Below are 72089 nucleotides of genomic sequence, written 5' to 3'. Positions count from 1 at the left end.
ATATATAAGACATGAGAATGTACATTGAGATTTTTCATTTTCCCTTGCACAGCACAATAAAATCTTTAACCCTGCAACAAAAATTACTAGTGTCGCTCCCACTGCGGCAACCTAACAAATCACCCTTTAATTCTAGCAAAATGAGACAAGATCACCTCAGAACTGAAGACTCCCAACAGTATTTCATCTAATAATGGCTACCAAAAACCCAATACATTTCCACTCTGGAAAAACATCACTTCAGCTATGGAAAAAATCTCACCAAGAAATATATTTTTGTTTCCTTTTAGCAACAGTTTAAGATGAATTGATCACACTATTTCCAGACCAGCTACATTCAAAAAAATTTCACCTTACTAGCTCCAATGACTTTTTTGGTAAATTATCAGGACTTTCTCCCATTCTCGGACAGAGCTGTTCTGAGCAGACACCATCCTGGTGCAAGGCTGATGCCCATTACTGTTAGGAGAATATTTCACTTGAGTCGTAACTGGATTGCACTTTATATGCTTGAGCAGCACTTTGCAACACGTGCTCTGTCATTTTGGTTTACTCAGAATATTACTTTTCATTTCTACAGCAGTGTCTCTCTGAGCCAATGCAAGCGACAGAAGTTAAAATACTTTACATCTTGCCTCTGCTTCGAATTCTAGGACTTTATAACCCATTAGAAAGCTGTGCTGGCTACTGTAATGGCATAGTTCCCACGGACTCTCGATAATGTTGGGCAAACATGCCCATTTAAACATGGGGTTCTGCTTTCACTTTTGGATTCTCTTTCCTGAAAACCCCAAGACAAACTGACTTTTGCATAAGCTTTCCCTTATTTAAACATGACAGTTGCATTTTTTTTTTCTCTTAAAAACAATATTCATATGAACAATGTTCATATTAATATAAAATACTTAGAAATATTACAGGACTTTAATGTTTTAAGTGGCATTTAATTTGGCCATTATTGTCCAGAGAGCTGCATTTGTTAGACCCCCAGCCTAGGAAGAACTGAGGACAGGTAAATGTCATTCGTAAGAGCTCCAATTCCATTTGGTGGGACTGCATGTATAAAAATTTTATGTGCACAGATTGTATATGAAGAATGAGGCTTTATAGAGTATACCTATGCAAAAGAAAATTAATGCTGTGGGCATAATATTATGCTTGAAGCATTAAGTCCAACACTGCCTACAGCCTCTAGATCTGTTCTGCTGTTGCATGCTTTAAATTTTAATTCAGAAACAGATGAAATTTTCTATCTTGGTGCAGTCATATCGATATAAAAGTTCTGCTTGTGCATTATAGTGACTATTAGGAGTCCATGAATTGTACTGTAGACTTGCAATACCATAGAACCCTTCTAAGTTTAAGATAAGAAGTGCAAGTTATTTTTCAGTACAAGTTTTCCTGAAAGCACATAGAAAAACACTATTAATCCAGCAGCCCTAGTGATTCAGTCTGAAGCACCTGGCAGTCTGAATTCAACATGAAGCACCTATTCAACTATGTTATTGTATGCCCTCCCCCTGCCTAAAAAATGCATAAAAACAATTATGTGACAAATCAGAGGATGCCCGAATGACAATGGATCCTGGCTAGAAAGTTTTCTTTCTTCTTCTTTTTTTTTATCCTTCCCTCAAGTTCAATGTATTTGGGGGAAGACAAAGAACTGCTCACGGAATGAGGAAAAGTAGATAGACAACTGTCTTAAGGTAACACTGTTCATTTCATGCTTTATTAGCACAATCCTATTATGTTTGTTCCCCACTCATTTTAATTAACAAAACTGCAATATAATGGAGCCATGCTGAAGGCCCCATAGTTAAAGCTGCAATTTCTATTATAAACTCTATTTTTAGCTGTGCACGATTTTGACTAGGGAACAACAGCTTAGACTGAAAATTGCCAGGTTTATCTTGAAAACAAAACAGAAAAGAGTTTGGGGGCTACAATCTGAAGACAACTGTCATGCCGGTTTTGAGTTGCAGGTCACTAACATTGCCTTAATTTTAAAGTTAACCCTCTCACACAGAACTCTCATATCTGAACATTGTAGTACTTCATTTCTTTGTAGGCATGGTATACAAAGCTTGTGTACAGTGCTGCAGAGAAAGTTAAAACTTTTGCACCCAGGTGTACATATAGCCAGCATTTGTGTGTATATGTCCACATTGATAAAAGTTGCTCTGCAAGGGGCAGTAGGAGGTGAAGGAATATGAGAGCTCGGGGTAATCTCACTATCTGCTAGCCCAAAGGGAGGTCTTTTTCATGCTCGACTCCCACAAAAAAGCAAAAGGAAGAGGTTACCCAGCCCGCTGTGCAAAGACAAGAAACTGCGCTCCCTTGGGAGCTAACAGCCCGCAGCATGGATCTAGGGTACCCGGCATCCAGAAGATCTCAGCTCCTTCAAGATGGCCCCTCTGCAGGACCATACTGCACCCACTGCCACCTCTCAGCTGTGTCCCATTTCACCTCCATCCGCTGGGAATCACGCCATGGGGCTGATTCTTTGCATTTGCGTCTTTTGGCACGCACCAGGATCCCTTTTTTTTCCTCCCAGTGTCCTTGGGGACTCAAATGCATGTATAAATTACATTTCCCAGCTAACGAAGAACTCAGACGAGTTCAAATCATAGAAAGAGCGCTTGGTTTGGAAGGACCAGGGATCTTACTTGAAGACACGACTGCTTACACGCACATGCACACCTATGGCACATACAGCACATAGGCTGGGTTAGAAGGGACTGGTGTGTTAAACAGGCCCAACCAATGAGCACTGTACCATCAAAAAAACCCTGCACCTGGGTAAAATACAACCTGTGTTTCTAGCCCTGATTCTGGAAATAAAACTCTCAGGATCACAATCCTGTTTAGTGTTCAAGACAAGACTATATTCTACTCTTCCTAGATACCACGCACTCTTTAAGAAGTCTGTAACATCTCCTAGTCACTGCAGCAATCTAACTTGGAGCTCTGCCTATTTTAAAGCATTATGGTTTCTATCCAAACTCTTTGGGACTGATGAGAAACAAGAAACACTTATTTAACAGTGAATGCCTTCACACCACTCATATTACTCTTCAAAAAATAACACATACAATATTTCCAAAAAGTTTGAGCCTCATAGATAGACTTTCTCTGAAAGAAAATAAGAGTCTGCATCACAAGGACAGACTTCAATGCTCAGCAAAGCAAAACTTATTTTGCATGAATCTGATATTTGCTTTTCATGAAGTCTACACTGAGCAAGGAGAGGCAGTTAGCATGCATGGGATGGAGAAATGATCACAGGGTTGCCTCAGGACAGCGTGGCAAGATTTTGAATTGGATATAAGGAGGAAATTACTAGATAAGAAGATCCACTTTCTGGCTGGTATATAGACGAAGTTGCATTTTCTAGAGTATATAATGGAGAACAAAACAAAGCAGGTTGTTCTCTTCACTGCAGTGGCATCTCTCAAAAAAGGAAAGACAACCCCAGACTCCCTAGATGGCAGGGAATCTACAACGCTGATTTTGGACCCATAAAAGATGGGAAGAGAATAGCTCATATGGGAAATCTCCACTCTAAAAAATAGGTTTAAGAGAGCTTGTTTCATTTTCCAAAACCAGTAATAGAAAAGATATGATAGAAATGCTCAAGAACTTTTTAAAGTGTTGAACCTTCACTTACTGAAAAAGTATGGATTTTTTTGTCACTGACTTCAGTAGTAGAGGATCATGTCTTAATTAAAAAGTGGGATATTTTGGTCCTGTAAGTTCTGTGTGTGCATGTGTGAGATAAGGCAAATTGCTCCTAAACTTCCCTTCACCATTAATTTTGTACTTTTAAACACTTTTGCTTCTTTTAACTGTAACATTCTCCTCATATATATGCACACACATATTTTTATATATATATATTTATTTATCTTCACATCACACTTTTATTAAACACTAAATTTAAACTTTTAATTTTATATTAAAAGTTTGCCCCCCCCCCATTTTTTTTTTTAAACATGATACAATGCATGTGTGCCCTGCCATAAAATGCCAATCCCCATAAAATTCTTATTGCCAACATAGGAAAATTTACTGGAGGAACTTAGTCCGAGAAACACACTTACAGAAACAGTAACATCGGCAACTGGGATGGCTTTTGCGTGATAATCAGTCCAAGGACCACTTTACCCAGGTGTACATTCCTGCAGATCAGTATCATTGCATAACGTACAGGACATAGGGGCTAACAAGTGAAGCAGTGCCATAACCAGTGGAATCACCTATAAAATCTAACTGGCTTGTTTCATACCACATTGAGGACAGTGAGAAGAACAGGTAATCTCTAAATAATATCCTAGGGACAGGCAGAAGGACAGCGACATAGTGAAACTACCAAAAAGATGCAACACTGAAGCAGGTTCATCACACATCCCATTTCTTGCACACAGTCCATCTGAGATTTACAAGTGTTTGCTATCTCACCATCAATGAATCAATGGAATTACAAGCTTATTATGTACAGTCAGGCTTGGATTAAGCCACATATTCAGATACAATATATGAGTTTTTTTAATATTGGAATAATGTTTTGATTGTTTATTTTTTTAAACTATTACTATTTTATCAGAGCACAACTTACCAGCCTTTTATTAGCTTTTTAAGTGATTACCTCAAGGTCATCTTCAACAGACTTTACCATTATGTGAACAATTTCAAGAAGCTGTCTTTGGAAGGGTTTTATATCTTTAAGGGTTACAAGATTGGACTCTAAATCAGTCAAGTTACTTGATTCTGATGCAAACCAGGGGAAAAGTGTATGAATTAATTTCAGTGGAGATGAAAATTACTCACCAGTATCTCTATTCAGAGAAGCACCGTAATCCATTGTGGTGGTATTGGCAGCAGGACAAGACACATTACTCTTGCAATGAATCAGAGGGCGGAAAGGAAGCACGCTTGCCCATGAGGGATAGCAAAGCCAAGTTAAGTTGTCAGACTACTTCTCCATCCCGCAAGAGGCTGTGGATGACAACATATTTTTGTTTATTATTTGGTCAGCGCTACTTCATGCTTGAGGAAAGACAAAAAAAAGAGGAAAGAAAGAAAGCAACCAATATGGCAGGGCATGAAAATGAAAGCAGCCACGGCAGATTTAATTCAGAGCATTACGAAATAAATACAGAGGTAATGCTTCAGAAGTTGAACATCTTCCATGCTGTTTTCAAACTGGTAGGCTCTGTTGCCTCCTAATCAATATTCAGCATACAAGAAGGTGTCCCTCCTCTTTCAGGAACTAATGAGTGGTTAATGACCCTAATCTAGGATATAGCAGGTTGTTAATACCAGTACAAAAAGAGCCCTAGTGAGACAAGCAGTCGCTGGCAGCTAGCAGAACAGGAGAGCAAAAGAGTCATTTTATATAAACTAGCCACAAGCTGCACTTTTATCAGAGAAATCATGATAATTATTTGTTATGATATAGCCCTGCCTTATGCAAGCAGAACAAAAATGTTAACGTATTGCGACTTTTTAATATTACATTCATGAAGATTACACAGTTACTGTTTAAGTTCCTTCTGTGTTGTGCTGCATTTATACCATTAGTGCCACACTGTGGTTAGATAGACAGGCTCATATTTGAAAAAAGATTGTAGCTGACAATTAGCATTTAGCTGGGTGAAGTAGTAACAAATAGGACTTTCTACACACAGGGTTACTTTTAAGTTACAAAGACTGCTTTATTTTTACTGGCATTTCAAAGGAAGGCAAGAAACAGAAAGCCTCATGCAAAATCCCGCAGTTCTCTGCTACACTGACAGAAGCTGCCTCCATGGAGCGTTTGCAAAGCTGTAGCTCAGGTAGGTTAAATAAAGTCCTTCCCAGCAGGCAGTACGCAGTATTTTTTTTAATATTAGGAAGATATTGCAATATATCTTATATCCATTTGCTGCCTTTTTTTTTTTTTTAATAGCTCATTTGTATAAAATCCTACACTCATGCACAATAGAACTGGTCTTAATCTGTCTGTTGCCCTGTCCCAATAAAAGAGCTAGTTGTTCCTACATGGCAAATTAAATTTTGTTTTGCAGTCAGTCATAAAATGAGGCTTTACACATCCTACTCCCACAGTGGTTTGGAAGGCAATAGGAACATCCTGGCCATCCTGAACTCCGATGTAGCATCTGGGCCCTGAACAGGGCTGCAATTTGCTTCTAGAAAGATGCTTAAGTTGTTCCCAGACACCCTCCTATTTCCTCAGGGAAAGCAAAATGGGGTCTATAACCTGACTGCAAAGCAGAAGCTGGGGAGGTCCCTCTCCTTTCTCTGGCACCCTGCGAGTGCACCCTTCAAGAGAGGAAAGGGATTTGCCGCACCTCCCCAGGACCACAGAGTCCCACCACTTTTTAGCTGGTTCTCTAGGCTGCGTTAATGAAGGCCCAAAGGAGTTTGAGACCAGGAAACCTTTCTCAGGGAGCCAATTGGGATTAAAAATGGCTGAAAATTGTTAAAACCAAAGACCGGATATTAGTCACGCAATGTCACATAGGCGGCGGGGCAGAGCTCGCAGACCAGTGCTTTCCCCCCAGCTCCTTCTCCACGTGCCTGCGCGAGACCCCTCGCCCTGCTGAGCGCCGTTCCCTCACGGAGAAGCACACCGCTGCACTCACAGCCCAGTTTCTTAGTCACCTGCAAACATGCTCTGCTCTGATAGCTCCTACTATTTCCTTAGGTCAGCATATTTAAAGTTTTATATCCCTTATAGTCCTGGATATTGATTTGGAAAGACTGCAGGCGATCCAGGCTGCATTGACCCAGGCAGGAGGTATTTCCCTACCAGGGCACCTTTTCACCACTGTTTCACTCCCGGTGAAAACCTCTCTGTAGCCTCCTTTGATTTTACTCTGAGGCAGCGTAACATCATACAGGCAGCCCAAAAGCAGAGAACAATTTTTTTTTAATGCTATTATTACCTCTTTCTCACAACAGGCCAGTCATAGACTCAAACCCCACCAAAGCCATTATCGCAGCATTTCTTGAAGAGGAGCAGGAATCACCCCTTCTAACTTTGCTCCTCTTCTTTATAAATAAGTGTACCAGGCTGATTTTTCTAGAATGAGCCCCAGCTGTTTTCAAACTGTTACTTAACCCCTACCTTTTCAGCCTGAAATCAAGCAGCTCTTTTTCTCCCACATATGACACCTCTGATTGGGAATTTTCCTCATCATAGCTCGTTCTTCACACTTAGAAGTGCTATAAATTGTAAAAACAGTGGTGAGCACTGAGGGAGTTTTTTTCCTTTTTCTGTAACTCTGATTTTGAGCTCTGTTTGTTGATCTCTTCCTTTTAAAAGGAAAGCCCCATTTGCTTCTTTTACTGGGCAACAATTCTCAGAGATGCTGACCATCCACATTTTCTATTGTTTCTATTCTATTAGTTTTGGATGTTCCTTAAATACAAAAATCAGACCTATTACCTGCATGCATAGATTGTAAAAACGCACTGTTCCAAACACAGACTTTGTGCAACTATCAGGCAACTATCTATAAATCCCTTCAAGTGCTAAAACTCAAGGACCTGTGCCCATCAAGAAACAGTTATCTTTAGCCATATATCAAGTAAGCTTTCAGGGTGTGGTAAATACATAATAATTTATACTTCTAATGGAGACCTACATGCTGTTCCAATTCATCATGGTAAATTCAGAGCAACTACACAGTTCTCAAACTTTCACAAAGTGTTTGGTCAATCACTTATGAGAAAAAGGATTGTTAGAGCACTCCCATTCTGTTTGCATGCTTTGGACATCTCCCTCTATGGAAAATAAGGAAAATGCAATATAGATTAAATAGACAAAATATATATTTATTATATGACTCCATCAACAGTCAAAAAACTGCAGAATCATACAGCTGAGAGAACAAAAAAGACACCGCTGAGGACACCAGGTACCTAACATATATTTTTGCCTTTGAACATCTCTTCTTCAGTTAATTAAAGGATGTATTACCCTGAACTGAAAATAAACTATTCTCACAGGTTTCAAATGCACAGCACTTTCTTCCTTCCAACCAAATATATTTTTTCCTGAGATAACTTCCTTTTTCCAAAGAAATAGAAAAAATGCAGCAGCAAACCTGTCTTAGAAATAATAACTTACCTATTACATTGTAATAGTATTTAACTGACAACAAGGCAATCAACTAAAGAGCAACGTTATTTGCTCAGTCAGTCTCTTTTAGAGTGATAAAACAATCCAAAAATAAGGCCAGTAAAAAGCTGATGGAAAAAGGAAGGGTGAGAAAGCTGGGGAGAAAGAAGTGTGGCAATATAAAATATTCAGAGTACTTACATATGATATAGTTTCAGATACAGTGGCCACAAAATAGGAAAACAATTGCAGTGTTTGAAAACTAGAGCTGGGTAAATCAATGATTGCTTGTCATCAACCATGTCTCACACACATCATTTATTAAATCAGAATCCTTGCTTCATCTTCCTGGACAGAAACAATAAAAAAACTACTCCATGCAGTTAAGCCTCAATCTGTATATCTGAAGAAGACAGAAATCAGATAAATTCATTTTAAGGAGGAAACCCTTTTTCTGATTTTCCTCATAGGTAGCAGTTTTTCAGCTCTCCACAGAGTTCCACCGCATGATTCTCAATCACAATTATTGCAGAAGCACTTACACAGAAATAGCGGTGATCTCAGCTGGATTCAGGGGCCTTTTCTGCCAGGTGAAATCAAAAAGCATTCAGTATTGATGACCCTAGAGGTCATCAGCTAAACGGGAAGGAAAAGTGAGGGTTATTGATATCATATTTACCAAGAAATACATGACTAAAATACAAGGAAAAGCTGATCCTGATTATCAATTATTCATATATTTTTACCATTTATATTAGCATAGTGTTTAGAAGTCTTTGTCCTGGGAGCTAAACACATTCTAGTAAATCCTTTACAATCACATAGCAGAAAGATGGCCTCGACCCCCAAACCAGCCAAGATGTAACATGGGGGAAGTGAGAAAGGGAGCACAAGGAGACAGCATCAGGCAGGATGGGGTCGTGGTCTCCCCACCGGAGGAGTCTGACTCTTGGTTATTCTCTGTGGGCAGCAGGAGTCTTAAGGAGCAATGTGAAGGGGAGCAACAAAGATGTTCTGGAGATAAGTCTCCAAACTGTGAAGGCACCTCGAGGGAAGGCATCGCACTTGCAAACGTAGCGAAGTCGGATGGTGTCCTGGGCCGCTCTGGGCAGGAGCTGATCTGCCACGTCTCCGTGGGAGGCGATACTCCTAGGCAGAGGCTGTGACCAGCGGGGTGGGGAAAAACGTCCGCCTTCTGCATGGCTACAATGAGGCAAAGCTTCATGGTCAAGCTCTGAGAAAAGGACACTGCAGTAACCAAGGCACAATTATTAGGGACCTTGCGTCTGGGATATGTCTATATCACACAGTCATTAGTGATGGTGGCCTTCCTCTCTTCCCCTTCCTCCCATTTGCCTTTCTTGTGCTAAGTCATTTCCAACTCTTCAGCCTCTTGCCCTCTCTCCTGGTTTTCTCAGTTAAACCAAGCTAAAAAACAACGTGCAAGGCAGCTTCTGTCATAACCGGCATCACACACTAAGCACCGTATTAGCTAATTCATTAAATAGGCACCGAGAAAACAGGGAAAGGGATAAATTATACCCTTGTCTGTTTGCTCAGCTGCTGCACCCTGTCAGATGGGTGTTGTGGTGTTTGTTTATTAAAGCTTCCCTGCAAAGAGCAGCACGCAGAGCGCTCGGGCGCTGCCGGCGCGAAGGGCACGCTCCCCCTGCGCCGGCTTCCCTTCGAAAAGCTCTGCCCCGGCACCGCGCAGAAGCCCCTTCTGCTTCGCTGCTTCAGGGAACGTTTTAATCGCGGGGTATCGGTGCATTGATTTGGAGCAAGCACAGAATGGAGATGAAAAACTGGAGCTACATTTAAGATTGTGTGTAAAATTCAAAAATACATGAACAAAGCAGGCAAATTTCTATCCCAAAGGTATATGAAAATGAAACTGATACTTCAGTTTTAACTATCACTATCAGGAAAACCATCTTTTACCCACTTTTTCCGCCCTAAGCAGAGGTTCAGGCAGCAATACATCGTTTGAACTAGTATTGCTGAAGAAAATCAAACCTTTTTGCAACTGCTTTTTGCAGCTGATTGATGCATTCATGACAAGTTCATAGATCACAAATGACAAGGGCCAACCTATACTGCTCCGCAGAATCAATTATAAAGCATTCTGGCTAATCACCTACACGGTCCTAAAGAGGTTCCTGGATATTTTGCCCCACTTCCCCATTTATATCTGTTGAGTCCTGACAAGTCTATAAAGACAAATGGGCAAAAAGGCAGCTGGAGATGGAGAAAAAAGAGAAAAAAGTTAACCAATGAATTTTCATAAATTACATTAGAGATTCTTAGGGACTTAAAAGGGAAAATATTTATTTTAAATAACAGATGTAATGGCAATCACAATCATGCAGGCCTAGAGTCACACAAGCAAGAATTAATTTCAGAATGGATACTGGCCATTCTGCTCATGGACTCGAGGACTTGGTTCTTGTTGCTGGATCTAGCTAAAAGTTCACTTATTCAGGGAAACCTGCCAGGATATACTAAACTTAAGGATTACACTAAGAATTAAGCTCATAAGTATTCTTTAATTTTGGATATTCAATTTTTTCACAAACCACTTGCTTAAAACAATCTGGGGTGAGGGATTCTCATACCAGGAGCATTGCAAACAAGAATCCAGAGACTCAACTGGCTTTTCTCCTAAAACAGCAGGAAGTTCCTGGGATACAAAACATCTGAGAACATTTGGCCTACGCTACAGCATGAAGGCCAACATAATGGGACTCTGGGGACTGAGTGGCAAGCGCTGACCCTGCCTTCTGAGAACTCCTGTTGTTGCAGTGTAAATCTGCCCTTTCTAAAGGTAAACAACACAGCCCTACAAATCAACACTCCCGTAGACTTCAAAGCCACAGGGATATCCCTGTCAATATAGCACTCAAGTTAGAAATTAGCCTTAACACACCATATGACCAGTAAATAGTCAGTTAGCAGTCAGAGAGCAAAGGAGTGTTGATAGACGCAGTCAATTACTATTTTCCTGATAAAATAATAGCTTACGTAGCTCTCTGAAGCTAATGTAGAGTCGTGCTTTAAACCACGACCCTCAGATGCCATGAGTTTCGAGGATCTGGCCATTCTCTTCGCCACAATGCTCACTCACTTTAGACACTTAAAACTGTAAAGCTTCCAAGGAGACAGAACAAACATTAGTTTAAGTCATCCAAATGAACATCTGCATCTGTACGAACCACATGTGGAAGCAAACAGCTTGAGCTATTCTCTCCAGCTGGGCTAAAGTGACCTTAGCTTAAATCTTCCTGAATTGCGACTAATGACCCAGAACGTCCTTTGCAACAATTTAAACAAATAAACAAACACTCTGACATCTTCTGACAGCATCTGAATCTTCTCTTTCTCTTTGCTTAGTATCTTGCCAGATCATCTTGATACTGCTCATGAAAAACAACTGTCAGGTTCTGTTAGAGAAGAGCTCTTCAGATACTGGGCTAGGGACCATAGCTCTGCACAAGGCCACCTTAGCTCCAGAGTAAGGGTGATAGCTGGAAAGGAGGTCAATAGAGCACAAACTGAAGAGAGTCACACACATAATTTCAGATCAATCAAATTGGGCAGATTTTTAGCCTGGATGCAGGAAATGCGGAAACTGTGACACTGATCAAAACAGGAATTTGCTCTGATGAATCAGGATTTGCTTCATATTTGGGGGAGAGGGGCAGCAGTCCACTGAGTCAAGCCTTTTTTGGCTAGTGGTTTTCTCATGTGACTGTGATCAGGGAAGTGCAGGCTAATATTGGAGCCCTATAAAATCCTTGCACCTAATATGGTTTCTTTCACGTCCCATATGGCAGAAGCCAATAAACCTCCTAGAACGTGACATGAGAGTCATACTGTACATTTTGGAAGATCTAAGCCTAACAAGTGTGCAAGAAAACAGGTAACAGTATAATAGCTCCTCCCCTGGCAACGCAGAGACGAGGAGGCTCCAAATCAGCCACAAAAGCTGGCACCCATGAGCCAACATGAGAGAAGGTAGCGAGCAGCTGCTCAGATCCAATCCTCTCTAGGAGAAACTGAGGCACAACGCCCCCGAGACACAGTCCTACAACCATAAAGGCCTGCTCCTCACATGCAGGGTTGGAGGATGAGGAGGCAGCAGCTGCCACCTTCTGCACCATTGAGATTATTCTCCAAGGGGTGGGTGAGCGGTTCCTGGCCTGGCACAGGCAGGCTCCCAACAGGGCCATGCTTCATCCCCGCTCTTGAAACTGGGCCACTATTCCAAGAACATACCAGGCCAGACAGCGAACACCCTCGGCAGCCCAGTGAGAAGGGGATTCAGGCAGCAAGACAGTATCCTGGAGTCTGGTCCCTGCTGCACATGGTCACTCTGCAGTTTGCTGTAAAGAATCACTGGATGAAGTGCATAAACTGTGCCGCGGTTCACTCAAAGCCTGCACAGCACAGCAAGGGCATGACTTTGTCTGTGCCCTGACTACTTATTCCTTCACTTCAAATTGTCCATACCAGTTTTGTGTTCTGTTTGAACATCCTTTCAGGGAAGCTTCATTTCTGTTCATTTCCTGTAAAAACTGCATTTGGTTACGATGTAATTATTATAATCAAATTTAACAATGACTAAGCTCTATGTAAGCAATCTAGTTCATGTAAACAAAAATAGTCAGATTGCCAGAATGCAAATGTTGGTCTTTGACTCTGCAACTGCAAGCAATGATGGCATAATAGTACAAGGAAATTATAATACGACTTGTTTGAAGCGGACTTTTCTTTTGAAAAATCATTCTTTAGACCCATTAGAAGTGTTTTCAGTTGCAGTTGCATTTCAAAACCTTCCTGATTAAACAGCTAGAAAACAGGAAGCTATTCGTCTTCCCAGCAAAGTCTTGCAAACTCAGACCAGAATAAAAAGACTGCTCTGGGTTGGCTCCCAGTGCCCCTCCTCTCTCCAAGCCTTTTCTTTTCTATGGTGGCTATATCTTCTGTCTCAAGATCTCTGCTTTCATTTATAAAGAAGTCTCTAGCTGCTTTGATCACAAAGAAAACCTTTGAAATGTGAAATGAGTTTAAACCAATGCATCAATGTGTGCTCAAGTCTTTAGACACCTGTAATAACAGTAGTTGGATGTGTGAACTGTCCTATTCACTTCAGCAGAGTGCAAATTCTAAGGCCAAGTTAAATAGGGGACACACGGTCCAGTGATTAGATCATTATTTTGGCATTTGTGATACTCAGGTTTAGTTTTCTGCTGATCCACAGAGTTATGGGAATTTGGGCAAGTCACTTGGCAGCAGTGTCCATACAGTGTCCATTTCCCCTGGGGCCTGGAGTCCGGGCTGTGCCGGAGCGGAACGGCTCTGCCTCCTGCTCGCCGTTATTCTCGTTTCCATCCACTGTTAGATTTGCACAGGATCACAGGATTTGGCCCCGAGACTGCAAATCAGTTAACAAAACATGCAAATTACCATATCGCACTTTGAACAGCCCATGCTCTCAGAGTTCATTAACTCCAGAAATGATGATAGGATGCAACATTGCCTTTATAAAGAAAATATACAGTAAATTAAAGGTCAGTACAACAACAGATGTGAAGAGTGAAAGGAAGAAAGATTCATCTTGCAACCAGAGCACTTCAGCTTGGACTCTGACACAGCATTTCTGTATGGCATTTTAAAAGAGAAATTTAATGATGTTTAAACTTTTTTTTTTCTGATGAAGCAGATGAAACAATAAGTTAATGGAGTAACAACTGTTAAAGATTAGCAGTGAAAGGACTGGCTCTCCTTAAAAACAGAGTAACATGATAGGGAGGGGTGTTTGTGTGTGTGTGTGTGTGTGTGTGTGTAAAATTGATGTAGCTGTATGTATTGTTTCCCACTTAATTGCATGCGGATTTGGATCAGCAACCCTACAGACACAAACACAGAAGAATTCACTATGTTTTCTTTATCCACAATTATGACAGGCTCACCGCACCAACGATGCTTTGTCAGATTACTCACTGAAATAGCTCTGGCTGTAATTTTTTTTTTTTCATAAAAATCCCTGCCATATTACAGTACAGCAAATCCATAATTTTACTGATACAGACAGTTCCACTGACTTTCAAGAGGACTCTGAGGAGGAAGAAAAGTCTTCACCTAGGCATGCCTTTGAGTAACTTGGCCCTACATCACATCTATTCTGGCCAAATGAAAATGATCGGCCATATCTATTTTTATGGAGCATCTATAATTTAAAAATGAATAAAAAGCTACCATTAAAAACCATTGCAGCGATCAAAGCTGGAGCGGAATTAAAACTGTACAAAAATCAAATCTTTCTTTCCATTCCTCAATCCATCGATGCAAGCAAGAAGGGAATTCTTCCCTTCAAACTGGCCTTTCATAGAAAGTGAGGCCATCTCATCTTCTGCCAAGCTTCAGGTAATGTACAAGGATAAGGTCATATCTTTTAAGATGTACCATTAGCTTCCTTACTGCTGGAGAAAATTAAAAAGGAAAATTGCCTGTCACACCCAGAAAGCTAAGCTGATGATGAAGGCTGAAGTCTGCTCAGATTTTCATTCCTGGGCTTAGACTTTAAGGTTAGCTTATTTATTTGTTTTCATGCGCCTTCAGTGCTGTTTAAAATACAAAACCTACCAAGTATTTGCTTTCTTGCAAAGATGATAAATTGGGCTAGATTTTCAATGTGCTGTATACATACAACCCCTCCTTTTGGGTGATCTGGAAGGGTCTTGGGTAATTTTATCTTTTCGATGGCATGTAATCTTCAGTGCTGGAATGAGGCATTTTCTCTCTGTTTTCCCTTCACCATCTAACTGGTGGCTGAGTTGATGACACCAGAATTGATGTGCCTAGGAAGAGAAACTTGCTATTTTTTATTGCTTATATGTTATCTTTTAGCTTTACTATTATTTTTTCTGTACACACTGTTTGGAGAGCAGTAGACCTATCACACTGCATCTCTTTCCAAGTGTCAGCTTGCTCATTCAAGCAATGACCTTACTTTACTTCCACAAGCCTAAAGATGTGTTTGTTAAAAGAGGCAATTGGACACACTCAGATAGCCTGCCGGGCATTGTAACTTTGTGCATATGAAAGATACTACAGAAACTGATGGATTTTAAAGTATCCTTTCGCTTGGATATCTTATAGCTGACTCTTTCACTGTAGCTTCTGTTTTACTGATATGTGTCAGGGCAAATTTCAAAGCCTTCAAAGTATAAAGAAAAAGGATACATTAAAGTAACCATGAAAGTCTATTTTAAACCAACAGAAGCAAACAGCCTTGTTGCTTCATCTCCATAAGAAATGCATCCACTTATGCCTTGGGACAACAGACCTTGAAGGTCACTTCTGCTGGAGAGGCACAGAAGCTATGGCTCTGCTAAGAAGAAGAAAAGAAGAAGATGATGTTATAACACCCTCAGACTGCCTTCCAGTTTCATCCTGTGAGCCATATAAAGCTATTAATCCAATGGAGAGATGTTTTGCCTCCCAGATGAAGCCACCTTACTTGGTATCACAGCCTGCACGGTGCACAATCCAGAGCTGCTGTTGAAACCAGGCAGGCATACCACAGCAGGAGTCTGTGAGGGCATCATGTTATCTCATGAGGCAGCCAGGAGCTCGTCAGTCCTGAACACCAAAGACTTATCTTGAATTGTCCTGGAAAAACACAGGAGAAAAAGAGTCACCTTCATAACTTCAAAAGCAAGGCAAGATTTGCAAGTGGTTTTTTTGCAACTGGTGGTCTTGGAAAAATTAGACAAGCTTTAGGCAGATGAGCCATACTCACATGATAGCAAAATACCACATAAGTTCAAAACCAAAAACTCTCTTCCTCCCTGCCCTCCCATCCCTCTCAATTCCTAACCCTGATATGTTAGGGCCAGCCTATAGGCAAAATTTCCCCTGGACATATAGACCTCTTCCAAAGCCCTCACACTTCCTCTGTCCCATCTTGCTGAAGTCTGTAGGTCTGCCCTTCCTTCCACAGATTTTCCCTCTGGTTGCAAGAAATGGATTAACCCTTTCTTCCCCGTCTGTGGGGAGGAAGAACACCCAGCACATTACAATATTTAAAACGGTGATTACAATGCCCTGTCTAATACCTAGAAGGGGCCAGAAGTCATCAGACTGTGTGGTCCAAAGTGGCACATACAGTACAAAAGAACTGCTTAGAGAAAAAGAGAATTGCTTCCTTCTTAAGGGTGCACCGCTCACCGCTGTCTACACCCACGACGTTTCCTTTGTGCTCCGTGGAATCCCTCACCGCTCCAGTCTCAGCAGTTTTGCCATCTGTCTTCGAGAGGCTGTGGCTCCTCACTGGAGCACGTCCAGCAACTGAGCCCCCTCCCTCCAAGACACCACTGATCATAGTCATTGCAAAAAGGGACTGCATTCAAAACCCGGGTCTATCTCACAACAGCAATGACTATTCACTGGCTTATAAGACAGTCTTTGTTAGTAATATTTGCGTTAATGTATAAAGGGAAAGGAGTCAGCGAATGAGAAACTCATGAGAACTGAGCAAGAATGGAAGAATCAAGTGGCAAGTTTCAGTGTTACCACGTCAAGTTTCATTACCTTACACGTACAAAGGTTGCTGGTGGTTAAATCATCTTCCAGGAAAGGACTATGGCAATAAACCCCATCCTGTGGCCAGTCTGTCGAGTCTGCAGACACTCTGCAAGACATAATAAAGTAACTGCTTGATGCAAAACCACAACTTCCAAAAAGAAAAGTAGAAATGCAGGTATACACAGCAAATTGTACACTTGAATCCAACAGACATTGCAGGAAGCGAATGCTAATCAGATTTACATTTTTAGACCATTTTCTCTCCTCCTTCTACCATTCAATACAGTTCTGATTTTTCAAAAACAAAGGAGACTTTCTGTGACAAAAGACTCCTGCTTTCATTTTTCTTAAGATTATCATTTAATGTACACAGTGTTTAATTTACAGACCAAAACAATCAACAATATGGAAATAGTATTTATCAATAAATTCAGGTTTTATTCATAAGTACAGTATACTTGTATGCATAAAACATGATGTGAAGCATAGCTTTATGTATTTTTACCAGGCAAACTTAAACTTTGATTTACATCCGTTTCACTAAAACTTTATTGCTTCCTCGTCAGACAGTACAGATTCCTTTCTGTATCTTAGATGGTAAATATAGTTAATGTGCTGAGGCTGCAATGGATCAGCAGTGAAGCTGTTTAATAGTGACATAAATTATTTCAGTGACTTTTCCTGCAAGTGAGAGATGACTCCATGTGCTATAAACTAATACCAAAGGAATGATGCTCTTTCATCCTAGCAAAGTGCCTGAGCTATATTGTTTTTGTATCCTGTTGGGGATGCTACAAATGTAGCATGTATTACAACTATATGCACTTAGGCCATTTTTCTTTGCTGTTTTTAATGCTCTCCTGCACTGAAAATTGAGCTTCAGTGTCTGAATGAAGGCAAAGCCAATTACTTTCTTTGAAACCTTTCTTTAAAGTCTGCAAACCCCAAAAGATTTTTTAAAAATCTTTCCAGTAAATTAAAAATATATTTAAAAATAATTATGCCTGTTGAAATTCAGAAGTACGAGGCATGAACGAGCTGGGTGGCTGGAGAGACACATGCATGCACGTGGCATGCCCTGTTCCATCTCCATTAGCCCACCCTTGTCTCTAGAGACCATTTCATAGTTTCCAGAGCATTTTGCTCAACTTTCAGGTCAAGTGCACTTCTAGTAGGAAACCAGTTTCTACTTGTCTTCAAATTGGTCACTCATAAAAGAGCTTTCCTGTGTATTGTGGTTCCTTGATAGGAATCACAGGAACGCAGGGGAATGGAGCAGACATTTATTTCAGTGCCAGAAAAAATTTGCCATTAGACTGTCAGCTGATGCTGAAGTCCATCCTGTGAGTGGTTTTCACCTATTCAGTGCCGCTGTACTGTGCGTATTGTGTGGAAGAGGACATGTCCTTGACCCCACAGAAATTCGCCTTCTTCCCTCCCTCGTACAAGTCCTTACACACTTAACTGCAGTGTCCCCCTCTCTGCACCTCTCCCAGAGGTAACTTTGGCCGTCCCACAGAAGTTTCCTTTGCTCTTTGTTTTTATCCCTCCACCAGCGTGAGGGACCTCATACAGGACTTCTCGACCTCACTTCCCGCTTTTCCGCTCTTCCCCAAGCATTCTTTCCTCTTTATTTCTCCCTCCTCTCCATCTCCTCGCATGAACCTAAACTGGCTTCCTTCTTTACGTTGTCCTTTATCTGTTTCTCTTTGGACCAATGCTAACCTCTTTTTCCCTGTACCCCAAATGCAAATACATGGTCTACGACTGCTTTCTCAGCTTCCTTCCCCAGCACCATCCTTCTCCACCAGCTCCATCAGTCTCTGCTCCGCTCACACTGAGATAGTCCCCAGTTCCTCTTACAACTGGCATTACTGTCTCTCGCTGCTGCCCTCCCACATTTCTATAGCACCTTCTCCCGAGTGCGGCAGCGCTCCTTCCCCAGGGTCCTCCACGATCCCCAGCAACGCCTCTGCCTCTGCTTTGTCCTAATGCAGCCCCGGTCACATCAGCTCCTTGGTCTCCCTCTCGCTCACAGCGCTCAAGGTTTATCCACTTAAGACAAATTTTTTCATCATAAAAAGATAAAACAATACATTTCCTAAGCGTACGAGAAAAAGTTATTTGCTTAATCATCTTATGTTCAAAATTCTTCTCGGGGCTCTATTCTTGTTTTCACACAGAATGCAAAATAGGAACAAACTAAGCGTTTTCGTTGTGATATGTAAAAGGAGCATACAGCCTCCCTCTTCTGTCCTGCACCGTGTGCAACGTCCCTCTTCCCTGCACCCGTACCATCCGCCAGTGTCACCCACTCTGCTGGTAACAGGAATGGCCCCGTCCCACTCTCTCACTGTTACTTGGTGTGTATGCAGAAAACTCAGCGCTTCCCAGGTCTCAAAGCTCTTTCCATCACTCCAGCGGACAATGCAAGGACTATTTCAGTTCTACTTTTAAAATTTAGGCTAAAAGTAAGGATGGCCTGCACCTATCTTCCATCTGACCTCTTCTGAACTTTTTTTTTTTTTGAGAGAAGGGGATTGGAGCCGTCCCTTGCGACTAACTTCTCATTTAATATAAAGCTAATAAAAGCACCAAGGTAACAGTTAATTTCCCATAGTTCTTCCCCCTTTCCAATTCCAGAAATAGGCAAGCACTGAATAAAAAGCACAAAATTGTCCTAGCAATATTACAACTGAAGTATAATCAAAAGGAACCTAAATTATATAAAATTTAATTATAGTGATAAAGGCATTGAACTTTGGGTTATTTCTTTCTACATTTTCTCCCAAAGGTCTTAAATTATGTTTCACAGTCTAAACTGGCTTGCACGGGGGAGAAATTCTGGGAATTATCAATCTTTTCTGTAGTGGCTAAAGATTTCCTTAAGACACAAGAGATAGTACTTAATCTGAAAGATCTCCATCACTTTCAACATTATTTTAGATAAATCTATGATGAAAACTCAAGTTATCTCCACAGAAATCTCCAGTATGGTCTCAGTCTAGCTCTCCATGGTCTATTTAGAGCAGGCATATTTATTAAGGGAATGTTCAAAATGTACCGTAATATAAACTGTATCAGAAGGTTCATGCTTTATTTGTAGTTCTAAGAGAAATAACACATTAATTTCCGTTATTGATAGGGTTTCCACTTCCCTCAGCAAAAAATCAGAAGCTTTTCACCACATGCCCTTTAAGTCCTCCTAGACTTTGGACCACCACCTGGTGCATGTCTCGCATTACAAGGCTGAAAACAGCCAGTCTCTTTCCCGGCCTACTGTCCCAGGCGCTTCCAGAAGATTAAATTCCCAGCGAGCTCCTGAGCGCCTCTACGGCAGGCAATCTGCGCCCCATTGCCCAAGTCTGTAGAACTGTAAGGACTCTAAGGCAGTGCTGGCAATTTTCAGCAATTCTACAAGCGTTTTAATTAGATGGCCTATGTGCTGTAACATTCACCCTTTTCCACTTGAATGTATCATCCATTCAGTTTACTAATTATCATTACACTTTATCGTCCTTCTCTTCCCCCTTTTCCCGGCACACGAACCATCGTTCTGATGGTTCCCATCTTCCAGAAGCTCCAGCACATGAAACATGCCCCGGAAAACACCTCTTGATGCACAGACACACTGTGATTACAAAGATTATTGCTATGATTTTCTTTTCACGGGAACCAATTAAATCAAGCTATTTCCGCAGAAATCAATGGAATCTCATCTGTTTGGATTTCTTACAGCCGAGAATGAAATTGTCAGTATGTTTCTAGCATTTTTAGGATGACAGCCCTCAGTTTAGGTGGCTGATATGAATGAATGCAGTGCTGTGTGCCTGCACTCGGAAACAACAGCTCTAGGAAGTCTCGATCACTCCATCCTCTCCTCCCTTTAAAGTTCTCTTATTACCACACATGCTTCAAATCCTATTGCTTCCCATGTAAAAGCAATGTCAAGGTATAGAAGGCAGCTGGAAACTCCACTTTAAACATTAACACTAGTGAATATTTTTCTGATGCTTATTTCACCCAAAATGGCCCAGAAACACACACTGTTATTTACAGTGACTTACTACCTCCATTATTAGATATGATAACTGCACAGAAGAGACTGACATAATCCAAAATCCACAGAAAATGACAACAGAAGTGTCTATGATGCCAGGCCAGCTTTTGCCTTACTAGAAGAGCCTTTTTTGTATCCTGGAAGCCTTTGCTTTTTTATGTATGTTACGGCAGGGTTGTATGCCCAGGGTAAATAAAACTAACTTTGGGAGAAAAATAAGGAATTTCTTAGCAATAAAGTTTTGTTCTAAAAATGCCAGGTTATGAAGAGGAGACTGAAGGTGTCACCTAAATTACTGACATAATCCAAATGTTTTTGGAAGTCGAAACTCCCCAAAAGTCTGGTTGTAAACACTTTGTCCCCTATTATTATTTCTTCTCTTTCTGCTTGAGGACTCCTTCAGAGAATCACCATTCATAAAAGCATCGGAGAAGGACAAGAACAGACACTTGGGGGGGTTTTCATACACAGACAGTTTTAGGTACGGTTAAAGCTGAGAGATCAGCCAGTCAGAGGTCTGTAGTTCATCTTGCCTTTCATTTTCTCCTGTTTTTTCTGATTATCAACAAAATCAATAAAGTTATGCCCAGTGTCTGGGACTTGTTTTCCAGCTCTGTATGCATGAAAAATGATTGATTTCAATTGTACTACAGAAAAAACAGACTGCCATCATTTTTACCACCAAGGTACTATATTTGAACTTCACTGAACTTATCAGCCTATAATTAAATGCTTGCTGTGTCTTTCAGACTTTAAAACTAGTAGATCTCATTTCAGTGATGTCTCAATTTTATTCACAGAATGGTAAAAGAACACAGTATTTCCCACTTTTTCAGCTCCCAGTTTGTTTATCAGTTTTGAAAAGCCATTTGACTAATTCAGTTGATTTAGCTGAAAATTAAATGAAAACGTATTCTCTGTACCACTGTCAAAAGCTCCGGTCCCACATAGTTAGCCAGTGGCTTCCAGCTGCTCTGTGATCTGGCTCCCTTCACCACTTCACTTGTGAACTATTTTACTTCTTAAATTTAATTTTATTTCAATATCTATAAATAGTTAAAGGAATTAATAGAAATTGTCACAGTTTCAAATACAATATCAAATGGCTTTATTATTAAAAAGGAAAAATAAACTGAAAGTATAAAAAAAATCCTATTTCAGCTTTAGAAATGTGATTTTTCTATCAATTTTAGCCAGTCTCATATCACTACATTTCCATCTGTATAGACAGACACATATCGAACAATCTTACTCGATACTTAGAGTCTAGAAAGATTGGTACGAGTTAAGGGGACTTGCTGTTGCTGGACAACAGGCTGAAAAATGCCACAGAAATGTTGAACACTGTTTCATTTCTATCCGAGTCCCAGACCACTGCGGATAAAAAACTTCCAAAGAGTGAATTATTGTAGTTCTTGGAAGTAAAGTAACAAAACAGCCTGCTTTTCGGCTACCACATTTTCAGTGCAATCATTTTTCCCTTTGTTCACGTCTGCACCACTTTGGAAGAAAGCACTTCACCTACAGGCAGCTCCGAGTGGTCCTACCTTTCTGTTGGATCACACATCCATTCAGAAGCCATCTGGCCTCGTAATACTTCAGCAGTACATCTCTTTTTAGGTTGTGCATGTTCAGCTTCCAATGGCATCACTAATTTTTTTTTTAATGGCACATCTTTCTCTAGTCATTTCTGCACCTTTAGATTTGAATATGCATTTTTACATTGCCTAAAAAATTCCAAAATAGCACATCTGTACTAGAAATAGAGAAGTCATTCCCTTCTGCATTGCAGTCCCGTCAGTCATTCATACCTGTGCAAAATAAGTGCAGCATAAACAAAATGCCAGGTCTGATCTGACAACTGTGCAATGCATAAATAAGGTGCAAAGCAGTGAATGACCGGCTACAGAAACTTTACAGTGGGTTACTGGGTAGGTACAGTAGTTTGAAAATTGTAGGTGCCAATAACTATGTAAATAGGAATACAGGACTGTATTTCCTACACATGTACGGTATTTCTTGTATATGTCACAGTCTCCTTAATACGGTATCTCTCTGAACATATGAAATTGATGGGTTTTGCACCATCTGTACCCAGAAGATGTATAGGATAGCAGAAGCCACAGTGAGTGATATAAAAATAAAAGTATTGAAAAAAGAAACCATTTCTTGCAATCCAATAAAAGCTGGTTTCTAGCAGAGATGGTAAAGGAATTTTTCAAAATACTTACTCTTGCAAATAATCTTCTTGGAGCGAGTGACTAAGTTAACCCCCTAAGCTAACATCTACGCACACTTCAGAGCAATCTCTACAACAGCACTGGCATCAGTAACACTCTCTAGCTTTGTCTACAGCTGCACTCCAGCTACTCGCACGGCCTATGTCCAAGGAAAGCCATTCTTTTATTGGTTTCATTTCACTTTCATACTCTATTTCTGGAGTAAAATATATACTTCCTAGGGGAAGCAGCATGTTCCAGTGGGATCAGTACCAGTGCAGCAGCAAGAAGATGCAGATTCAGGTTTTAAATCTGTGGCTGACTTGCTGTACAGTCTTGTTACCTAACTTCAGTTCACCACTATATAAAAGGGCAGGACATAATGAGCATGTGTATTAGTAGAATGCTTCGAGATCTAAACAAGTATTGAGCATTACTATAAAATTTAAGATCTGGTATGAAGGCACCCAGGAAACATAATACAGTTTTACTGAACATCCAGCTGTTTTCTTGAACTGTGTTGCTTCTGCCCCGTCAAGGCACACGAAGCACTGGCTATTCCTAAGGAAGCCTGGGTTTGAGTGCTGTTGCTCACGGTCATATCGTGCCTGCTCAGGTGGGCTTTTCTAATTTCTTAACCAACCAGCACGCCCTGGCTGGAGCTCCTCACTAACGCAAGAAGCCTGTGTCCCGCGTTGAACAGCGAGAAAAGATAAAATGGATACTAACAGCGGGTTAAGATGAAACGAAAAAACAGAGAAGTACCAAGGAGTTCCCTTCCCCAGTACTAAACTGTCCTTCAGCTCTGATGACTTCTTACTACACCAAGTAACGTGGGGGCTGTTCAGAGCCATCCCGCTGGCTAGCCATGGGCTACTGCCGTCGGCCAGAACGGACCTGCCTTCTCTGCTTCACACGGATGGCCTCTTCCCCCTCTCCTTGACACTTCCACTGAGTACGTCAGGTATAAAGATAAGGTTGAGCTCTGGGGGACATAAAATGCTACTGAAAGGACTACAGAGAGAAGAAACAGAAATATCCAACAACAGAAATATCCGTGCACCATAGCAGCCAGCAATTGCACCTGTACAAACAAGAAAGAAGCAGAGACAGTAACGGGGTGCAAAAAGGAAGTGCAGGTGGAAACGTCTGTATTAAAGGGAACATAAAGCTTTCCTGAATGCAGCTTTCTCTAGAATGTGAGTGCTGAACAAATTCCTGCATCTGAGAGAAATAAAGCGACAGGTGAATGGGAATATTACTGGGTCCAAAAGAGAAAACATGAGTGAATATTGTCTGTTTTAGGTAATCACTTCTGCACATATGCACAGACCATAGTTTTAAATACTGAACACTGTTTTCAGTAAGAGCCACTGTACGTCTAAGGAAAAACAGTTTGTTAGAGTCACCTGTGTTATGGATTTGTTCTGTTCTGAAAATAGCATACTAAATTCTACCCAGACCTGCATCTTAATAGAGTTTACTGAGCACATGCATATATAAGAAGTTTTCATCCATCATCTTTCTGACACGCAAGCTACAGTCACTTTTAATCTCTGCATAATAAATGGGATTAAGTATTCATTGAATCTGGTCTTATCATGCCAGTTTACAAGAGCCTAGTGCACAAATTCTCCTGAACCACAATCTGTTTTCTCCATTCCTCTTGCATGAAGTATTAGATTTAGTTATCTTTCTCTCTTCCACTGAGTCAACTACTTGACAGTCTACACTACGGAGGTGTTCCCTGATGAGGCCCACAGACTACCATTAGTTTTTCTTTTTTTCACCTATAATTTAGTGGTCCAAGTTCCCAAAAAAAAAAAAAAATTGCAAATATAGGGAATGAGACATATCTGGCATAATGTCTTCATCTGCACATCTGCCTTTGCAACTGTAAAGACAGAAGTAGTATTTTGAAAGCGATTAGAGTCTCACTGTAAGCAAATATGAGTCCCAAAGCTCAGACCATGAAAGACTTTCCTAATGCACAGAAGTGCTGGACACTGGTCTGTTGCTATATATTATTACAAGAAATAGTCTGATTTTTTTAAAGGCCTTGGGCAAAGTTCTTCATTCTTATCTCCTTTTTTTTCAATAAGGAAGGGTGATGATTCTAACTTAACTCAGTAAAACAAGTTGAGATCAATAGATGAAAAGGTTGATACATGCACTTAGAAACATTGCTGAGTACTTTGCAGCAGATAGCAGTGCCTCTGAAAGCATGCCAAATGCCCCATTTCTTATTCCACAATTTAGAGTGAGCCAGTGACTGCTGTAGGATCATGATGAAACTTTTAAATGTCACATCCGCTAAACAGTATCAGTCAGTCATTGAGACAGTGTTATATTAATTCAGCTCACATCAATGAATAAATTATACAACTCTTTTCCCCTAATTTGTTTCAATAGGATATGTACACCTCATAGCTACAGTCAATCACTGTGTTCCTTATTTAAGGAGTGTGAAAAATAAAGTCTTTAGTTGGTAAAAAAAAGCATATATTTTACACACTGAGCAGCACAGAGTATTATCTCTCTATACATCAGCTCCTTGGGATTTCAGGCCTGTAAAAATCCATAACAATGATGCCAGACTGAGTCTTGACCTATCTGCACCACAGGAACTTCTCCTACAACTCTATACAAGGTCAAGAAATGATAAGCTGTTAATTATAAGACAGACAAGTGATGCAAGACTATTTTGTTATTTTCTAACTTTTTCTTAGATTTTTTTTACCTTGTTATAAATCTGTTAACCTAGCTGAAAGGCCTCTCTTCTTATACAGTACTTGCAGTCAGATTTGGACAGGAAACACTGTATGGTGAAGTTCATAGCATTTTCTGCAGTATCACAGGAACTGTAAATATCAAAAATCAGTCCAAATAAAAGTCAAATAGCTTGATGTGTTTAGTCACAGATCAGAACCTTTGTCTGATCTATGGAAGCAGCCACAAAAATCTGTTTTAGAGAAAAGGACAAGGCGTTGTTTAACTTTCTAGACTTATCCGCAGCACAGTAAATGCTCACCTCCGTGGCAGAGGTGGGCATGTTCCTACCACTATGCTCATCGAAGATTACCTGCAGTGGAAGACAAATAAACGGACAGAATTTCTGTTCAAATTGTTCTGAATTAATTCATCTTTATTGTACCCCCGCTCTGCCTCTCTCTGGCCACCATTGCTCATTCTTAGGCAGCATTGGCCAGCTACAAGTCTTTCATCAGGAGAGCTCATCTTTGCTCCTGCCGCTACAGCCTGCCTGCAGATAGCCTGTTTTCTTGCCTTGCCACTGAAGAATAAAGAAACATCCTACAGATAAATCAAATCCCCAAAGTGTTGGCTCTCCTTATGGAAAGGCTGCACTTTAAATGCCTGCTGACTCTTTAAAGAAATGCAATTCCCTTTTAAAGGGGAAAAATACAGAGGCATCTCAATGCTTTAAGCAACTTTTCCAAAGACTTAAATGTTGAATCAGAAAATGATGAAACACATCAGGAAAGCTCTAGTCAGCTGAAACAGTACATACTGCCTTCGGAACAACCTTCAAGAAGTGGGGGAAAAAGTGTTTGTTTTGTCTGAAACCACAACAAATTGTCTTCTAAGTTCATTTGGTGAAAATAACAAGCCTCCCCTGGTTTCTTGTGAGACCTTCCGTGGGTAAAATCCACATGCCAGTGCATTCAAAGCTACTGAGCAACAGAGCAGGAACAGGAAAGATCTCTCCTGGTGTCTTCCAGAAGTCACATTTGGGCTTTGATTTGGGGCAGGTGCATTTACCTGCCAGGAATAATTGCCTCTTCAGTACGCAAGATGAGCAGCAAGGAAAGCCTTAGAAGTTCAGACAAAAAAACCTGCCTGACCGTGAGTGACAAAGGTGGCTCACCCTCAGCTGGACTGCAAAGCTTTCATCTTCCTACAGGGAGGGCCCCGAATGGAAGACAGAGTCAAAATCTGTTCTCAGCCACTGTAAGGCTTGAGTCAGTCCTTTGACTTTTCAGTGTGAAAGCAAGATCTGGAGCAGCGACCTTCAGCTTCCCTCTTGAGCCACACACCATGCCCCCTGCTTGAACATGCCTCTCCGGAGCGCTATTAGCATTGCAGGACGCAGAGCGCCCAGAGGCTGCTTCAGGTTTCACTCCCTTCCCTGCTCTGCCTCTGTTCCACAATTGTAGTTTTAAAGGAAAGATTCCCAGGATGGTTTTCGTTAAAGGCGTAAATGTCTTTATACTGCTCTTATATTTGTCTCTTCTTGTATTTTTAAGCGATTGCATGAAGGGTTAAAACGCAGAGACCTCACTAATAATTGGAGCTAGATGAGTACATTTCTGTGCTTGTTCCCAAGTAGTAATTTTTATCTGACTGACAGGGTCCTTCTCTCTCCGAGTAGAAGGGTCACAGAAGCCATCAGTCAATTACCCTTTACCAGTCCGATGACTGCCTTTTCACCTCGCTGACTGAAAGGACTTAACAGTGTCATTCACACTTCCGCGACTGTAAAGCTCTTCGTGATATTTATGGATAAGAGATATTCTGCAGATAAAAGATGGGATCCTGGCGAGGCACTGCTTTCTTTTGGCACACTTACGCTGCTCTGTCTTAGCACAGGGAGAATCACAAGGTTGCCAGATGTCCATTTATTCTTATTTCTTCCTCACCATCTTTTACTTCGCTCTTCTGCAGCGGCCTCATAGACTTGAATAATGGTGAGAAGGAAAAAACACTTAGCACTAAATGCAGGCCTGGCTCCATTCTGCTTATTGGAATTACACCAGGGATGAATTTAGGCATAAACACTTTTCATTAATTGTACAGTAAGTAGAGATGCTAAGCAACACTGTTCCAGAGATATTCAATTTACAAGCCACAGCTCATCACAGTAGCACTGTACGTAGTTACATTACATCTATAAAGAGTGGAACTACAAACAAAATAGTTGGATGCATGAAGCCAAAGCCCTTAAAAAGGGGGGCATAGTGGTAAGAGCTGAGTTATGACTCATGGGTATCGAATTATAGTCTTTATTCTGAAACTGGTTCTGTGCACTCCATTAAGTTACTCAAGGTTATATCTTCAAAGCAAACTCTTGATCAGGTCAGCTAATGAAATCCCAGTCAGGCTTCCTGTATAGCGCATGGAGAGAATTACCTAATTACAGACTGAGCGTTTGATGGTGGAATCGAGGGTTGTATTTAGCTGTGGCTGCAAGCATACCGCCAGCAGAGCCAAATTATTCACAGAAGCTTGACAATTCTCCTAAGTGTCATGAAGGTAAAATGTCCATGACTTGTTCATTTGGGAAGGTAACTCTTGCTTTGCATAATCACTTTCCTCTTTGCTGCACGAACATTATTCTGGCATCACTGGAAAGTGGTCTGAGATGTAGCCAATATTTTAAATTGCTCTATACATATGTTTGCAATGATGTGTAATGGCTATCTCACTTACATAAAGGTCAAAAGTGCTGCAAGTAAAGGGACTACTGGGCTCTCTGTTTCTATTTCCTTGGAAAAGGAAGATTCTTCCCAGGCAGAATCAAGGCTGAGTACTTAATTGCTCGATGTGGAATTAACAAGTTCTTCAGTAAGAATGGACCAAGTTAATCACAGCTGCAAGTGCCCTGCCACCAGCAGAATTACCCTGACACTGATTTTAACTCATTGTGTTCACAGATTTGGATGCTTGCATAAAAACATGGGTAACCACTTGATATCTAAGTCTTACAGAACAGTTATTATATTCAAACATTCAATTCAGATGGTCTGTAAGAGGGATAAGGAAAAAAAATAGCCAGTGATGAAGGAGAGAATATTCCAGAGTGTAAAGGAAACAGGGGGAACATTTATATGCACTCATAAAGACATCCTTTGGCCAAATTTTGCCCCGATGCTCTGTTTGACTTTATATCAGTCAACTTGAATTGTGGGGTTTTGGCAATTTATATGCATGAAAACAGACTAGTAAAATTAAAACTAATTCATTGTTCACTCTCCCTAGTCTAAACTTTGAAAAACAATCTAACTTAAAGATTTCACCATGACTCACTTCTCATCTGGGGCTTTTTATTAATCTATAAACATGCCTACTAGCATATCCATTAGCAAAAATTTAAAAATAAATAAATAGAGGCATACAAGACTGATAAGATCTCAGTTCACACAACTCACTTCTACAGCTGATAAGACAATGTAGAGTCCTGATGCTGAGTGCATCTTGTTGCTCAAAACTGAGAAGACTATTTTACGTTTTTTTAATCTTCAAGTGGCTTTGATGTGTGTTATTTAAAACACATAGTGGATTGCAGAAGACAGCAAACACTGATCACATGTAGACTAGGGTCTGAAAGGACTTGAAGTGGCACCAAATATCGTATCTGTTCAGCTGATATATAAAATGATTTTTTCAAAAGAAAATGTTCAGAGATATGACAGACCTCTCGGATTCTGTTCCCCCATTAAACAAGGATAGCATATGCCATATCAGGCCTGAACATAGAGGAGGTACTAAGTTAAAGACTCAAGCTTTCCTGAACAATTAAAAAGTAGGCAGAAAAAGAGTATTAAACAGAGTTTGATCTTGTGGAGAAGCTAGGAAATCTGACCGTGACTAATTCTCACTCTGAAGTCAGCACAGGCTGTAGAGAAAGTGAACAGACTGTAGAAGTTTTCACTAGAGATTTTTAACATCTTTGAGCCTACTCTGAAACCAGATAAATGTGTCACATGACAGTCAGGAATTGAGAAGAGAAGGGTCTTGCCAGTTTAAGGGCAGAGAGCAAACTTATCATGAAGGTATTAACTACAAACTGGTAAGATTTGCTACCCTGAATGCTACGAGCCTTCACTGCAGGTACCTTCCCAATGATGTTTCACAGGCCGCATTTTCAAAGCTTTTATTTTTACTGTTCATCATAATCCAGTTCCTGTTGTCCTCTCCATAAAGGAGTGTATGTGCATAAAGATGCATCTTCGTCCTGTCAATACTGGGGTCACTCCCAAACCATGCTAGAGACTCTCCCAACAGCGAGTCACACTGCTCCTTGGAACAGTGGCACATAGATAGAAAAAAAGTGGGGAAAGACTAAAGCAGATGATATGCTCAGAGCTAGGTATACAAAGTGATAAGCTCTCTGGCATTGACCCAGGAAAGTACTTGTGTCCAGCTTAACTCTAAGCTGGCAAGCAGTGCTGTCAATGTCAATAGGTAATCAATCCTCAGGATATGGAAGAGTCATGTAGCCCATAGCCAGACTGATGAATGCTTTATTGGTCACATTACTATTGACCATATTGCACTTCCATCCTCTACTATCAGTTTTCTCCTCAGCACCATGACAAGAGTAGAATGAAAGAGAATGGAGAGTTCTTATGGCTCCAGCCAAGGAGGAGAGTGAGAATATTGCTAATCAAAGCCACAAAGCCACTTCTAATTCCTGCCCAGTATTAGTCAACCTGCGGACAGTCACTTCAGTGAAATGTGACTTCTTCCATGTCAATGAGAAGCTCAGTCCTTAAACAGGAGAAGGAGATTAGCTGGTAAGTCTGCAGAGTTTACACACATTGCAGGTGACCTATTCCTCATCACAGGCATGCAAATGCCAGACACCAAAGAACACTTCTAACTCAATTCCCAGGATAATTAATTTTCACCAGAAAGTGTTTTAACCTTTTAATCCATCTAAAGTAATAGATAGTAATGGCCTTCATTTTTGCAACATCAGAACAGTTACTCATCTTTTAACATATGAAGGTTTGTCACCGGTTTTTGTGAGGTGAGAAAGGAATCTGCCCTATAGCACAGAGTGGAAGCACCAGGCAAATGACGATTAAATAAACTTTTCAATTTGAGATATGAAACTGGGCCTGAAAAGGCCACCTTTCCTCTCTTGTAGGGCTGGATACCTTTCTCTTCTCTCCCTAGAGGATGATTTCACATGTCCAAAGGGTACAGTCCCACTGCTTGTACTAGTGGTCCTGCCAGCAAAGCCCCCCATCATGGGTGGAAGAGCAGCATTTCTCCTAGCCCTGCAGGCAGCATTACAGCTTCATTCTGCTCAGCTGTCATACTGATTCCTTCACTATGTGGGGAGTGAAATGTCCTGGTTCTTCCCAAAAGATGCACTTTTTTTCCATACAAATAAATTTTGGAAGTTTAAAACTGCTATTTCCCACAAAACACTTCCGATCTTTTCACCACCTGTGCAGGAAAGATCCTGAATACACAGTGACCTCTCACTCCAGTCCCAGGAAGTTTATAAAGCCAGAAAGGACCATTAACTCCACAAACAGATCACCCAGTTCACACAGCACTAAATGTCCACAGCCGTCAGGCTGCTTCCTCAGAGCTCAAAATGGGCTGGATCCATTTTGAACTCCAGATCTAAACAGCCTGAATTTTGTTCGGCTTGATGAGCTAAGGTCTGGAATTCAAAACAGGATTCAAATCAGAGTTTAACAGTCTGATTGATAGCTGATATAATGAACTAAACCCTGGGCAGTTCTGGAGAGCATGGATGTTGCAGGCCATCCTCAGTCCTCTTTGTCAGAAGTAGGTAAAACAGTATCCACAATGCAAAGTGGCTCTTGGCACTAATCTCTCCTCTCAGTCTTTTACTTTCAAGAGCAGAAAAATTCACTACAGTGATTCAAAATTAGAAAAAGTTAAAAGGGATCAAATGAAAAATCCACCCAGTATCACACCTCTAATTTCTTCAGTGAATCACAATGCATGAGGTGATTTCTGTTGTCTTCAAAGTTTGACGGTAGAGATTGGATTTATGCAAATTAAAAGGTTAAAATAATTAGAGATAGGTCAAAGGTATAAATCAAACAACCAAAGCTGACATGTCTAAAATTCCGAATGCTAATCAAGGTGTTTAAAGCCAAAACATGCATTGGTGCTTATTTATATAGAGTAAAATTTAAGGAAGGATCTGCTCAACTCCCTACTTGTTGAAACAGTTTTTTGTCTGTAGGTTTTACAGGTCTCACAAGGGAAGACAAAGTCTTGCTCTCTGCAGAACAATTAAAATCTATGGAGTTGCGGGTGAATAACTTTTAGAAAAATTTAGCACCCTTCTCCATCTCTAATTTAAACATAGTAATTAGGAATGATTTGTGAACCAAATGCTGCAGCAAGAGGGAAGATGAAAAAAATCCTTGAAAAACTAAAAGTATATGGAAAGCACTTATGCATATGTTGTGTTGCTCGCATCTTGTCATGCTGTTGTATCTGAAATGCTATGATGTTCACAGTCTGCAATGCATACAGCAACAGCAGGAGTCAAATTCTGCTCTTTCATACTAGCGTAAGTCTAGGCAGACTGTGCTGAAAAGCACTCAGGTAGTAGATTACCACGACTCTGCAAAACAATAGATTTTAGCCATAATCCAGCAAGACAGCCTCAAAATGTTAGAAATGAGGGTGAAAAAAATTCCCAGTTTAACGAGGTGAATAAAAAATTACATCCTCAGTCTTTAAAAATGACAAAAGATGTTTGCTTTCTATGGGAAAAGCCACTGTTTTCTGGAAAAAGCAAAAATAAATATTTTGTCTTCAAAACTAAATACTTTCATCCAACGTGCCCTTTCTTCACAGCGCCCTACCCAGGAGGCCAGGCTCTTTAGAACAGCTATATCACTCCAGTGTCAAAATCAGGGATTCCAACACAAAACTGCACATCCAAACATCTTAGTTTACAGAGGACAGTAAAGCACTGAATAGCTAAAGTACAAATTGCAGGAAATATCACAGCACAGACTAATTTTTCAGGTTTGGACTCAGACATTTCATAAAAGAAAAGCGCTATTTTGTGGACAGCTGTAGTGAGAAGTCATTTCAGTGGAGTAAGCTTGGTGTTAAAGAATGGAAGTTCAGGTCTGACTTTCATTTTGCCCTGTTGTGAATCCATAAGCTATTAACTTGCTTACATCTGCATGTCTAGTTTTTTCATAGTTATTCGGTCAGCATCCTATGAATAACTGGAGATAGAGTGAATTTGACATGAATTTCAGCTATGGATTTGTATTATTTGAAAGTGTATGCATAATGTTCAATATGAAATTAGGAATACCCCTCTTGGTAAATTTAAGTCTGTCAGGTAAAGATTCATATAATGTTAGGTATTATATGGCAGAAAACAGATCCCTGTATGTTTAATGGCTAAATAAATTACCAAATTTATTTTTGTTAGCTAATACAAATAAATAAATAGATAAATGCATCTTTTAGTAATCTGAAGTTTTTGTCCCAGCACGTTCAAAGGGAAAAGGGAAGGGAAAATAGAGCTTGAGTTTACTTTATGACTTCTTTTTCTGTGCCTGTGCTATGCTTGAAATATCAGTGACAGATAATGGCCTACATTTCATAGGTAAGAAATACTGTGGTCTTCAAAAGACTGAAAGAAGTGGCACTCATTAGATTCGCTCTCTTACTTCCCACAGTATGGGAGAATAATTTTACTCAGACCTGATCCATTTTGTTTCTTTATTCCCAATTCCTTTTTTTTCCTCATTCATCTCCATCCTCTCTTTCTACTTAAAAAGTCATTTAGTTGTCTTCAAAGTTCATTAATTACAATACATTACAATAACATATTACACATTTACTACTCCCTATATGAAATTATTTTAAGACACAAGCCTAACAATTTTCAAGTAAGCTCCAGTTTCCACTATCACATTACTCTCCCTATGAATAAAGTCCATTTAACGCAATGTGCACAGGTTATGATTTAGAGAAATTACAAAAGATTTTGGCAAATACTCCACATCAGTGGGAGAGTGTTCATGCTAGAGTAATGTGAAGGTGATCTGTATTTATTGCAAATATTCTTTCCTTTCATTTTCCTGACAGACTAAGATTTCTGTTAGAATCAAACTGGACAGCAGTTCACAACGAATTATTTACTTGATTAATGTAATTTCTTTTTGTCTGAATTATTTGTGGACAGTTTATAATTTTTCATTAATATTTTTTAATTATTTGATAAATAATTTTGTGGTCTGCAGACTGTGCGTGAGCAAAGCTTTGTAAATATCAGCATTCTGTTTGGAATCAACAATCCTAAGCACGTTTGGTCATTTGGGGGCACTATGTAATAATCAGAACCCCGATTTCAAGGCAGGGAAGGTCCACTTAAAAAGAAAATATTTCAAGAATATACAAATTGACTTGGTTCAGAGATTCTTAATCAAAGTTCAGTATAAGATAATTAAATTCAATTATGTCCTGGAAAAAAAATATACATTATTGATGAGGTAGGGACACATACGTTTATAAGAACTATTTTTCCTTTTTCCAGCTAAAGGAAGACAACTGAGAAGAAATATAAGAGACTTCAGGGATGTCATTCCTAAAAAAATTAAAGGTTCTTTACTACAGCAACATTCTTAGCAGTACTAAAATATAAGTTCTGTCTGTGTTTCCATTCTTTACTCTATCTTCAAAAATTTTATGTATAGCACTCACAAAAATGTACTGCAGTTTAAAATTTAGCATGAAAATGAAAGCAAAGAGAGGGGAAAGTTGCTCACAGAAATATGAGCAGAATATTTAGGTACTAAAAGACAGTTATTCAGAAAATATTTGCAGATGTTTAGCGACAGCTTGCAGGCACTTAGCACATCCCCCTCTTGGAAAGAAAGGCCATTTTCGTTTTCTTGTTTCCTTTGATCAACAGTGTCTCCCTGTTCTCTGAAGCCTGTCTTGTTAAACACATGACTCAAAAGGCATGAGTCAGACCCCTCCAAAATAGGCTTGCTTTTATTTAAAAAAGCGGAGATTTGAGTCCTTGAAGATTCTCAAAATTTGACTGGGCAAAGTCCTGAGCAACCCTTGATCTGAAGGCAGCCCTGCTTTGAGCAGGAGGCTGAACTGGACGCCCTCCAAAGGTCCCTTCCAAGCTACAGTTTTCTGAGATTCTGTGAATCTACAATTTCCACAGGAAGGAGTTTGATTTGGAAAGAGCTGAAGTTTTTATTCTAAAATTAATCTGTTTTTTTGGTGTTTTTTTTTAACCAAAGTATTATCTCTTTCCTGGGAGAACTTTGTTGCCATTCTTCTTCTTCAAAAGTGCAATTTTGGAGGCAAGGTTTCTGGTGCTCCCATAATATAAAGACTTGTTTTGTACTTAAATAGGCTTTAGACTACAAGTATACACAAGAACTAAAGCTTTGAGTAGTTTGATAGAAAGAATTAGTAACTGTTATTTCCTGAACAGAGACATTTGATTTTGCACAGTTGTAGAATACTTTGCTTTTCTAAGGCACCTAAACCCCAAGATTCTAAAAGTCTTTGCTGACATTTATTTTTCTCTTTAAATACTCCTGTGGAAGGGTCAGAAGAGAGGTTAAGAAAGACTCAAAACACACCAGTGAAAGAGTCCATGACATTTCCAATCTCCTCTTCGTCTGCTCTAGCCATAGAATTCTTCCCACACTCAAGTTCAGCACCTGCACTAGTATGATAAACCTTTGGAGCTATTGTAGTCTTTCAAGTTAATGATATGCATTTTAGACAATCCTTTTAACTAAACCACCAACGCTATCAAGGAGCAGTTAGTCTACAGATTCAACAATCCAGCAGCTTTGGAAGGTCCCTAAATGTATGTTTACATGATAAATGCTAATAGACTCATCACACACCCATCCCGTGCACAGAGCAACAGTGCATGAGCCAGTCCTACGGCTCACTGCAGCTCAGCTGTGTTCAGCTGTACTAGCTGCAGATGAGTCATTTTTGCTGTTATACCAACCTTGATGCTAGTTCTGTGCCAATAAATCAGGTCACTCCTAATGTTGTTCCGCATTAGCACTGGTTCCGAGCCAACTCTGTTTCCCAGGCAGACTGGATCAGATCACTCTTAATGTCACTCCACATTATCACTGGTTGTCCACAGCTTTGCTAGAGAACTGTCAAGGCATAGATAAAATCCAGGCAAACATGCTAATAGGTAAGATAAGGTGAAACAGTGGCATAGAAACTGTTTTTGTCCCAAAAGGAGAGTCTCCCATTTCACTTGACTATTCAGTCAATCTCTTAGCAGATTCTCATTGAGATGTGAGACTGAGTTCCTCAACTACACAATGTATATTCAGCTGAGGGTAAAGGCTAGATCCTTTACTCAGCTGCTTCCTAAAAATTTTTCTGTGCTTGTAGAAGTCTTATAGCCTAGAGGCAATATGATGGATGAGAGTTTGTTCTCACTTTGCTTTCAATAAGGTCTTTAACTGGAAAAGCTGCTATAATAGTCTCAAGCCTCAAAGTGTTTCCATGCCAGTAGGAAATTCATTTTAAAACACCCAAACAAACCTGGAATGACCGAATTACAGAATTCCAGCTCAAGCTTCCCCATTTTCTTCCTTTCTTAACTTCCTACTCTGTATTTGCCTCAGACATTTCACACATTGAGGACCTCGGACATCTGAACTCTGCAGTTCTCTCTTGTGCAGGGGTTCACTTTTTTAATACACTTATCGCCTCTTTCTTATCTAGTTGAAAGGCATGTCAGCACTGTCCACTGTAATGTCATCTGAGAGATCTCTGAGCTACTCAAAGCAAGCTAATACCTCTATAAAACAGTGATGTGTCTTGTAGAGATTCTGCAGGCAACACAGCCATGTCAGCATGGCTATATAGTTGTCTGCCAGAGCTAATTTGTTCAAGGCCCACATAAAAGTCTCTTTCAGACACTACTAAGATATGCCCATGAAGCGTATTACATACAATAATTTAAAAATGGTAATAGAGGGCAAAAATTAATATTTTTCATCCATATCAATGGGAATCTGAAGCAGAATGCATTTACTGCACATGAATTTCTCAAGGTAAAGACTAAAGCCAAATGTCCTGTATTCTGGAATACCAAACATTTCCTGTCTTCTCTGGTCAAAAATGGTGACTATGGAAATAAAACAAAAAATAAGGATTCTCCCCTGATATCAGGCAGCAAAGGAGTGACTGTCAAGTCACAACAAAGGCTAACAAGGAAAAAGAAATTCTGCAAACATGCACAAGGACCCTGTTTTCTTTTCAGAATGGTGCCCAGTCTAATAAAAGCATCCCTACACACCAGCTTACAATGCCATCAGACTAGCTACATCTAGCCTAATGATTCAAAGACTAATTAGAACATTTACTTTATGGCCCATTTGCTGCAGTAACAATGAAACATATCTAGATACAACTCCTCCTGCATGGACCAGGAAGAATATACTCTTAACAGAATTTTAAATTAAAGGAAAAATGAAACTTCCATTACACCTTCTCATAAGCAAGAGATCAGTGTACATTCATTCCTGTAAATGCTCAGTACTCTAGCCCGGAACCAGCAAAATATTAAGCACATTCTAAAGATTAAGTGCAAGCAGTCTCAGCATTTGCAGTATTTACAATCTTCACATTTTTAAAGTTAAGCACTTACTTAAATCATTTCAGAACAGAGCCTTGTACCACTCTCTGTGACTCAAGCAGTTTGAACGGCATCCATTAGTATGTGTATTCAGAGAAGAAAGAAAAAAAGAAGCTAATGGCACTGCAATTTATTCTTCTTGTTTCCTGTTGCATTATTGACATTATTCGTTATCAATTCTAATTACCTGGAGAAAGGCGAAAACTTGAGACCTTAAGCTGCCTGAAATAAACCTGTCAGTTCCTGTCATAGCTAAATTTCATAAATGCTACAGTTGTGCAAACAGACTCACTCTAATATTCAACAGATGCTGGATTATGTATATTTTAATATTGCTTTTTTAACTGAATGATCAGCTTTAATAGTACTTTCTCTCTGACTACTGTCTCCCTGAATGATTTACGGTGCTAAAGGAGAGGTTTGGCACTTACAAAGGGGCCCTGCCTCTACATCTATCATTCTCTAATCGCTACTTTTATTTATCTTTGGGTGAGGTACACCCGTTACACTCCCCAGATCTTCACTTCTCTTATTCTAAATTGCCACTGTGTACTAAGCACAGAGCACTGGCTGTGGGTTTTTTCCACATTTGGTTAGCCAAATGGCCCCACTACCAGTTGTGTTGGCACAGCTGTAGAGCTACCACGGAAGGAGGAATGAGCAACTGGAGGGGAGAAGCCAGCATCTCCTGAAATCAGAGCTGCTGCTAGGGAAGATACTGCATGAAATCTTAGTGCTAACCTTTAGAAAATGGGCAGATTGCAAACAAGAATATTTTTTTATGGGCCAAACCCTGCTGGTTTTACTCACACCAGAAGTCCCATTGCCATTAAATGTAACTACATGTGTGAACTAAGAAAGCAGCATTTTGACTTTTATTGATGTAGTATCCTAGGCAATAACCCCGAATGAAAGTGCATCGGCTTATTTTGAAACGTACTCCAAGTTTCGCCACTACAGGAGCGGTATTGCCTTCACACCGTTTTCTGTAGACTAAGTACACCATCACTCATTTCAACTCCTCATTACTAAATCTTCAGATTTTTTAATCTAAATCATTCTAACCCTAAATCATTTAGATTAATCTAAATCTAATCATTATACTCTATGCTTCTATATCTCTCTGAGCTTTATTTAAAACAGACACATTGTTGTCTGGCGAATACATTGGTTTCAGATGTTCTAAATAGATTTTTAGTGTAGATACTCATTCTGACTCCATTATTTTTCCTTTCACCCAAAATAAAGTTTTCCCAGATCACTGTTGCTACTGCAGAGAAAAAACATTTTCTATTTTGCCTTGAAAGAAATGTGAAAAAGGAAAACGCTGATGGCACAAGAAGCAATTTGAATCCCATGATAGAAAACATAGCCTTAGCAGACAATGCACAGCAATAAGTAATAGGAACACTTCTTTTGGTTATCAAAAGAGGAGTGCAAGGTACACATTTTTAAACAAATAAATGTTTCCTTTTGCCCTTTTCTTTGTAACAAATGAAAGGTGGGAGGCAAGAGAATAGATTTGAAAAATACATACCTGTCTATCACTCAGTAGCTACAGAATTGGTTTTGTTTTTTAATAATGTGTATTGGTTCCACTTCTGTACAGGCAACGTATAAAGAACGGACAACAGATAGAGGTCAGGCACTATTACAACAAGTCATTTTCCTCAAGGTGTTTTGGTCCCCTTTACTGTTATTTTCATTGTCATTACTCTGTGTGTAGAATAGCAAAGGAAGCTGTACATCTTAGCAGTGTGAATGTGTTGGGCTGTTTGTTTTAGGCTTTGCTACAAGTAAATCAGATTTAGTAGGAGTGATTTGCCAGGTACATATTCTTCTTTGTTTTAAGTGTAATAGCACTATAGAAGACTGTGGAGTTTCAGAGATGACAAAGCATACATTAAGTGACATCCAAGTGGATACTTTGTGTCCTGTGTGCCTACAAGAGCTTATTACATTGCTCCTGATGTAACAGGATGAATTTAAAACCTTGTGAAGTGCTGCTTTCTGACTGGCAAACTACTTCTGACATGAAGCTGAAAGTTGATGCTATTTAATGGCTCTTTGGTGACCTTTCATAAGAGGAAGGCTGGCCTTGATCCAAGCTCCAACAGACAGACATCCATATCATCATCACGAGCAGCTTTTACTCTGCCATAGAATGAATCCAACCATTTTTGTGGGTAGGAATTTCCCAATCAGATCCCAGCTTTCAGATGCACTCATCACAGTGCAGCTATATTTTCTCATTCCTTCTCTTGGTATTACACAACCAGAATGCAAGCTCCACTGCTAACGATGATTAGATGCACGGACGATGATGATACACCAATCACTGGACAATACTATTTTCCTTATCTAAAGTACGCAAATGATCACAGATAAAATCAACTATTACTGCTTATGAGTGTTATTCCATCAAAATACAACAAAAAGTGAACACAAAAATAAACAGACTCATTGAAACAGATTCACAATTCAGCTTCATCAGGCCTTTGAAAGGGTTCACATTACTGAAGTGACTTCATTAAGAGTTGGGCTTTACCCACAAGTCACACCGTTTCTGTGCTACAGATGACAGGCCAACTAAATGTCGAGAGGAATATTAAAAGAAGTTTACGTTTGTGTTACCAAGGCTAGACACCTTCTTTGGTTATCATTGACTGCTATATGTGAAATTACTTTTGTAGGCCAGAAGGCAGGATTCACTGAGCCTTTATCCATGTAAATCCACCGACTAGAAAGAATGCCCAGTCTATGCTTGTACCGTTCCCAGTTTCTAACCCCCATGTCCCTAATTATTCCATCCTAATATCCAGCTGATCTGAAAAGTTTGTTGCATCTTTTGGCTGAAACTGTAAGAAAATTTCCCGTTTCTGTCGAACTGCTGTGTCACTTTTTGTGGACATTCTCCCAGAATTCCCTAGTCCACGCTACGCTATTTGATCGTCACCTTCCCCAGGTGAGGGCTACATTCCAACAGCGCATTAGGTGGGGGCTGCAAAGCAGCCCGGAGTTCTGCATAATAGAAGCTATTATGTTTATTAATATTTTTTGTGCCTAATTAACTTTAGAATGGCAGAATATGCTGCCAGCTCATGTCTAGTCACCATTTCTGCCATAAAATATGCCTTACAATGTGTATACACATAAGCTATTTTGTTTCTAGTTATCATCAACTATTTGCAGCATCAGAAAGAGAAAGAAATAGGCGATTTGAAAGAGAAAATTTATATCCAGCAGAAATCATTTCTCTTACAGGTGGGTTTATTTCTCTGAGCATGAACAACAGGGAATGTGTAGGAGTGACACAACAGAAGAAGAGTTTATATAGTCTTTTTTCAAAGGAATCAGTCTCCAGTGTATATAGACTGGAAAACATGCAGAAGCACACAGTGCTGAAAATGGTGAACAGTCTGCTTAGAAATCACTGGCTAGCAGTGACCTAATAAGGTGAAGAATATCCTAGCTTAGAAATAAAGTCCAGTTGCATACTATTTAATATCTTGATGCTATTGTAGCAACACAGAAGCAAAATACAAAAGCCAAGGTACAACTACAAATATACAAGGAAACAGCAACACAAAAAATATCTGCTAAGTACACCACTAGTAAGTAGAAAAAGTTAGTCCAGGAAAAGAAATCAAGTAATGGAAACTTTTTGTGCTATTTTCGTTCAAACCTAGATCCATTAGTGATTTACCTTTGAAATCACAGTGGACAGGCAAGTGTCCAACAAGTAGAAAAGGCAAACATAGTGCCAATCTCTAAAGGGGAAGAAAAGGAAATCCCAGGCTATTTGCAGTTAGGATGACTGGTCTATAATTATGATAAAAATTGAAAACAATAAACACCTATAAAGTAACAAGCTTATTAAGAGTCAATCTGATTTCTTTCTAGGACAGGTTAATAGGCTTTGTAGATCAAGATTAGTTTTACTTTAACCTCAGAAAAGCTTTTGACATTGTCAAAAAATGAACTAGGAAGTACGGTGTAGGTGAAGTTATTGCAATTACATCTAGATGAAGTTATTGTAAAACTACTACAAAATTTGTTGCAAAATTTTTTTCAGAGAGTAGTTATCAATGGTTTACTGACAAAATTAAATGACGTATTAAATAAAGCTCCTGCAAGAGTCTAACCTGAGCTCAGTGCTATTCAGTATTTTTGTGAATGACCTGAATGGTGGAATTGAAAGCAGAGTAATTAAATTTGCAGATAATATCAAGCTGGAAGGATGTATGAGCACTGTGGAGGACAGTATTAAAATTCAAAATTTATCTTAACAAAATGAATAAACCATGTAATAAAGAAGATACAATTCAGTGAAGACAAGTGCAATATACTGCACTTATGCAGAAATAATCTGTTGCACAAATACAAGATGGGGAACAACTAATTACAGAACAATTAATTAGTAAAAAGATCAGGAGGCTAAAGGATTACAAAGAGCACATGAGTCATTATTTCTTCTAATAAAATCACCCTCATACTACGATGTGCAATGAAGATGTCACATATAGGACATATGAAGTAGCCCTCAGTAGGCTATAGCCTGAGGCTGGAGCACTGTATATAGTTTAATACACCAAACTTCAAGAAAGATATGAGTCAGCTGGACAGCTGAGAGCAGCAAGAATGATCAAAGGTTTAGAAAACACATTCTGTGAGAAAACATTGAGAGAACTGGGTATATTTAACTTAGCCAAGACTCAAGGAAGCAAAGCAACCATCTTTAAATAACAAAGAAGTTTTGCAAGAAAAAAATCACTCTTCCTATCCAGTCTGGTAATATATCCAAATTGCAACCAGAAGTACTTAATAACAAGCCAGGAATGATTTGGCATAATTAATCCTGCCTTGAGAGTCCCTTCCGATCCTATCTTCTACCCCGACCTCTCAATGTTCTTTTAAAATCCTCCAATAAAAATATGCTTGCTCTGCACATGAAAAGAATATTCTGTCCCTGTCTTCCCACTTTAGAGCTAAAATTTGTTGATATTCCAGCTGAAATTCTGATATATCCACATCGTCCTACAAGCCAGGGAGGATTTGACATGGCAAGGCCTGTATATGCATAGCATCCCATTAGCACTGCCCACGACGGTGTGCATGTTCTGCATCACACCGCGCAGCCACGCTGCTGAGCAGCCCTGCCCCAGCACAGCTATATATGGCCCTGCATGCACATTAAACAGACAATATTTAACCTGAAAACTTCTCTGGGGTTTTAAGAGAGGTTTTTTTGGACAATGGAAAGCTTTGGAAAGAGAAACACAGGCACAGAGAGACGAGGTGATCTGGCCAAAGCCAGTAAATATCAAAGCAAGGACAGAATCCAGGTCTCCAGAAATCTTGCCTTGCTTCTCTATAGCAGCATGGATGCTCCTCCATCACAGGATGCGGAGTACATTCAACGCTATTGGGCACAGCATCAGTATACCTGTACCCATTCTTCAGAACCAACTGTGGATCCTGATACTTGAGGAAAATCTAAGAAAAATTAGATTAGAATCAATGTTTTTACTAACAAAAAGATCACTATAATTATTCATCTTTAAATTTATATTAAAGGGAAAAACTTCCCAGAATTATTTTGGGTGAACTTCAGAAAATACAATCAATTTCTCTTTAAGAAAGATTGGACCTTTAAGTTACCCAAAATCAATAGTCACTTTTTTACTCTAAGCAATGCTACACAGACCTAAAAAGTAGAAGTTAATTATTGCAATTATTGAAATTGTGCAACTGAAGCAATGACAAGCTTGAGGAAGTGAATGACAGATTCTAGATATTCTGATCATTTTGTTATCATCTATCTGCCCATTTAAAAGGTCTACACAAAATATCAAAGGTACTTTATGGAGGGAAACTAGACCAGAGCTTTGTCCAAATAAAACATTAACTAAACAGATGGCACTTGTAATGATGCTTGATAATGATGCTTAGCCCATGGAGAAGGTAATTAACCCACTAAAGTGTTCATGACAGGTTACATGATACAACATACAAGGAGCTGATTAAATGCATGTAGAAAGGAGCTGTAGTTTGAATTCTTTGGATCTTGGATGCTAGAAAGTTGGACACTACCACACACTGTTTGGTCACCTGTACAAAGAGAGTTGCATTCAGAAGAACCCTCAGGACAAATGTTGGGCTCATTCAGTCAAGGTCAGCAGCTGGACAGGGTACAATTTTAAGTCTGGTCTTGAATGACAGGATTAGAAACAGAGTCTGGAGTGGCCAGCAGTGGCTATTGGGTGACCACCTGCACCTTGGAGTGCCAATAGTCCTTGGAAAGCTGAGAGTGGCCAAGAGCCAGTAAGAGTGGCAGTCACTGGAAAGTAGCCAGCTACTCTGAAAATCTTATTCTAAGAATATTTGCCTCAGCAGAGTGTTAAGAATGAAAACATTGGATTAGTTAGCAGAGTACAGGACATTTGCTTTCATCATTTCTTTGAATTGCTGCCTCTTAACTTTACTTAAGTGAACTTAACTGAAGTGTCCCTTTCTCTTCATGTTATTGCAGAGCAAATAGGAAGACTCACCTCACTATCATTCATCTATTGTGTTGTCCCTTATTAATTTCCTTTTAGCACTGTCTTAAATTTCCTTATCTTTACTTCTCCAGGAATTGTTTTGTATTTCCTCATCGATTTAGTTGCTCTCTTTAGAACCTTTTCTATTATTTCATATGCCTTTTGAGATGGAATAGCTGAAATTGAACACCTTAATATATGTGAAAGGGTACTCTAAATTTCTGTAATGATACTCGTTTTGCCTTAATACAATCTAACATCTCAATTTCTTTCTAGACCGCACAGAACTGCAATCTTCTCTATGCTGTTCCCTGCAATGGCCAAGTATTTTTCTCAGAGTTGTTACAATAATTTAGATTCTATCCAATAGTACGATTAGTTCCAATCGTTCCTTCAGAATCAGTTACTATCACCTGTCTACCCTGAAGCTCACCTGTCATTTATTACTGAACGGTCTATCGCCACCTGATCTTTCTGCATTCTTTGTATCTCCTCATAGCTAACCAACCCCATGTAATTTCACCTTCCCCCCTTGCCCCCATCCCAAAAGGTCTATTTATTCCCTTTGCAGATCATTTTCACAAGTTCTAGTACAAGTCTTTACATTACTCAACTATTAATCTCTTTCTCAATTCCTTCTTTTTTTTCTTCTTAGAGTTCCCAAATTCATAACATAACTTTCTTCTTATGCTGAGATCATTTTTTTCTAGAGTGGCTTTATCCACACAAACTCTATTTACTATTGTAGCTACAAGGTTTCCTCTCTTCAAGTAATGAAAGAATTCTAATAGGCTGTGAAGATAGTGGGTTTTTTTACAGGAACTATTTTGATTCATTCCTTGATAACAGTTTTATCTAAATGTTTCATAAAACTCTGTACCAGCATGATCTCTACATTTCTTTAAGGTACTAGTCCCAGTGCTGAGATTCACTCACTCAAACCATTTGTACTTCCTACATCTTCCCTCTTCCCATTATCTATTTGCTTTATCTTTACGTTTGCCTTTCACTTAGATTTTCAACTATTTGAGGCTGGCTTTTATTCTGTTTTGTATTTGGACAGTGTATAGCACTTGAAGCCAACACATACAAGAAATACTTCATAAAAAAAAACAGTAGTGACCTATGGTATGGGAAATGTTTCAAATAAAGTGATTTACTGCTTATCAAGTGCACACAGACATTTCTATCTCTTCTGCTCAGGTACTTCCCTACTTAGTCTTACAACTAATAAAATTCTTTTCTTTCTTAGTGGTGTTTTCTGCCTAACATCAACACTGCACTGATCCAAAATAATGCTGTTCTTAGATTAACTCTACTGGGTATACAAGAAATGAATCTGGAGACTTCAGCCTGTGCAATTAGCATCCTTAGACTTTAAGATGATATCAGTTTAGATGATGATTTTTCTTATCAACAATTTGCAGCAAGTTTTTTTCCCTTTCCTAAGATGTAATTCAGTATAAAAAGTTAGAAGATTCCATCACCTTGGTACATGTCTTTTTACCGTTAATCAAGTGTATTGCTTGCTTGCAGAGGTAGATGATGCTTTAAATATTTTTACAGAATAAAATGCTATTTACACATATTAGCAAACAACACTAGCTGATCAATTATTCACACTTAACACTATTAGTGACTGCATCTGGCCACAAAGCTCAGACCGCTCTGTTGCACATGAGGAACAACCAGAATAATTAGTTCACAAAATTACTTTATAGTGGTAATTTTTTAGGAAATAAATAACCAGCTATGATAGATCATTAAAATTTCTTGTGTGACTATACTGATTGTCCAATAGAAGGTAGTAGGAAAAGTGAAAAGGAATGCAACAGAGTAGATGAAGAGAACAATTGTCCAGGTCAGACCTAGAAGATGCCAGGGAAATGAGTCACAGTCAAGGATTCCCTTTTTCCATGAGTTGAGTTGTCAAAGGCAGGAGTATGAAATCAAAGGACAGAGAGTTAAGAATGACATCAGACAGGAAGAGGGGATGGAGGACAGCCTGCTAGAAGCAATCTAGAGAGACAGGCTGACAGAGGAGAGATTCCAGGAGAGTTTCCAAAAAAGCTCAAGAAAGACTAAGGGAAAAGCCAAAACAGGCTACATATGTTGGCACTTGTAAAGATGCTTTTGTTTAAGTGAACACTATGCTTTAAAGAAACCACACTGTCACTGTTATCTGAGTGAGCAGAACTGCAGGGTTTGAGATTAAGACGGAGTAACTGCCTGCTATCCAGAATAGCGAGAGGGAAAACTGTATGATTCTGCCTGAAGAGAAACGGTAGATAGAGGCAAAAATCTGCAGAAACCTTGTAACCATGTCATAAGAAAGCAAAGTCATTTTGCCTGTGTCTGCCTTTTCACGTAAGTGCAGATCTGAGCCCTCTTGCTAAATCACGCTTGCCCATCATCTACATAATCTGTTGCTTGCTTCAGTATGAAACTCAGGAACATTTTAGGAGAAGGCAGCCTAAATATCATCTCCCCCTTAGCAGGAGGTCTGAGTCCATGCTTGTGTGAGCAGTGTGGAACAGGCCTGGAAAGGGCAATGCACTCCACACACCAAGCTAGCAGCTACGCAAGCTTTCCTCTTCCTAAACACTTTCTGGATTCATTAAGAATATCTGGAAATATTCTTATCTCTGCCTTAAGGCTACACTGGAAATGGGAACAGCAAATCTAAGTCATAAAACTCTATTAACTTAAAACTCTTTACTTTCTAGTGTAGGCATAGCTTTAGATGTTTTTTACGGTTCTGTGAACAAAACATCCAGAGTCAGAACTAGCAGTTAGCTTCCCTCATGAGAGGGTTTGGAGGCTTGTAGCGTAGCTGACCATTATCACGTCAGGAGCAGGCAGGGAACTCCATTAAGCAGTGACAGTTATGAAATCTATCCTTCAGTCCACAGTATGGATCGCACTAAGATGCATCACTCCACTTTTCATCTCTTAGGGACTGCAGAGCTCTTAAGTTTCATATATTGAGCTACTGTGAAAAAATAGCATTGAAATAGAGAGGAAATAATGTCTAATAAAATGAGACCATACTGAGAGATTCCAGTAAGTACAATATTCAGCATAAGCTTTGGCTCTAGAAGACTCCTACCAACAGACATCTAACAAAATAGGGGAATGAGAGGGTTCTAAAAAAGGGAGCCCTCAGGGCTGCAGGTGAGTCGACTTTACCAAAGATCCCTAACAGCTTTGAACACAATGGTTTCTTGTAAAAGCAAGTCAGTATTAAATGAATTTAAGAAAATTAACCACAGCAAGCAAAAAGCAAAACTGAAAATATACATCATTATATCAACAGATGTATGACCAATAGCTAGATAGTATATGATCATACAACAAACAGCAGAAACTGGTTCTGGAAAGACCCTTCTAGCCACATCTATTCCTATATGGTATCAGTGCCTAATGCTTAGCTTTAATAGGTTCAAAAAAAACCCAAGTCATTGTTTATGAAAATGCAACTTTTCACAAAAGTATCTCATATACTTTTCAGAATATCTTATACAGTGTCTGACGAAACATTATATCATTCTCATGCATATAAAACAACTGGAAAATTGGCAATAACAGTTTAACAAGGTAAAAGTTTATGAAGTCTCTACTAAGCAAAGCTTACAAGTCATAATCCATGTAAAACCAAATGCTTTTTAACATAATTTCAATACAATCTTCATTTTAAATGAAGGATAGATGTATGCCAGCTGTTTTCATGTGTATATTGTTTGTTTCATAAAAAGGTAAGTTAAAACAGATCTGGAAGTGTTAATGAGATGCCAGAGTGAAAACTGATGTGGCATTTTCTTTCTAAGCCTCTGTTTTCAGGAATAGCAGCTTTGAACTTCACCTTCTGGGGGAAATTGCTCATGCTTATTCTCAACATAGAGATAAATGATTCTTGAGGGAAAATTTCAAGAAAAGCCATGACCATATTTTTTAGTTAGCAAGTGCAGAAAGTGTATCAGGCACTTAACAATGTATTTCTATGCATTCATCGGACCAGTGACAGAAATTTCTGAAGCCCTTCCTATCTCATATACACCTATACCCAAGGCAGGAAGGCAGCCACATATGCAACCACAATTCCTCCTCAAAACAAGATGCTAGATTTTAAGGGCAATGACATAACCTGGAAATTATGTCCACATTCTGTGTATTATCAATAAATTTGTAGTAGAGCTTAAGTTTGGGTCTGCACTTGATACACAGCATGCACATACTTTGTCCAAGCTAGACGGAGGAAGATCTTACATTAAAGCTCTGAAAAAGATATGCATAGCACACTTTATTCTTAGCACTTATTCACTGAAATAGCAATAATATTAACCTTGTATACAGAGCTTTTATCAGCTGATTTCAGAACAGTTTACAAAGGAAGACAATAATATTATCACTGTTTTACGGTTGTGAAATTTGAAGTAAAGGAAGGTAAAGTGCTTTGTCAAGAGTCACCCAAAGGCCAACAGACTGAAGGAAAGGTGCATTAAGTCTGGCACACTGATGGTGTGAAGAGAAGGACAGACCACTACAAAGGCAGTCTGCAGAAAAGAGGTGCTACAGGAGCACAGGAACCAGAAAGAGGAAAGGAAAGAGAAAAATAAATGTAGAGACAAGGACCATATATAAAGTAGAAGCTTAGGAGGGCAAACAAGAGCAGTGCAGTAGATCTGAGCACATGCAAAAGGCATTATCAAGAGCCAGTGAAAAGCAAGGTGGCTAGAGGGGTATGAGAAAGAGGAATAGAGAAAGGAGCTCTTTGATGTGGACCAGAAAGGGTCCTGAAAGGCCAGAAAAGAAGAGGCTGTAGCAGTCCAGATAAAACCAATGACATGTGTCAGCAAAGCAGGGGTGAAGCTGTGCTCAGGTGCCTTCTGACCTGCGTGACGCAAGGTTTTTTTGTTTGAAAGCTTTAAGCCTGACACTGATGCTGCAATTCACGCTGAGGCTTTGCTAAGTGTGAAACAAAGGAGTCGATTTGCTTTTCATGTTTCTCTTCTGCTCTAGTTAGATTTTCTCTGGGGCGGTTTTCTATTTTGGTCTGATTTATTCTCTCTCCCATCACGTTTTTTTCTCTTATGCTGCTCTTTAGTATCAAGTTCAATGTTTCTTTTCAGATTTTGTAAGAGTCCTTCCCTCCCTGAACAGTACAAGGTTTTTTCATTTAAATTGATTTAAGCTTTACTTTTGCAATAAGGGATTTTTCTTCTTTTCTGCATCCTTATGACCAACGCCTCTGCCCTCTACCTCAACCAACATGATAATGGCATTTGTGCTGCTATGCGCAATCCACCCAGCCTTTATGTTAGAATATTTTGTGGAGAAAAACAGAGTGACAGAGAATTCATCCATTTTAGATGCAAAAATATCAGGAAATTTTCTCATACACTCTATCATTGAACATGCCTGTGCATTTCATATACTGATCTATATCAGCTTAGCAATGAACACAAAATGAGAGTAATGCCCTTGCATGGAAGCTGTTATATTCATATATGGGCACTTCTTCACTGCTAAAAAGCAATATGTACATGTAAGATCCTATAATTGCAACCGCAGTGGTGGAGTGCAGCAATTTACCTATATAAGCTTGCGGGTGTCTGTGTGCATGTGTGTACGCACCTCTAATCAGCACAAAAACACATGAATTTCAGACCTTAAAACTATGTATGAAAACAAGTCCAAAACTCTGTATTATCTATGACTCAGAATCATCAAAGTTCTGCTCCCCTTGCTTGAAACTATAATCATGTATTTGCTTTATCATCTTTGCTTATAGATGGTATGAACTACGAGCTTCATCTTTTTGCTCGTCTTCTCTCTCCAGTCCTGTGTGTATCCCTGTCCCAAATTGCCCAAATATCCCAAAGTGTATTGCTGGTGCTAAGTACACTTAATGCACGTAGCACTTTTAGTGAGTTGATTTATATGGAGGGGTCTGCTGACTGCTGACTGTGTGTCTCAGAACAAGGATCTTTTTACCTGTTAGTTTAAGGTGCTTTTGAAAACAGCTTTTCTACTAAGCCACTGACCTCTGGGCTTTTTTCTATGTACCCTTTAGAAATCAGGGGCCAAAATGAATAAGATGTCATATTTATTTTCAATGTTTTTAATAGTTCAGATCTATCCCACTTTTGGAAGCTCAGGCTGACTACAATCTAGATATACAACCAAAACAGTTGAGTAAAGTTGGTATGTGTAAAACAGGCAGGTCCCGGAGAACATGTTGTTTCTTCTGAAGTTTGTTAAGCATTACGGATACTTCTCTGATATTAGTCTCCTCAGATCTTCTCAATATCTCTGAAACTGCTTTTCATCTTGCATTAAGCTATTCATTTCACCACTTCCTTTTTGGTGTCACAAAGTAATTTTTCTGATGCTTAGCCACATGTACTGCACTTTTTCATTTATTTTGGTCACAAATGCATTAAAGTTATTGTAAATTGATACTTTGCAATGCAATTTAACAAACAATTTCTTCAAAAATAAATTATAAGAAGAATAAATTATAAAAGGAATTATAATTTATTTTTGAAGAAATTCTGTTTGTGTCCTTGTACAACAGTTTTATGGATGAAGAGTCACTAAGAACTTTATTAAATATGTCTGTCACCAGACAGAGGAATAGTTGAGAAATATACAGACACTAAAAGATTTTTGCACAAAGTTCCTTGCATAAGTGCTTGATGAACAGTGCGTCCCCATCAAGCTCCTATTCGAAAAGGCCAGGTTTGGCTGTGTGATTAAGCTGCATGATTGGAATAAAAGCAAAACAGGGTTCTGTTACTAGGTCCATAGCAGAGTCCTTATGTGACTCTGGGCAAGTTACAAATTTTCAGCCAACTGAGTAAATATGCACTTAGATTTTTATATTTAACTTGAGACTTCTTGTATTTGTTTTTCACATTACTGATGAACTGGCATCCCCTCTAAGCTCCCATAAGACCTCGTGGCCTGCCACAGTGCATCTCAGGTTAGGTGCTTCACTAGTGAAACCTCCAAAAATCTTTCTGCATCACCTTTTTCATGACCTTCCTTACTTCTCTCTCCAAGTGGTGTCTTGAGAAGTCAGTATTTTATGTTGGTAAAACACAGAGGTCTTTGGGTGGAATTTGCTCTAAAAAGGGAACATTTTTTTCCTACCTTGGGAAGATTATTAAAAGATAAGCTAATAAGGCACAGCATAAAAACAATCTAACAAAATTATTCAGGAACCAGTTGTAGGTAAAGCCTAGGACAATTTTGCTTAGACGTTCACATCTCCTGGGATTGCTTCACATGACTGTAGTTGTTCTGAGGAGTTTTCTCTGAATAGCCACCTTCTTTATTTTGGAGTAACCTACATCCAGGAGGTATACACTTTAACTAGAGAAAAAGATTTCTTCTTGAACAGCTCCTGCTATCAAACTCTTTTCTGAATAATGGAGAAAACAAACAGGAGTCCTTGTAAAATGCAAAAATAAAGTAGAATATCAAGTCAGAGAAACTACTTCCTCAGCAATGTGATAGTAAGAAATGATATTAATATGGCTAACTGGTTAGAAGGGAATGCAAAATAATTAATTCCTACATAAGACATTTTGATTTGCAAAGAATCACATCAAAATCAAATCTTGTTTAAGTTGGCTATTAAAATGGCCCGCTGTAGTTTTTTGTTCTTCTCAGAAGTCCTTGGGCTCTGCTCTTCATATGAAGTGATTTGCATCAAACAAAAAGATTAAGACTCAGACAAATCTTCTGAGCTCCCCAGGAATAAAACGAAATTAAACAAAACCCAGCATAATTTGAACTCAAATAAAATCAAACCTTTGAGTTATACTGTGAGAAAAGACCAATACTTTTCGCAAGCGCACGTGACAGAGCTGAGAACATTCCCAAGTTTCTGTGAAGGTAATAATATCAAGGCATTACCAAAAAGTGTCACTTGCAATTCCTTATATCAAGTCGTCAACAATGGGGCTGGGCATCCAAACAATATATATGCCTATATGTAAGGAGCAGGAATGAATAACAAAAGTTTAAAAATACTGCCGTGCCTTTACAATTGTTCATGTATTTGCTTTTCACCAGCACTACACATTTCTGACACACGACACATAAATGACCATTAAAAAAGCATAATAAATGGCACAGCATGAGCTGCTTTCTTTTGTGCGTATTTCACTACCAACTCACCAAAGGCAGATAAGAAATTAAGCTTTACTTATATAATTATATAATTTAAGAGCAAGTTATGGAAGATTGCCAGTTACATCTGCTCATTAACAAGCTGAAACACCCTCTGTTGGGTATCATTTCCTTTTCTTTCAAGAAATCCCAGGAGGTAATTCTTAGTGTGTTTGTTGTTTTAATTCACTCGTATGCCTCCCTCCACTATAAAATCATTGTGCAATATGTGAGGATGTTTGCTTTATATTATTATTTTATATTATGCTTTATATAATTACCAGTATTTTCAGACCTTGTTTTCCAACTTACTAAAATAATTAGTGAATCACAAAATAATCTACCAAAGAATATACTGTTTTAACTCTACCCTTCTTAAAAACAGGAAGAAAGTCTTGCCAGTGAAGGGTTATCTGCTTAGGGCTGTGAGGATCAACAAAAAAAGTATTATTTTAATAGGGAAAACTATATATTTAATAATGAAAGACCTCATATGCAGCTCTGAAAATGAATCTGTACAGAGGATCTACAGTAAGGATCTGTCTCACTGCATCTGCAGATTCAATTTCTCACCAAAGCGCATAACAAAGTGTATGGAGAATGCTGTATATCTTAATGATGTGCAAACCCAAGAAACTCAAAATCATTCCATTATTGAATCAGTTCAACTAATACTCACATTTTAAAATAACTCACATTCTAAAATAACTCACATTTTAAAATAAGGATTTCTCTTTTTTTTTTTTAACTTTTACCTTTAGGTTCACTCTTTAGATATAAAGATCCCATGTTTACAGTTAATATATAAAACCTCTCAAAAGAAACTGAAAAGGTCTTAGGAATTATGCTTGCGTTTCCTATCTAGGGAATCCAAGATACAGGTTGAAAACAAACAAAAAAATGATTGCAACAATTTCTCTTTTATATATAAAGAAAGAATAGAAAAGAAAAAGGAAGATATTCATTCAGCTTTATTGTTAATGCTTACCTCTAAGCCTAAAATTACTCACATTAAGTCTGTCAAAATCCTGAAAATTATTTTTTTCAGTTCTTCAAATACAGTGCAGTGGGTTTAAATCCATTATGGAGGAAAATTTCACTTCAGATCCACAGCACTCTATTCAACCCATCGAGGCCCACTTGAAAAATTAAGCCTCTAGCACTTCCAAAACTGATGATTTTAATGGCATTTTAAATAACTTGTTTGGAACTACCCATCTGCATGGCTGTCACATCAAACTATTCTTTCTTCCTGTCTCAAGATTTTGTGGCTCTAAATGGGAATCACTGGGTTATTTACATCATTCTCACTTTTAGTGCTGTGTTGTTTTTCATCATTTAATCTAATGAATAAATAATAGGTATCTTACCTATTTTTGTCAAATTAAACTTTACTTCAGTTGGTCCCTGACTGTTCTTTCAGTTCCACTGAGAGGAACAGAGATGCACAAGTGGGCATATTTTCCTGAATTTAAACACAGCAATAAGTCTATGACTTTTCCTAAACAAATGAGTTTATTATGCCAACGCCAGCAGTACATGCAAACAAAGGCAGAGGCTGCTTGATTTCTCTGTAATAACCTTCTAGTCCCAATCTGAGCATATTTTAAGGCTACAAAGGAAATATTTAGGTCTGAAGGATCAGAGAGACACACTGAGAAGCCAGAATCCCACAAGTGCCGAATACATGGCAGCTCTTCAGGGAAGAGTAAAAAGAAGCTATGAAAGGCTGTAAACTCTCTTACCTCAGGACATACTCTGGCTACCCACTGGAAGAGATTAGGAAGGAACATACTTCAAAATGGTCTATTATACAGCCGCACCTTCTTGTAAAGTGTCTGTCGCTAGTCCCTCCCAGACAGGAGACAAGACTAGCTGGACTGCTCCTCTACTGCGGCTCACTGTTTCCATAGCCCAGGCTTCCCAAAGGCCCGCGGAGGTTGGTAGCTTCATTCTCTCCAGCCCGCCAAGAAGGAGCCTGCTGGGGAGCTGCCTGTGTTTCTGCTTCCCTGGCCCACTGGAGATAGCAGACCTCACATCTGCATGCTCTGGAGCCGGTGTGTGAATGGGAGGTGGAAGGAGAGAAACACCCTTATGGAACCATAAGATGATTTTTCTTCTACAGCGGGAAAAGTGGACAACAGAAGGAACAGCTCTGTACCATTTAGTGAGGTCTACTCATTTAACAGGAACAAGTCAGCTCGCTGCCCCAACCTGCCTAACACCGTTATATCACCTGATGAGAAACATGAAACCAAGATGTGTGTTGTTGCATCACTACTACAGGAAGAGTTTTAAAAACTATTAGGTTGTTTTAAAAATAGTGCATATGAAGGAAGTAATAGAAGCAGAGCAAACAAGAAGAGTATGGTTAACAGAGGAGGCTTTCTGTAAACCAGGAAGCATCAGGGTAAGTTTACATATTGCTTCGTGAATCAGGACAGATTGACGTAAGAGACTGGAGACAGATGGGAGGGAAAGCTGTCCCTTCATGTCCCTTCAGAGTGCTGCATCCTTTTAGCTGACAAGCTTAGTAGAACCAGTCAGCCAGGGTGACTATAAAAAGGAGGGCCATCATTAGAGAATGAACTTGTCCCCAAAATATAACTTCATTACTCTACCCACACTTTCACCATCAATGCCTTGCTTACTTTAAACTATCATTTAAATCTCACTCCAATGAAACCTGAGTTACAGGAGGTAACCTATTTACAGATTTTCTAAATGACAGATTAGATTTGCTGTTCCTGAGGAGGCAAGATAGTTTTCTGGGCCCTTTTGACTCAACAGCCACATACCTATAAAGCAAGTGGACAAGATACTGTGTTACTCAAGGTAAGCTCATTTCTTGCAAAACTAATTTGTCAGGTCATTTCTCCTAATTGCACAAAGGTCTAAAACTAAACAAATTTATCAAAACCTGTGCAATCCCTTTTCCCATGTAAACAGACTGTAAACAGAATGATATTCCTCAAAGGCACTTACACAAGCATGGCACTCTCCCATTTTTACATATAGGAACTCCCTGTCCAGAGTACATTCTTTTCAAAGGCTTCTTAGGAAGACCCCTTCACCAGTCCAAGCAATAGCTATCTGTATCTTCCATCAGCAATCAAATGCCTGAGAAATCTCTATTTCCTTTTACAGCAAATCCCTGTGATTGCTGGAAAAACTCTTCAAATTAGATAGACAAAACCAATCAGAAACAGCCAAAACTCTCATCAGAGTGGGAACAGATCACTGGAAAAAAACCCTTTCCTCGGAGTCTGCTAGAGGGAACCTCCTACTTGTTTTGTTAATAAAAATATCCCCTGGTGGCATAACTTATGCAGCTATGATTTCATCCGAGATTAATCACGCAATATTGTATTACATCTATATTTTACAATTAGAATGAAGATTTTTCAGATGCTCAATACTACCTCAACCTTCCTTCTATGAAATCAGCTCTAAGCATCACTTTGACTTCAAAGGGTGCAGAGTTAGTGGCTTCTGTAGACGAAGCACTTACAGCTGAGCACTTTGAGAATCCCAGCCTCAGGCTGTAAATTGCTTGATGCTATGTTAGCCGTGTCCAGTCTTCCATTTTTAAAAAGGATTATGATGATAGTTATGCCAAGATAGCTTTGTCATCTAGCAGTCTGCAGAGCTCTTCCTTGCCTTTCCATCTGGCTTCTGGGTTGGCGTGTAGAATATCCGAGTAGTGTAGGCTCTTTGCTGCTTCTATATAGCAACGAACAAGGGAAATAGCTGTTCACCTTATCAGTACCCCGTACTGGTGGTGAAACTGAATTACTCTGTACAGTACTGAACGTTTTTAAATTTGCCTTCTTATGCTTTGAACACCTTATGGCTAAGTCTTAATATTTATGCTCTGTACACTTCCAGGCCACAAAAGAAGTAAGTACCTACTGCAAATTTTTCTTATATACTCCTAGTTAACATAGCTGTGCATAAAAACTAAAGACAGGCAAGAGGAAAATTGGTGCAAGTCCTTTGTCTATGCTTGGAACATACAATAATTTAAGCTACTGCGTAATTTAAACTTTTTGGACTTCATTGAAAAAGTACGAGGTGTTATAATCTAAATGACTACTAATAAATTATACAGGTACCTAGGAAACCCATGAGATCACAACAAATGTTAAGAGATTTTGCATCTACATTCATCCTAGGATTTAAGTTCTAGGTTGGATCCCAAATTATAAAGGCTGTTGTCCAGCACAAATAGAAATGCGTCCTTTTGCTGGATCTGCTAGCCTCGCAAGACTTGTAACATTTAGGACAAAAATCCTGTGAGAACGCCACATTAGAATTAGACTTCACTCATGTCAAACCAGTCCTTTTATGTGGTTCATCCTCAAATTTGATGCTCAGCTCCAAACATTAATCTGGATCTAAATACTCACAAAAGATATTAAGGGATAGGCTGCTCTATCCTTTTTGAATATTGTATCTTTGAATACTCTGTAGGATTTTATTTTAGTCTTCCAATTATAGAAGCCACGATAGCCTGCACATTTGACAACTACTTTTAAAGCTGTATCCTCTACAAAGTGTTATTCAATACAGTAAAGATCAGACAAAACACACCTAAGGGATATATATCATAAAGTATTTTCATAGAAGGTCATCCTTTGACACCTCCCTGAACCGTAATGAAATCAGCTTCTCTTTGTTGTTTTCACTGAACTCGCCACATGATTAGCTTTGTCCTAAAGCAATTCACGGGCAGGCGATTTGATCAGCTGCTATTTTCTTGCATTACAGAGAGATTTACCTCCTCTCTTCATTCTGAGTTACAGCACACGCTGCAGAAGTGGCACCCGTGCTGCCTCTGACCCGCACCCCGCTCCCTCCAGGTCGGAGGAGGGCTGGCAGTCGTGGGCGTCACTGGAACTGTTGCCTGGGAGCAAAGCCTGGCAGTGGGAGAACCTCATCTAGAAACCGAGCCATTTTCTCAGGAACTGATCACAGCAAGAAATGCTTAAAATACCAGAAGCTAAAAAGTGGTCTCTTTAGTATAAGGTAATAATTTTTTCTTGGAACGGATTTTTTTGCTCCTCTGAAAGGATTTTTTTTACCTCCCTCTGCTTATTTAGTGAAATTTTTTCTTAGATGTATAAAGGTATAGTCACAAAGATGTGTGTGACAAACAGTTCAAAGGCAGAATCATGTCACAAAATAAGTATTAGTGTTTTTAGAGGCTTTCAGGGGCTTTTTTGCTTTGACGTTTCTGTGTAATCTGGGGTGCCACTACATCTGCCATTACACATTTGGGTAAAATGCCAAACATTCGGGAGTAGTTAGTTTTCCCTCTACTCTCTTTCGGCTTTAGCATTACACCCAGTTTTCTACCAGAACTTTTCGCTGGCAGTGTTCTTCTCCTCACCTGCATGCACCGTGGGAATGCAACTGTTTGTTTGTTCATGAAAGTGCTGTTATTACAGATAGCAGAATAACAGACATACCCATAATTCTCTATTATTTTGAGAAAAACCGTAGGCTTAAAGATTTACATTTTCCCTAAAGCAAGACACGCAGCAGCTCACTGAAAGCAAACGAGATCTGTTGTCACGCCATAACGTAGCTTTGCTCCCGCACTACCTCGGACGGATTTTAAAGGCATCAAACGGGTATTTTAAGGGCAGAAACGGCGGCCTTTCACCTGCAGGGTGGCCGAAGATTAACCTGTTTTCTAAATAAAAAGCAGTCGGGGGGGGGGGGGGTTGGAGATGCACTAAGTGATTTCTCGCAGCGTTTGGCTGCGGGCTGCGCTGCGGCTCCCTCGGCCCGGCCCCGGCCCCGGTCCCGGCGCGGCAACGGCGGGGGCGGCGGGGCGCAGCCGCCCCCTGGCGGCGGGCGGCGGGGCGGCCCCGGGCCAGCGGCGGCCCCGCGGGCCGGGAGCTTCGCTCTTCCTCCCGGCGGAGAAACAGGCGCCTAGGGGAGCACGAGCGGCTGAAGAAAGGCGGCCAGGAAAAAGTGCCTGTAAACCAAGCGGGCTCCCAAACCCTCTTGTTTTGGTTACTCAGTCTTTAAACATGCCTCCCACTCTAGCGAGCAAAAAATATATATATATCAGAGAAAGGATAATATATTCTTTGTCATGTCTTATAAGCAGTTGCCATCAGTTTTGAAATCGGAATCTAAACTGCAATAAGACGGCTTGCTGCTCTAAGTGTGTGTATCATTCATCTCAGCAGTTTTATGCTCTGTGTCTCTGGGAAGAATTTTATGGGGTATGCCTAGGTGCTGGCATTTTTAGCTAACATCTTCATACCTTTGCATGATTTCTCAGGGGACCTTTTCTAGGCTGTTTGGTCAGTATTAGGAAGGAAGTAATAATTGTATTCGGCTTCCACAGACTACAAAAAATTGCTTCCTTTAGTTATTACACCAAGATAGACAGGAAAAATAGTTCATGTTTATTTTCAGAGGAGATGGTTACTATCAGACTTGCATCAACTGCAACAAACAGTGTTTAAAGAAGATATCTAAGAAGTTACTGAAGTGGTCTCATCTGTTCCCATTTAGTTTTGAATGCCCCTCAAAAACCAGTGGACTGTCAGTAATTTGTCACTTCATATTCAACAAACAAAACCAGCTGCGCTTCAGAAGGCCACACTTCGGATATTGGCTGCAGGCTGGGATGGAATACGCTCGTCTCCGCCCTTGGTCAACCCGCTCAGCTCACAGGAACGGGACTTCAATCACCTGGAATCGAGGATAGCTCCCACTTGGCGATGATCTGAAGTTCTGCATAAACACGTGCCTAGATGTATGTAAACATATAGTTTAGCTCAGTCACGGCTCTCCTCCTTGACTAACAGTACAGATGCAGTCAAAGTCTGCAATGAAAGTGAGCAATCTGTGAATGGGCATGAGGACAACACATCTTGCTTTCGTTTTTCTTTGCTGTTAAGAAGTAACTTTGTAAAATCCTTAAATAAAAGAGAGCTAGTTCTCTGGATCCTACCATAGGAAGGGTCCATCAAGAAATCAGAGACATCATCTGGATGGAATAAGCATTGGAAATTGCACCCCTCATGTAAAAGATATGGTTTAAGGACAAATGGAACTGGGATAGACCATCGACAAAAAGAAGGAAGGAAAGCAAAACTAAGAAGGTGCTATAAAAAACCTTCAGCATAATTGAAAAGAGAGCAGCAGACAGCTTGCCGTAGTGATACCTCTGTTTTTGGTCCCTGAGAGGATAAGCACTTGGGTCATTAGATGGTAAAAATGAAGCCAAAAGTCTGGATGTTACAACATAAGCCCAGTAAGTGACTCTGGTTTTAGATGTTCTGAATTTACTCCCAGAGTACATTTACTGTTGTCTTTAGAGTCTCTAAAACTCTCTCTTCTTCTAGCTCCAAACTGATCTCTGCACTTGAGCAGGAGGCTGCTTTTTGAGGGGCAGGTGGCAGGGACAAGCTCCGTAACCTGGAAACCTGCAGGAACAAGCCATCCCCCTTGCAGCAGTGCTCCTGACATCTAAGGCAGCATGTAATTAAAGAGCAGGGGCTAGAAATCGGTGGATTGTTAATGAGGTCATCTCCTCTGTTTTGTCAGTGGCCTTGACATTTCCCAGAACTTGTAACCTTGCAAGTTACAAGACAAGAGGGCTCCATGATTCATTTTCCTCATCTGGAGACTAGCTGAAAAGTACAGCTTCTTTTCCTAGAACAGCTAAGTGTTGGGAATTCTTTCCGGAAAAAGGAGGAGGAAGGTTATTTATTGGAGGTGGCAGCTGCAGAAAGAAACAAAGCAGTTGATGCGTTTGGGGGGAAAAGAAAATCAGTGTCATCATTGGCTGACACTTGGCAGTGCCTGTCACTGCAGTTAACTTTTACTGCACAGGATACCAGCGCTTACCACAGCAAAAAAAGCTCATAATAATACAAGTAGGCAAGTTGGAATAGATTTTTGAAACACGAGTTTCAGGATAGGCTCTTATGAAATATATTAGGTTGGAAGCAGTGACACAGTAAACTCGCAACAAACAGCAGGGAGGATCCAGGTTCAGCCAGTTTGTAGAGAGAAACTGATGGTATAAGAAAGCACTTTGCTCAATTATCCTATGTCTGTGCAAAGCAGGAGCAAAAGTGTGCCCCGTACAGTATTGCTATGGGCAAAAAGCATCCCGCAAAAATGATGTGAATAGGAATATGGCCAAACACATAGAGAAGAACTCTAGTGCGAGGTCACTTCTCAACAGCACTGCAAACCCGGGAGCAAATGATACAAGCACTACCTTAAGCAACTACCACAAAGAGTTTGAAATGAATCATGAGATGTTTAACAATTAGGTTGCTAGATCAGATTCAACCTAACCAGGAATCTGGTTGGAGTTTAGAACAGGAAGATTAAAATCTTTTCTTGCTGGAGATTTTTTTTTTGTTTTAATAGTTTGTAACTGAATGGTAAATAAGATTTAGATCTGTTAGAAGATGAAGTGTTCTGCCCTGCTCCTAAGCTTATACTTAAGGCAATTAATAGTTCTCTAGGTTTGAGGGGTAAGGATATGCAAGAATTTTCTTAATTCCACCTGCTGAAAGAAGTTTGAATGAGTTTTGCCTTATGTTGTCACGCAAACACTGGTACAGCTTGCGGTGAGCACAAGATTATCCATCAGCAATTCATTAGAAGTGTAACATGTTATTGGATATTACAGCACTTCATTTCAGAAGTCAGCTTTAACCGAATCCAGCATCAAGTTCTTACTCTTGCTGTGTGACACTGATGTGCTTCATGGACCAGCCATGGGTCACGTAGCATAGCTGAGCTTAGCTTAGGAGGTTCTGGATTACATGATGCTACCATCTACTTTTGTCTCCCAAATGGTTAACCAGAAAACAATAGCAAATACAAATAGTGATCATTACAAAGTGGCCTAATTATGTGTGCAGTCTACTTGCTTGCAGTGTTATGAATCACTTTATCAATAGGCCTTATATTTTTATATGACGTTCCTAGAAAAAATCTTTGTGTAGTAAATATAGTCTAAAACCTTTATACATTCTATTCACCTCAAGCAAGGTGAATAATGACATAATACTGTTAGCTTTGTAGCTTGAATCATAATCCTTAAGTTTTACCACACACAGAACATACACCCTCTGGTGAGAAAGTGTCCTAGCTCTAGATCTTAAAGACCCATAGACAACAAATATCTGCAGCCAAATTAAGGATTTTTCTTGATAAAGTTTCACCTTTTTTGTTTTTAAAATAAGACATAATTTAACTTCCTAATCATATGAAATAGTGCAATGAACACCACTAGTTTCTGCAAACACATTTCAGTCTGCGTTGCCTCCTGACTGGTTGCTATTCACTGTTCACTTGAAAGGTTTATTAGTCACTTTGCTATTGTCTCTGAATGGTCTACACAAGGGAATTTGGTTTTAGTTACATTATCCTTAAATGTATGATAATTATAATTTCTTGATAGTTGTGTTCTGCAAGCTTCTCAAATGGGCGTGAAAGCCACTTCACTGTGACAATATATTTTCACTGCTCTTCAAAATACTTGTTCTTTCAGAAGCATTCCTATGGCCACTGATTTATTTGGTGAATTGCTTGCATGTAAGGAAAAAAAGTGGATATCAGCAAAGTATCCGGCAGTTTTTTTTCTCAGGAATGTATTAGGGAAAATCTTTCATTTGTAGCTTTACAGTTGTGCCCCATACTATCAGGAGATTCTGATTAAATTCCCATGATTATCGGCATTATAGAAAAGATGCCTCAACATTTCAAATGGGTTTTAAGTTACATTATGACTTGCGTACCCATTCTGGCTGAACTATTATTCAGGCATAAAGAGATGTAACAGCTTTTTTTAAAAAAGAAGCAGGGTGTTGCAAGCCCTCACTGTAGAACTTCTTGATATATGATTTGTCTCCCCATGGTACAAGTTACATAAGAAAAAACATACAGTAACATCTCAAGGCAGGTTTCTCAATTCATTGAAAGATCAGCCCACAAATCCAGTCATTTTATCATAGAGGGCAACCACATTGGTTAGGCATGATTTGACCTTGCTAAATCCATGTTGATTGTTCCCAATATCCTTCTTCATGTGCCCAGAAATCTTTTCCAAGAGGACTCACTCCATGATTTTCCCAGGGACCAAAGTGAGGCTGACCAGCCTGTAGTTCCCCTAATCATCCTTTTGGCCTTTTTCGAAGATGCACGCAACATTTGCTTTTCTCTAGTCATCAGGGATCTCCCCCACTCTCCACGACCTTTCAAAGATGATAAAAAGTTGCCTTGCAAGGACAACAGCCAGTTCTCACAGCAGCCTTGGATGCAGTCATCTGGTCCAGAGGAGCTGTATGTCAAGTTCTCTCAAGAAATCCCTGATTCAATCCTCATGCACTACGGGTAGTTCTTTTCCTCCTTGAACCCTTTCACTAATCACACAGGCCTGGGGGACCTTGTTGGTGAAGACTGAGGCCATGAGGGGGCTGAGTACCTCATCTGCGTCCCTGTCATTAAATCATCTGCCCCATTCAGCAATGGTGCCACATTTTCCTTTTTCAGCCTTTTACTACCAATGTGGTGATAGAAACTCTTCTTGTTGATCTTGATATCTCTTGCAAGTCTCAACTCCAGTGAACTTTGGCTTTCCTAACACCATTTGTACAAGCCCAGCAACATTTCCGGATTCCTCCACTGTAGCCTGTCCCTGCTTCCACTCCCTGTATACTGCCTTTTTGCATAGAAGCTCCATCATGAGTCCCCTGCTTAGCCAAACCAGTCTCATGGTCTTCCTGAGTATTGGGATAGACCATTCCTGCACTTGGAGGATGCTGTCCTTAGAGACCTGCCAGATTTCCTGAGCTCTTTCTTTTGCCCTTCAGAGCTGACTCCCACCGAATCCCACCTAGAAGTTTTCTGAATAAGCTGAAGACTGCTCACCTGAAGTCCTACTCTGTTACTCTCCATCCTCAACTCTTTCAGGATCTAGAACTTGACTTTCGTGGTCACTGCAGTCAAAGCTATGATTATTGTATCTCCAACCAATTCTTCCTTACTAGTGAATACAGACCCAGCTGTGCATCACCTCAGTTGGCCTATAAAGTACCTTTAATAAGACATTATCCCAGGCACCCTCCAGAAATCATCTTGACTGCTTGCTTCTCACTAAGTTGCCCTTCCAGAGATGTCTGGGAGGTTAAAGTCTCTATAAGAACCAAGATCTGCGATACAGACCTTCCTGAAATTGTTTAAAGAAGATTTTGTCAACTTCCTAACCTTGATCAGGGGTCTTGTAACAAACTCCTACTACTGTCACCCTTAATGGCCTCTCTGATCCTGACCCATAAGCTCTCAGTCAGACTGCCATCTGTCCTAGAGAAGAACTCCAAACACATGAGTTGGCTTACTACCTCTAATTCTGCCATTCCCAGTCCTGTAAAGATACTTTCCCTCATTTTCACCTGCTCTCCAGAGATCAGGGAACAGCTAAAAGAAGGAAGGAATCCTGTTCCTGGGGAAGCCAAACTCCACTTTCAAAAATCATTGCCTCCGACTCCTACTCCTTTGTATTTCAATCTACTTAAATCACTGCCTTCTATTACTCTTCTCCCTGCCTGAGATAGCCTTTATTTCTTATGTTCAAAGCATATTTCCTTCACATTCAAATCCTATCTTGAACTTTCTTTCTTCTTTTACTTACTTTTACTGTTTGCCTACCTCTCCTGTGTAGGACTATGGTTAAAAAGCTTGCCTGCCCTAAGACTCACTCTAACCATATTCTTTCACATTTTCTCCTGGGGGAAGTTTTGTACTATGTCTAGATATAACTTTTGCTATAAAAGGCCTTTCCACTGGGCAGGGAACATAGGCAACACATATGTACTGAAATTTCTAGGATTAATTTTAAAGAAATGTTATTGCTAACAAATCTTACTGCTTTTGTGTGATATTTTACTGTTTTGCTCAGGGTTTTATTTTCTTTTTTCTTGAGCAAAATGTCCTTATATTCCTTGGAAAATTAGAAAGAGGACTTCAGAATTTGGTTCCTGATTACTCTATTTGCTTTATGTAACCTTTTTTGAAAAGGGTAAAAGATACCAGTCTTGCTTTCCAAATGCTTACCAACAATATTATCATCTCATGTTTTAGGCTATGTGACCCACAACCAAAGACTCAGGATGCATCAGGATGACACATGCATAGTAATATGAAATGCTTATTCACCTGCATGCAAAAAATGAACCATCTAATCAGTTGCACTGCAGATTTCAGAATGAGATTGTAATTGGAAGCACTTTTTCTCCTCAGTCTCCTGATGGTTCAAGAGAACAAACATGCAAAGAACAGGGACAGAATAAATACATACATGCATACTATTTCCTTAATAATATTATTCTTTTCTTAAATGTAGTTAAAAACAGAATGATTTCCAGTTTATCTCCTGAACGTGAAAATGTTGCACAAGTATGACAAAAATGTAACTGTCTCTACAGTACTTTAATTTTACGCTGGAGTTTGTTCTTCCAGAACAGCTTGATAAGTTGATTGATTCTGTCATAAAAAACTGTGTCTTGTAACACATCAATCTCTCTGTAACACAAAAATGTAACCAAAAGATGTTGAATTCTAAATGTCTCTACATGTCAGAAAAATCTTACTAACCAGTATTAGTCATATTATTTACAAATTTCCTTATAACTGACTCATACACACACTTCTTTTCTTTTATTGAACATGTTAAAAAAAGGCTGCATATGACTTTTTCAAATCAATATTAAACTTTTTTTCTTAAGCTATGAAAAATGCAATCCATTTCTCTTTGGGAATTATTACCAGGCAAGCTGATGCTCTGCTGGACGTTGGTATAGCTCTTCAGTGCAGTAAATATTGTTGATATAATTTCACTGACATATGGATCAGAATAATACAGATAGTTCATAGCCAATTGTTTGAAATACATTTGAGCATGAGCATTTAAGAGAAGCGGGAAATAAAACAAGAGCTTGTAAAACTTCCTGCCAGTATCTAGATCAGTAAAGGAAGGGTGATTGAAAACATACAACAAAGTTTTATAGCAGGGAAAAGATTGCTGTCTTATACAAGGTCAAATGTGTAAAGGAAAGTTTATCATTCTTTATTTGAATGAAGTATAAATATTGATTAGATTTAATATAAGAGCCTGTAAATAAAATCAGTTCTAAAATTATGAGGTTGTATTATCTGTTAAACATTCACCCAAGCATCAGAATAATAAGATGACCAAGAGATGGTCTTGTATATAGATTGGAACAAACAGAGAATTACAAGCAGCCTCCTTGCAGTGTAATCAATCAAAGACAGTTGCACTTAAAGTTATGCATGTGGATGAGTACTGACAGGATTCATTACTAGCAGAGATACAAAAAACGAAATAGCCATTTCCCAATAAAGTGCCCATCTTTGCAGCTGATGACTACCTTCTTGAAGGAGAGCTGGCTCACTCACACTCGCATGCTAACCCTCCAACATTTCTGAAACTTGACATCTTAGAGAAGGAAGCAGAACCTTAGTCACCAACAACTCTCTGAATCTGCATATTACTACTGTCACGTCCAAGAAGTTACTTTTGTCCACCTAATCTTAATATCAGTCAACCACTCGGTTATGGTGTAGCTGTGTTTGCTGAAGGCCTGTAACTGATAAAGATAACTCATGACCAGCAAAAAGAAGAATCAAAAGCTAAGGATTTAATTTTGAAGAGGTGAAAGCAGGAATAATTTGTTACCACCACTGATCATACTAGTAAGTATATTTTTAAAGTCAGGCATTTTCCAAACTGCATGATTTGTCCCTTCATGGGTCAAGGAAGCACAAGAGTTATCCTCGTATGGAAGTGGGAAATATGAGAAAAAACAAGAATATGCCATTCATATACACATTAATTGCAGTCAAGACAACAGGAGAAGTCATGAAAACTACAGCTCGCTTGGCAGGGTGGAATTGAGTAAAAACACTTCCCTGAGAGGTCATGTAATCAACATTGAAGGTAGTTGTTATCCTAGCGGCATCATAAGATACCCATCAAAATTAACATAAAACACATCCATTTCAATGGCCATTGAATAAGGCCACAAGTGAGGCAAAATTTTGCTCCCTGATTACCACCAGCTTTTCTAGTTCAGCCCCACCAACTTATCTGATATCCCATTTTGTCTACCATTTCTTGTAGAAGGGAATCTCATTTCTGATCAAGTGCTGTAGTAGTTGATATCTTGAAATACTAACATCACGCAGACATAGCTACCATAACTGAAAATTTTTCTCTCAGATAAACTGCTTCAAAAGAAACATCCATTACAAAGATTCTGGTATATAGTGAAGAGTTATATTGTCACACCTGGCAAAACAGGAACAGATATTCATTTTGGAAGGAAATCTGGAATGCTGGAATTCCAAAGTCAAACAGTAGTTTTAGGCTTGCCTCCATGAAAAAGGATGACGATAATACTTTAATTTCCTAGCACTGCTCTTTGAAATGTGGTTTTCCAGTTGACTGCCTAAATATACAGAAGACCAAAACGGAGAAACAGTGTCCTTACCTTTCTAATAACAAATACAAATTTGGAAGCTCCTTCCACCCCTTCACTTTAAGCTGCTGGAGGTTGCTTTTTGTTTTGGATCTTGTTTTCCTGGTTGCTGAAATGGATAGGGAGGGAAAAGGATTTTCAGTGCAGAACTACACCACAAATGTACAGATTACCGCGCTGGTAAAAATGGACCATTTTTTCCAAGTTTTACAAAATGCGTCCTTAGGCAATAGTTTCAAAACCACCTTAGTCATTTGGAATTTTAAGTCTCATGGAAATGCTTAAGTTCCTCCATGAATATTTGATCCTCACTCAGAAAAAACAGGAAAGTAGGAAGAGTTTTGCTTTCTTTAATTCTTTGTCACCTACTTAACAAGGAATTGGTAAGGATGATGTTGTTATTCAAGACTGAATCAACTAATTAATGAGGCTATTTATCTCATACTTCTAGTGAAGGAGTAACATGGGAGTATGCAAATTGTCAGGGCGTTTTGGAGACTGCAGCAGCCTTGGAGGCAGAGCATAAGTATTAAAAAAAAATCACATTTAATTATTTCCTCACCTGCCACTGCTGTCACCTTCTATGGATATAAACAACTGAGTAAAGAAAGATGAACTAGAAAAAGTAAACTAAAGCTTAATTATGAAGGTCTTTTTCTTCTTCTGAGTAGGCCCATGCATGTGTCTTGTCTCTAGGATACAGCAGCCATGCTATTCCCTTACTCTGCTAATTAGAGACTCCAGATTCCCTGAATAGAGTGTTTGAGGTATGTTCTCTAGCATTTATTTTTAGAACAGAATGACAGTCATGTTTATAACCTAGAAGTAACAAGCATTCATGTAAACACAGCCTATTTGCACATAGCCACATTAATCAAATTGACATTTCACACCTTTTCAAAACTAGAACTAACTGTTCCAAAAGAGATCAAAACAAAGTCTTGGATATGGCACCAAAAAGTTGCAGGTGGAGCTAAGACAGGAACATTTTCCAGGCTACCACTGAAAGCCTACGAAGGCCTGAAAGATGTGAAGTCTAATTATTGTATCTGAATACAACTGAAATAATGGAAAACTTGAAAGTGTGACAGATAAGCAGACAGATAATAGACTATCCAAGCAGCATGTCTATAAACCATCAAAGAACTAATGAAAATCTACCAAAGATATCTGTGGTATGATATGGGGAGGATGTACAGACTGGGAAATATCTAACATTAGTATCTAAAGATGTGTATCACAAACTGAATAAATAGTGCTACTAATGACTGGAATTTTCTGCATGCTTAGTGCATGGATAAATAACCAATTTAAAATTGCAAAATAGTAGATAATAACCAGTAGGAGAATTCAAAATACAACGTGTAAAGAACTGACATATAAAGGGGATGCATAGCTTCCCTCCTTTGGATTTGGGCTGTTGGACTGTTAGACCTCATTGTGTGTTGTTTAATTTGCACCTAGTGTTACGTTCATCTGCCATACTGCTCTCACAAAGAAACCTGCATGACAAACTCATTATCAAGTAGAGCTTTGTAGCTTTATAAGGTTGAGTCAGACTTGGAGTAGCCAATACTTGCCAGCAGGAGAGCAGCTGCATGTTGAAATACCATCAGTGGATTGAGTCCTTGGAGTATTTGGAGTACCAGCAGCTCCCACAGGGACAAATGTGCATGAAATGTGCCTATGGAAGAACCTTAGCTGATCCCTTGGAACATGTGCTGGTACCTACTGCTCATCCCTACCTGATTCCAGTACTGTCTCATCCACCCTCTCGGGGTAACTCTACACATAAAACTGAAGTTTGCATAAATACTGCTTGTGCTATCAGATTAATTTATCCTAGAAACAGCCACGAGATGTAGACAAAAGCACGCCTTCTCTGACTTTAGCCCCATCTCACCCAGTAATACAAAAATATGGGGAAGACTAAACATATAATAGTAATTGGGTGTTATGTAGAAGATGGGGAGAATATTGCACCACATTTTCATGATTCTCTTCTCAGCTTCTATCTAACTACTGGCAAATAGTAAAGGGGATCATAGGATTTAGCACAGAATGAAAAGAAAAGGAAAACTCAAATCTTTTTCACCTTATCTGGGGAGGATTTAAAAAATGGCTTACTTGTACTTGATCACTATACCAGGTCTCAGAATAACCTGAAGACTGACAAGCTCAGACTGGCACGATTCTAGCCAAACAGAAGCAGAAACGTGCATGCAGCTGCGTATTACTTACACCTAACAAAAGCATTGTGACTAATACCAAACAGGCTCAAAGAAAACAGTCAAAAAATCCTAAAAAATAGCAGAAAAATGTTTTAAGCAAGGTAGTGAAAAAATTACTCCCACTGAAGGGCATAATACTGAAGCCACCTTTTGTACCCAAGACCTCTGCAAATCCGCAAGGAAATATAGCAACAAGAATTACTGCAATGTAACATCTATGATTGTGTGACTGCCATTAAAAATGAAGAGGTTAGCAGTTATAGAAAAATAGATGAATAAGGTACTAACTAGGCGAAGGGAGGTCTCTCTCAAGGGGAGCACAGGCAATTAAGACAGCCCACAGTAATCCAGTGACACCACGAACTCCAGGCTGCATTGCCAGCTACTACAGGAGCCCCTGCAGCAACAGCTTCGCCTTCTAGAAGCCTATCTGCTCACGTTATTCCAGTCAGTCAGTTGTTCACAATAAAACTTACATTACACTGGAATACTTTCCTCAAATGGCCCACCAAAAAACCTGCAGTGTGAGTGGCTGAAATGGTAATAGGAGTGTTTCATCTTATATACCCACGACAGAGGACAGCAGGAGCGCACTCTCACAGATACTGCAAGAGCAAATAATTACTTCCCCACGAGTAAGGTAGTTTACATATACCCACCGTCTGAATGCGTATGTGGACTAGCACTCAAAGGCAGGAAACAGCTTGATAGCTCCTTATCATCAGATGGTAAAGCTGTGAACAAGATAAATATGCATGAAGGTTATTTCCAGTTTTCAAGCCGTTTTTCTCAAAACTTTCAGCCACAGAAATCCAAAATGGAAGCAGCACAAGGGCCATGCCCAGTCACACTGGCTGGGTAAATGTAGTCAACAGGCAGAGCCTATTGCTATAGGGGCTGGTAGAACTGCAGAGTCAGCAGAGGTATACGGGTCTTAGAATACCAGTAAACAAGAATTTTCTCCCTGAGCTGTTTTACAGGCTTTTTGACCACTGCTAACAGGCTTTTTGAGCACACCTATCAAAAGGAATGTATAGTAAGTTAAGACAAACAAAAAAGCAAATCAAACGTTTCACTATAATTAGAAAACTAAGCTTGTGTGCTTTGATCGATGGCAATAATGCCAGTTAGTACACTAATACTTGTTTATAAGCAGGTCTTGCTCACAATAAAAATACTGAAAGGAAAGAGTATTCAGTGAGTCTACGGACCAGAATTATCAGTGAAGGGCCTGAGCCCTGGTGCCACAACCCATTTTCAGTCAATTATTCTTGCGTAGAATACGCTGTCTCTGCTACAAGTTCTGAGCATGATACGAGAACTGGGTAAAAAACTATAGACCTTATTATGTAGGGTAAATTACAAAATTGTAACAGGCCTTTTAAGTCGAATTTTGTGAAAACTATACCAAATCAGAAGTTTTATTTTTATAAAAGTTATGGATAAGGTAGAAAATCATAGAGAATCAGGTACACACTTTAGAAAGAAGGAAAAAAGCTCCTAAAGCAGAGCGACCATTTTTTTGCCAAAGCGAATAAGAGAGAAAAGTATTATCAATTTGTTGCATCCAAATTACAGAGTAGGTTGCCTGCATTTTCCACTGATTTGTTACACTACAACTTGTGCAGTTTATATGGGCCAAAGGAACATGCCCTTTATAAGAAGCTAAGAATTTATGGTCAAATTCAATAAAGTGTAAACAGACTAATCAAAGAATGATTATTAGTCTAGCTAAAATGATACGGACACTTATAGCTTAAATTATATACCATTAAAACTGCTACGCACAAATTTTCTAGTATCTATGTCTTTCTCTGGCATTACACTTCTAAGATCAACAGCATCAGCCTGGGGCAGGCAGGGTGGCTACAGCAAGTCATCAGCATCCCATGATCTTCATCGGGATGAGTACGATGTTGAAGATGGTGGTTTCTTCCTCCTCACTCCAGGATCTGCTTGCAGTCATTATTTGTATGTTTGCTAACACACTCTAACACCTTGTTCTTTTTTCATCCGTCTACAGTTCCACATCACGTCCAAATTTACTATATATGGTGCATTGTATATATGTTGGACACTTGTTCTTTGTTCTCTCTGTTATCCCCTAAAACCGGTTGTGCCCATCTCCCGAGGCTGCATCCCTCTCATCACCAGTAACTCACCATAGGCTGGTTGTTTACAGTTCTGGGGCCTCTTGTATCATCCTGTGCCCCCACTTTCACGGCCTCTGCTACCATCCCCTGCCTGTACCTCTCTATGCTGTGTTTTATTTTAGGGTCAGCGGGGGCCTAGTGTCATATTCTAGGGTTCACCCTACACTCAGGACTATTTGTTATTACTGTCTATTAGCTAGAGTATATCAGTGAGCTTTAGCATGCAGTTGTACAAAGCTAACAAAAAGCCTAAACAAATTATGTACAGACACCTGGTTGTTAGATAGATAATGCTGTTACAGCTTAACAAACTAAAAAAAAGCTTCAGGCAGGCCACGGCAAGTGCAGACACAGCCTGACAAGCCCGGGGGCCACCAAGCTGGTGGCCTGCTACAAGCAGGGGCAGCACGGTATTTACTGGGCTACCAGGCTGCGTGTGCATGGCCTCTCCTTGACACTGCTGGCTACAGAGCACAGGCCCACGCGCCTACGTGTCCAAACAGCATTTTAATGCTTCTACCACTGCTAAACCACTTTCTCAACAGCAGCCAACTTCCATCTCTAATAGGAAGTGTGAACTCAGTGTCTCTCAAATATCATTAATACCCTTGCTGGACACATTATATTGAAAAAGTCTGTAAATATGTTGAATACTAGACCTGAATAGTATCACCCTTCACATAACAGAGTAAAGCTATCTGGGATCAGCACTTCCATCTAAGAAAATTGCCCAGTAACTCTTTTGCAACATATAATTTGCATAACCAAGAGATGGCAGCACTCCATCGACCATTTGCCTGCAGCACTTATTTGAAAATGATCGTACGTCGGTAAGCACATGCCTCAGCGTGTGAACAACTCAAAACAACGGAATAACCCAGCTAATGGAACAAAGCCAAAGATTATTCTTCTACTGCTTTACAACGGTCAGTAAAGATGAAATTCATTTACCAGTAATTTCAATTATTTTTTATCCAGTCTATATTAAGGAAGGACACAACAAGTATTTTTTTTTCATTTGTGTGTCTTACAGATG

At 39.5% G+C, this 72089-nt stretch overlaps 2 long non-coding RNA genes across 2 annotated transcripts; both read right to left on the bottom strand.

Moving 5' to 3' along the window:
- Positions 1 to 13648: 13648 nt before the first annotated feature.
- LOC136992322 (uncharacterized) lies at positions 13649 to 15795 on the bottom strand. The gene is made up of 2 exons (XR_010884509.1): positions 15648 to 15795; positions 13649 to 14985 (listed from the first exon to the last, which is right to left on the bottom strand). It is a non-coding gene; the product is annotated as an uncharacterized lncRNA (long non-coding RNA).
- Positions 15796 to 16734: 939 nt separating this feature from the next.
- On the bottom strand, positions 16735 to 69596 carry LOC136992320 (uncharacterized). Its single transcript, XR_010884505.1, has 3 exons — positions 69560 to 69596; positions 66682 to 66778; positions 16735 to 16820 (listed from the first exon to the last, which is right to left on the bottom strand). It is a non-coding gene; the product is annotated as an uncharacterized lncRNA (long non-coding RNA).
- Between the last annotated feature and the right edge of the window lie 2493 nt (positions 69597 to 72089).

Source organism: Apteryx mantelli, chromosome 6, assembly GCF_036417845.1.
Source record: "Apteryx mantelli isolate bAptMan1 chromosome 6, bAptMan1.hap1, whole genome shotgun sequence".
Classification (NCBI taxonomy): domain Eukaryota; kingdom Metazoa; phylum Chordata; class Aves; order Apterygiformes; family Apterygidae; genus Apteryx; species Apteryx mantelli.
This window is presented reverse-complemented; position numbering and strand designations above follow the sequence as displayed.